The sequence below is a fragment of the Festucalex cinctus genome, chromosome 6 (assembly GCF_051991245.1).
Source record: "Festucalex cinctus isolate MCC-2025b chromosome 6, RoL_Fcin_1.0, whole genome shotgun sequence".
In the NCBI taxonomy this organism is placed as follows: Eukaryota; Metazoa; Chordata; class Actinopteri; order Syngnathiformes; family Syngnathidae; genus Festucalex; species Festucalex cinctus.
In genome coordinates this window covers 21,786,257-21,858,345 of record NC_135416.1, presented here as the reverse complement: position 1 = coordinate 21,858,345, position 72,089 = coordinate 21,786,257, and the positions used below count along the sequence as shown (strand labels likewise).

The 72,089-nt window shown below is 41.2% G+C and overlaps 3 protein-coding genes and 1 long non-coding RNA gene across 8 annotated transcripts in view; all 4 read left to right on the top strand.

Moving 5' to 3' along the window:
• The first annotated feature begins 15,901 nt into the window (after positions 1 to 15,901).
• LOC144020815 (uncharacterized) lies at positions 15,902 to 41,527 on the top strand. 3 transcript variants are annotated; one of them, XM_077524651.1, is made up of 11 exons: positions 15,904 to 16,055; positions 21,023 to 21,228; positions 21,304 to 21,421; positions 23,154 to 23,356; positions 23,441 to 23,558; positions 34,426 to 34,519; positions 34,593 to 34,675; positions 38,306 to 38,466; positions 38,552 to 38,603; positions 40,597 to 40,675; positions 40,757 to 41,527. In XM_077524651.1, exons 2-11 carry the CDS (start codon positions 21,023 to 21,025, stop codon positions 41,092 to 41,094), a joined length of 1,452 nt encoding a protein of 483 aa, XP_077380777.1. In that variant the 5' UTR covers positions 15,904 to 16,055; the 3' UTR covers positions 41,095 to 41,527. The 3 variants fall into 3 exon arrangements, with proteins under 3 accessions (XP_077380778.1, XP_077380777.1, XP_077380779.1); XM_077524653.1 differs by lacking the exons at positions 34,426 to 34,519; positions 34,593 to 34,675; XM_077524652.1 differs by lacking the exons at positions 34,426 to 34,519; positions 34,593 to 34,675; positions 38,306 to 38,466; ... (1 more) ...; positions 40,597 to 40,675; positions 40,757 to 41,527 and adding an exon at positions 28,430 to 29,240 and having other exon boundaries at positions 15,902 to 16,055.
• Positions 41,528 to 43,959: 2,432 nt separating this feature from the next.
• LOC144020361 (CD209 antigen-like protein A) lies at positions 43,960 to 58,328 on the top strand. Its single transcript, XM_077523743.1, has 5 exons — positions 43,960 to 44,068; positions 44,202 to 44,291; positions 45,864 to 46,015; positions 51,920 to 52,023; positions 57,980 to 58,328. Exons 1-5 carry the CDS (start codon positions 43,960 to 43,962, stop codon positions 58,122 to 58,124), a joined length of 600 nt encoding a protein of 199 aa, XP_077379869.1. The 3' UTR covers positions 58,125 to 58,328.
• Positions 54,914 to 56,262, top strand: LOC144020727 (uncharacterized). 2 transcript variants are annotated; one of them, XR_013283955.1, is made up of 3 exons: positions 54,929 to 55,194; positions 55,636 to 55,866; positions 56,138 to 56,262. It is a non-coding gene; the product is annotated as an uncharacterized LOC144020727 (long non-coding RNA). The 2 variants fall into 2 exon arrangements; XR_013283954.1 differs by having other exon boundaries at positions 54,914 to 55,866.
• A 7,436-nt stretch (positions 58,329 to 65,764) lies between the features above and the next one.
• LOC144020227 (uncharacterized) overlaps positions 65,765 to 72,089 on the top strand; it is a 60,763-nt gene continuing 54,438 nt past the window's right edge. Inside the window, exon 1 of one of the 2 annotated variants that reach the window (XM_077523495.1) lies at positions 65,765 to 66,047. In XM_077523495.1, the coding sequence (XP_077379621.1) occupies positions 65,841 to 66,047 (207 nt within the window). In that variant the 5' untranslated portion in view covers positions 65,765 to 65,840. The remainder of the gene's footprint in view (positions 66,048 to 72,089) is intronic. The other variant, XM_077523494.1, reaches the window with a different exon arrangement.

The window sequence follows — 72,089 nt, the reverse complement described above, 5'->3', positions numbered from 1 at the left end:
GCAAAATATTAATCTAATCCTTTAAAAAGGATGTGTAAAGTGCTGTTTTTAAATTAGAACTTAGTGACAGTCATCAACATTAACAAACTTGGCAATAAAAAAAAAATTTATGCTCCAAAGTTGTTGTTGTTGTTGTGTATGTGTGACTGCTTGGGTCTCTTAACCACATACTGTGTATTGCTACAATTCATCCGCGCTGTGTGGCTTGACTAATTAAAACACAAGTTTGCCACTCACTTGTAAACGTTGTTTAGTGGACCAGTGGACTTGGGATTCCCAGCAATGTCAACTGTGGACCTGGATCGAGGTTCGGCGTTTGGTGGCTCCCATTACAGCGGCATGACACACTCACTGCTCAGTCATTGATTGGGCCAGTCATTTTTTGGCTGAGGAATTTCTTTTGCTAATTTATTACCGACATTAATAAAATAATCATTGAATTTACTGAGAATATTGCTTAGTTTATCAATAACAAATTCAATGTAGAAAATACAACAAAACATGTCCCAACACTGTAAAACCAGAAAATAGACAAAAACACTGTATTACCAGTACAAGTTAAATTTGTTTGAAGGAATGAATAAATAAATAAATAAATAAATAAATAAATAAATAAATAAAATTAAATTGATGGATACATATATTATAATATATGAACACCTTATACTCACCGAGCAAAACCAGACTTTACCATAAATGCAAAGTAAGCCTCACACCTTTTGCAGAACACTACACACAGTGATTTGTGAAGCATTAAACACACGTACACCCTGAACTGGTTGCCAGCTAATCGCAGTGTGTCATATTCAATTCATTTTATTTTAGTACAGTATTTTTATTTGTCTATTTTCAGGGCTTAGTGTTTTGTTGTGATGGAGAATAAAACCGATTTGCAACAGTGTGTAGCATTGATTTTGTGTTTGATTAATTTACCCTGAATATTTGCACTTTATTTGTGTACTTCACTTACAGTAACTGTTTAAAGCTTTTTAAACACAGCAGAGTGTAACAAGTTGAAAAAGAGTTAACACTTTTGAAACATGTATTTCATAAGATAGCATGGTTTATATACACGTGTTTATAGTTTTTACAAGAGTGATTCATTTTGCACATTTAGTGGGGCGGCGTGGTATAGTGGTAGTGTGTTCGTCTCACAACCCAGAGGTTGTGTGTCCGATCTCATGCCATTGTGACCACGTCAAAGTACATCCTTGAGCAAGATACTGGACACTTGATGCTGCGTCATCAGTAGGGATGTCACGGTAAGAGAAATATCGTGACATCGTGATATTAAAACTGCCACAATATCGTCGTCATGTTCACAATATTTAAAAGGAACACATCTGTTAAAAAAGTCAGGTTGATTTCCATTTGTGCAGTTCTAGCACCTTCTAGTGGCTAGTTTATTAGTGCAATTTAATTTTCATTAGGGATGTTTTGGCCTTCTTCTTGTCAGATGAAGGGGATCCTAATTTCCTTGTGAAGCGATCAATGTGTGCTTGCATTAACAAGTAAGTGCCTCAATATTGGTATTAAAGATTGTAGGTGGTTTAGATGCATTGCTGTTGTGTACAAAAGCACAATATTGTGCTTTTTTTTTTATATGAGCTCTTTTTTTTTTTTTTTTTTTTTACAATATTGTGATCTTTTTTAAATATTGCCAACCCCCCCACAATATCGTGATAATTATCGTATTGTAATGTTTGGATATCGTTACATCCCTAGTCATCGGTAGGTGAATGAGTAGTTGAATGTAAAGCGCTTTGAGGGCCATATATTACAGTGGAAAAGCACTATATAAATGAAATTATTTAGTTATTTGTTTTTGTGATTTTTCATGTTCTGTTACATTTCATTTTTTGTTTTTTGGGGGGTTATTTGTTTTTCTGTTTTTCATTTGCTGCTGCATATAGCTTTTTGTTGTTTCGTTTTAGTTATTCAGTTCTGCACTTTTTGCATTTGTTGTTGCGTTTTGTTTTTTGTTTAGTTTTGTTTTGTGTAATTATTTGTTTTTCATTTGGACTTGTTTAATTTTTGGTGTTTAGTTTAGTTGTTTGTTGTTGTGTTTTCAGGGCCACCATACTTGCAGAACGCGAGGGGGATTTCATTTGGGAGTTTTGTAAAAAAAAAAAAAAAAAAAAAAAAAAAAGACCTGTAACACAATTTTAATACCCTAACTTATCCTTTCTGAAAGTTATAACAAACTACTCCCTATGTGTTAGCTCGTGTTTAAAACCTTACCACCTACCCTTCAGACCACTGCAAACTGTCAAACTGTGACTGTCCAACAGAGAAATGACTTACTCTTCTGAGATTAAGTATCGTTTTGATGCAGACACAATTCCATATGTCCACTTATGTTATATATGGAATTCATTGCAAACTTATATTTTTTCATAACTTTGCTGGCCTCACCTGCTATTAACATTTGGACTTAGATTTATCTTGTCACTCACACAGTAGAGCTAGGTAGAGACACTCTCACAGGGTAATAAATAAATAAATAAATAAATAAATAAATGTTGTCTTTTTCTAAGATCTAAATACTCCAACATACAGTAATACCACTTGCACAATCTAATGGGGTGCCAATCAAGACCTATAACAATAATGCTGCCTTTACAAAAACAATATTGTTCAGTTTTTCATTGAAACTGCCAGATATTAATTATTAAACAATATAGTTTGTATTGTAAACCTAATTTTCAGTTGTGTAGAACTGCACCAATTCATATTGGGGGGGGGTTTCTTTCTTTTTCAAATGTCTTGTTTCCATCATTCAGCTACTGTGTGAAAAAGTCAAAATGTTTCCATACGAGTGGCAGTTCTAAACCACTGATCACGATAACCACAATAATTAAAACCCTGTGGTTTTACATCATCACGTGAGACCTCATCTTAAAATTATAAAACGCAAACATGGACATGGACTACTTATTTATTAATTAATAACGTCTAACCATTTTTAACAATTCGCAAACTCAAACAAAGGGGATTGCAATTAAAACATGTTTTAAATGTTGCCGCCCAATAATACAACCTATCAATATTTTACAACCCATTTGAAACCAAAAATAGTTACATTGTTAAAATATATTGAAATTTGCATTAATTTCAATCCCTCAAGGGCAAAGAAACTGTTAAATCCCAGTTAAATTGCCCATAGCTCATCTTGGTCAATTGTGTAGTTTTAGTGTATTACAGTATGCGTTATATATTTTATTGTCAGACACAACAACAATAGAAGTGATAATGATAATAACAACTGGCAGTAGTTATTATCATTATCACTTCTGCAGTAGTCATATACAGTCACTTCTGCACTGCCTATACAAATACTCACATATGTAAAATTACAAACATGTAAGTAATATAACATCATACCTACTGTAACTTAAAGGCGTCCTTCCTGGCTGTAGTAATCCTGCTATCCGCCATTTTGTGTTCCCGCCATTTTGTAAAATGTCTGCTATTCAACAGAAAACTATCAAACTAAAAAGAGAGCAAAATATACTCAAATTAAAGTATTTGGTTAAAGTTCCTGAATAATATTTGCTATTTCTTGCCTTTTGTTGTGCCCTATCAGTTTATAGTTGTTAACTGTAGCTTTGTGAAAATAAAATTGAATTAGCAACTATATCATAATGTCATATCTCTCTTTGCACTCCTCTCTTCTTTTCATTCTCAGATTAGAGGGTGTGATTGAGATCTCCTGAAGAGCCAATACACTTTTCTACATTGGCTCCTTCTTAATCCCTCACCCTGGGGTTACTGGGGTTACAAACCCTCCCTTATTCATTCAAACAGATGCATCTGTCCAAAGACCCAGCCACATGTTGACGCAATATTGGGAATAATTGTGCTTATTCAAAGTATTTTCATTTTTTAAATGTGATGATTTAACAGTATTTAAAAACTAAAGCTTTCCTTAACTTGTACATCTCTACGTGCAAATGAAATGTGCATGTTTCCTCCTGAGATCCACCAAGATACAGGTTGCTATACCATCTAAAATGACAAAATATTTTTGGCTTGCGAGGTGGGCTTGTAAATGTAATTGTAAGGCGTGTATGGCACGGAAGCGGGGAAATGGTCGGAAGGATTGATGAGTAGAAATTAGTATAAATGAATCAAAGCAAAAAATACAGGCTGAAAGAAAGATGAGGATGTGGGAATAGAAAGTGGATGAAAAGATAAGGACAAGAAAATTAAAGAATTATAGCGACAGTTAAGGACTGAGGAGTGGAAATCAGTATAAGAGAATCATAGCAAAAAAATAAATAAATACAGGTGGAAAGCAAAATGAGGGTGTGGGAAAAGAAAGTGGATGAAAAGTTAAGGACTCCAAAAAAAATTATAGCGACAATTACGAAGACAGGGGAACTACTGTAGAAATACAGTAAGAAAAAAAAAAACTTGTGTCTCCAAGGGATTTTCAATTTTTATTATTTTTTTTTAATCAAGACTTCAGAAATAATTGAAATAGAAAAAAAACAGCTGTAGTCAGGAAAGACTATAGGAGGGGAAATACAGAATGTATAGCCACAATGATATAAAGCAAGTTCCTAGCTAATTTGAAATGGTGTGATAATGTTGTGATTTACATATTGTACATACTGTACACAGGTGACCTCAGCTAAATTCCTCCTGCTCTGACTGATTGACAATCAGTAAAGGACCCCGATGGATTTAAACAAAAGGTATTGGAGGAACCCGACCCTATTTCGATAATATTCAACTATTCAGACTCTACATCCAATTTAACGTCAACGCAGAGACAATTTATCTCCTATGGCTTGATAACTACCAAGGAACTTATTTTGTTATTTTGGAAGAAGAAGGAGGTCCCCAGCTTAAAACAATGGCTCCGTGAAATGTTTAGCACTCTCCACCTTGAAAAGCTAAGATTTACACTGAGAAATTGTGAGCCACAATTTAACAAAATTTGGTCGCCCCTCTTTCGCCACCTACACTTGACTAATTGTTCAATAGCTGCTTCGATTGAAAAATGCACACATTATCTTTGACTTCCTTAGCAATGTAGACAAGGTCTATACCTTAAGTTTGGAGGGTGGGGTGGGAGAGGGGTTATTATGTTTGTTTTAATTTTATGTTTCTGTTGTATTCTTTTGTTATTGAAAAAAAGAAAAGAGAAGTGTGTTGTTTCCCTGTTTCATGTTGTACAATTCCTTTCAATAAAATATATTCACACAAAAAAAAAAAGGTATTGGAGACTTTTCTTATGGGTATAGTTGCCTAGACTCTGATGTATGGATGTGCAGTTGGATGATATTTTTCTCTAATATGTACATTTTCCAATTAGCTTCTTGTACACTGTTATGTGATAATACAATATTTCTGCACACTTCGATCTAGTTTACAGTCCTATTGCAGCACATCTACAGACATGTTTTCAAATTGCAGTTCTTTAGCGCCATCTGCTGACAACATTCTCAGAAGAACATGAACAAAATTTTCCCAGTTTCAAACATTATTGCTTAAATAAAGAGACTAAATACAAAGTATAATGAAAAAATATATATCTTTTTTTTAAATATGAAAATAATCAAAATAAAAAATATAAAATCAAAGTTTCAAAGTAAAAAAATTTAAAACTATAAAGATTCAAAAATAAAAAGATGAAATAAAAAAATCAAAAGTGGAACAATTTAAAAATCAAGAGTCAAAACTAAAAAGATAAAATAAAATAAAAATACAAATCTAAAATTAAAACAATTTAAAAGTTAAAAGGATGCAAAAGAAAAAAAAAGAAAAAAGAAATCAAAATCAAAGTCTAAAAGGAACAATTGAAAGGTCAAAAGGAAACAAACAAAAAATAAAATATAAACAAAAAAAAACAAAAATCAAAGTCTAAAAGTAAAACAATTTAAAAGTCAAAAGGACACAAATAAACAAAAAATAAAATAAACTAGAGCTGTGAGCAGCTATAAAGGGCCACGTTGGGGTACTTGCACGTCATATAGATTTTTTTTCAGGTGTGACGAGTGTGTAAAGCTCAATGTTAAGATCCTCAAAAATTAGTGTACTTCTTTATTTTTTGGCAATGAGTTGCCCTAATATATATATATATATATATATATATATATATATATATATATATATATATATATATATATATATATATATATATATATATACAATGTATTCAATCAACCAAGAGTCTAATAAATGCATTTTGCACTGCACCGTTCAACTTGCAATGTTTCCATAATTACCACTGCTTCCAATACTGCTATGTATTATGCCTGAGCATTAATTAAATGACTGAATATGATAAGTGAGATACATATGTGAGATGTATGTTCTTGTCTGTGGTCATAGATTCCCCATGGTTGATTAGTGATTACACAAAACTGTATTCTGTTTGTACTCAACTTTGTGTACTATTTATTGAAAAAGACAAATTCAAAAATTGTAATGATTATCATTTTTATTTACTGTCATTTTTTTATTTGGGTATATCTACCAATGTCAACAGTCTTTTCATAGAATGTTATCAAGTCATCTACTGAAGAGAAAGTAAACATCAGTGGAGCCCAAATCAGCTTCTTTTCCTCCTCAAACTCCTTTTTATGTTCATACAACTTTGTGAGTTGTTTTTGCATCTTCTCCAGTTCATGGACCAATGATGCTTGTTTTAAGTTAAAACAACCTATTACCGTAAAACTGCCATGGTGAAAGATATTTTTTTCTACATAAGGAGGGAATTCCCCATTAAAATAAACATCAAAAAAAGGAAATATTGATTACATTAAAAAAAACAACCTCTGAAGCCTTGTCCAACTTGTCCAACAGCTTTTTCAGTTGGAATACGGGTGGTACTTCACCTCGCAGTAACGATTTGGATGCTTCTCTCCAGTGCGCAAATAATTTCCTATATCTGTAATGACAAAATATATAAAGACAAATAAATAACGAACACAAAGTATTGATATTCTTGCGTCAAGCGAATTATTCAGTTGAACAGTACTAACCTGCCAAGGTGAACATTTTCCATCAGGAGTAGAAACCACCATTTTCTCATGGATATCAGACTAAAAAACAAAAAAAAATATGTATCTTTATTGGCCAAGTATGCAGAAACACACAAGGAGTTTGTCTATTAGGTTGAGTCACACTAATATTAGAGTAACAAGCCAAGTCTATCAACCAGGACATTTTGAACGTGATGCATATGTACAGTGTCTTTTCATAATGCTGGGGTATCTTTAGTGCGGTAGTACCGAACAATGACATCAGTGAAAGTGATGTGTAGAGTCATCAAAACCTACATTCACATGAATTACTCGAGAGCTTATTTTAAAAAAAAAACAAAAAGCTAACTTACAATGGTGAAGTCATAGGGAGCATCCAGGACTTGATAAAGTGCATACTGTGGGTGGGAAAAAAACTTAGAGGACAATAAATAAATAGATAGATAAATAAATAAATAAATCATATACTGTGTCCAACAGCATAAAGACACTACAATCAACACCATACGGCTGTCCTGTAAAAACCAATCACATAACAGGAGAAGTTATAGCTGTAGTTAGTTACATATTATCTCTAAACATAAACAAATATACAGTATACTATTACCTCAGCCTGTATGTCCAAACCAGTACTTCCATGCCAATTTCCTGGATTAATGGTCTGGCTAAGACTCCTAAATTTCAATATGTCATATAACAGATTTTGTGACTTTTTATGATGGCTTCAGACCAAATGAGTTCTGCAAAGAACATAATCTGGTAAATAGGAAGAACGGCGTAGAGACGGCTTTGAAGGGTGAAGGAGTGCACACGTTAGAAAGGATTAAATTTTCTGTGGTTGGTGTAGCTTTTTGGCAAACCTTAAGGTGTGACACCATTGCATATCTCTTCATAAGCGTGTCTTCACACAATGGACAATGGTAATGTCCTGAAATTCTACAGGGTAGATTACACCTGCATTTTTTTTTTTTTTATATCTAGGACAAACAAAAAAATATATATGTTAGAGGTGTCAAAATTAGTGCCTATGAAAAAGGCGTTGTGCTCCGTGTTTACGTTTGTTCGATTAACTTGGAGATTTGCTCCTACCCGAAAAGTCACGCAAGCTCCTGGTCGTGTGCACGTCGCTGGGGTCCATTCCACGTTTCGCCAGAGGGGTCGCAAATGTGTAAAAACTCTGAATCCTATATCGTGCCCCTTTAAGCTATTTGTTCTAGTGTGGTTGCCGTAGTCGGCGATCCAAGATGGCGGGATCTTGAAGCTTAGCGGCTACATGCTACAAACACTCGAAGTGCGCATGTGCAGCTAGGGACGAGCACGCACGGTCGTTACGGCAGATTGATTGACGGGATCAAGAACCAATCGAGTGTGCATGTGCAGCTAGGGACGAGCACGCACGGTCGTTACGGCAGATTGATTGACGGGATCAAGAACCAATCGTTAAGGTGATCCACCCGAAAGATGCAGCGACCATAGTTCCTTGAATACACCTTTTTAAGTTACCAATTGACAATTCTAAACTACGGGGCATTTTTGTAATACATGCCAACACTACTTTTACACAATGTAAACAAAGAACTTTGTATTGATTTTGCCTGTGACTAGATGTTAATATTCATCTTTTAAGCAGTTTTGCATGTTGTTCCTTTCGTCAAGTGTAAATGTGATGAATATGTACAAAATTGAAGGTAGAACATTCCAAATCAAAGTACGGTACAACAAATATGTACACATTTAAATATGACACCAGATTTAATAATGCATTATAATTTCAACAGCAGAAGCATTACAATGCATTCATCAGTATATATATGTAAATCATAGAAGTTAGCAGGTGGTTGGGCTGGAAACATTCATCCGGCACCTGCCACCATGAGTGCAACCTATAGACAGAGCAAATCATGTGCGGTTGACGTCATCAAAACACATCGACTTTCACACAAGCATGTTGGAGGGGGAAGAAAAAGAAAAAAAACAGGTCCAGAACATTTAGCTTCATCACAGTGTATCACAGCATGTAGATTTAATTTAAAAGTTGACCCAACAGCACTGATAAAAGCAAGACACCGCAGGGAATTGAACCCCGTCCCGACAAAGTCAGGAGTGCCACCACCGGAGTCTTTTGCTTTTTCTTAGTACTATTGCGGGCAAAAGCAAAACCTGGAGGAACAAAGCTAGAGGCTTGTTCCCCCAGGAAAAGAAAACCCATGACGACCTGGCTGGTATGTGATCTTGAGCATTTGGGTGGTTGATTCCACAGTATCCTTTCATCTAACATGATACCAGCATTATTGGGTGGTACTTAAATCCATTTTTCCTCACGATACCGGACAGGACACTCAGGTCAACGACTGTCAAAGCTGTAGTAAGGGGGGGAAAAAAAAGGACAATTTAAGGCTCCCCACCCCATCCCTCCCATATAAACCCAAAGACATACCAATGGAATAAATATGGTTGTTGTTTACCGCCAACAGACGAAACTGCATTAAACACCAGTTACTCTGGGACCTGAGAAACCTAATGGAAAGAGGCACACACACAGAGAGAAGAGCAGGGCTTCTGCGAAGGACGTCGGCTTTAAGGTCAAGTGCACAAAAGGGTTAATACGTCATTCAGGGGGGAACGACACATTCATCGACAGCTTCCAGAGATGGCTTTGCATTCAGAGGTGGGCGAGGTCGGAGTGGACAGACGAAAACAAGCTGAAACAAAGATTGATCTACACAACACCCAGCACAGAAAACTCAAAATTTCTACTCATCTTAAGTTTTAAGATGCGAAGCAAGGGCGCCCATTGGCCAAAGAGGAATTCTCAGGTAACGCATTGTTATTGATTTGAGGTTAACATAAATCCAGTTCCAAGATATCTTTGTCTACAACTGTTGTTTTGACGAATGAAGTCAACATCTTACTCGTCTCCCCGTTAAGATATTCCTGCATGCCAACTGCATGCGTCTAACCTCTGTAAAGAGAAGCATAGGGAGGCGAACAACCACAAACAGCGCTAATTAACTGCAACACATTTGTGCTGCAGTTCAAATCTAATTTAAGCTGTACAATGCACAGCATTCCTCAGCTACAAAAATTTTAACTTCACACAGTTGCGTGATTGTCGACATTTCTATTTCAAGGTATACAGATCTGACACTTGCACAGTTGCGCAAGGGCATGTAGCTGAGGACTAAATGTTGCTAGTTCAATTAAAACCTGACAATGTGACAGCTGATTTCATAGGGCAGCAAGATTCTTGTGTTGTCATGTAGGGTACGCATTCTTCCTTTGGTAGACTTCAATGTAAAAATCAGAGACTTCCAGACGGTCTCAGGTATTGGAAAAGCGTGCAGCACACAACACACTGAAAAAATTCAAAGGAAAAAGCCTCTCCCCACAGGACCCACCACAAATACATCCATCCATCATTCGATTTACTACCGCTTATCCGAGGTCGGGTCGCGGGGGCAGCAGCTTGAAGAGGGAAACCCAGACCTCCCTCTCCCCAGCCACTTCAACCACCTGCCGGAGGTGGGTGTTGAAACTCTTTCTGACAGGGGATTCCGCCAGACGTTCCCAGCAGATCCTCACAATACGTTTGGGTCTGCCAGGTTGGACCGGCATCTTCCCCCACCAACGGAGCCAACACACCACCAGGAGGTGATCAGTTGACAGCTCCGCCCCTCTCTTCACCCGAGTGTCCAAAACATGCGGCCGCAAATCCGACGACACGACGACAAAGTCGATCATCGAACTGCGGCCTAGGGTGTCCTGGTGCCTAGTGCATATATGGACACCCTTATGTTTGAACATGGTGTTCGTTATGGACAGTCCGTGACGAGCACAGAAGTCCAATATCAGAACACCGCTCGGGTTCTGATCGGGGGGGCCGTTCCTCCCAATCACGCCCCTCCAGGTCTCACTGTCATTGCCCACGTGAGCGTTGAAGTCCCCCAGCAAGACGAAGGAGTCCTCAGAGGGAGTGCTCTCCAGCACACCCTCCAAGGACTCCAAAAAGGGTGGGTAATCTGAATTGCTGTTTGGTGCTTATGCACAAACAACAGTCAGGACCCGTCCCCCCACCCGATGGCGGAAGGAGGCTACCCTCTCGTCTACCGGGGTAAACCCCAACGTACAGGCGCCGAGCCGGGGGGCAATAAGTATGCCCACACCTGCTCTGCGCCTCTCACCGTGGGCAACTCCAGAGTGGAAGAGAGTCCAACCCCTCTCGAGATGACTGGTACCAGAGCCCAAGCCGTGTGTGGAGGAGAGTCCGACTATGTCTAGTTGGAATTTCTCTGCCTCACACACCAGCTCGGGCTTCTTCCCTGCCAAAGAGGTGACATTCCATGTCTCTAGAGCCAGCTTCTGTAGCTGGGGGTCGGTGCGCCAAGGTCTCCTCCCTTGGCTGCCACCCAGCCTACACTGCACCCGACCCCTTTGGCCCCTCCAATTGGTAGTGGGTCCATGGGAAGATATACAAATAGTGCAAATTAAAAATAGTCTTACAACATGCTATGTTACACTCAAATGATTTTTCCAACAGTAATGAAATACCGCAGCTGTGAACGCGACAGATTTCCACCTTATGCATAGATGTGGCGACGTAGGCTTGGATGTAGCTTACTGGGCTGGTAAAACTTAAATCTGCAAAAATAATGAAGACACACCCCATCCCAAACCCACAGCAGCATGCCTATATAGAATTGCAATGACTTAGTGACTTCTACCACATTCCCAATGTGCTCTGGCTACACCAGGGGCCTCATTTATAAAGCTTGTGTACGATCAAATTGAGGCCAAAACTCTACGTATGAACATTTCTGCGCCAAAGGTGGCGCAAGTATATTATTTATTTATTTTTCCTTCTAAAAAAAAAAATCTGCTACTGTGCCCTGCGGGGGCATTGTCGCAACTCGTCGTGCTTGCTTTTATTGGCCTTCCGTGACTCGACCCCTTCAATGAGGGTTTCAATGACATTCTGACATTTTTTTATTTTTTTTAAGACCTATTGTTCACACAAAAATTCTATGTACATCATGGTGAATTTAGCCTTCTTTCTTGCCTTTCATTGACCGTCCAAATTATTTTGGTTTGCTGTTCGCCAACACGTGCTCCTTATTAATACGCAGATGAGTTGATTTCCATTGCCAAATATGGAGTGAAATAGGCGGACTTGAGGCGGGGTACAGAGTGGAATCTGCTGCGCACACTGGTTGGGATCGTGTGGCATTTATAAAGGGAACTTACGTGCAGATATGCGTGTGTGTGTCTACGCAGTTTTATAAATCTCAATTTTTTTCTGCGTACTTGAGTTTTGAGTTTCGTTCGTACGTACTTTTCTGCGCAGGTTTTCACGCAGTTTTATAAATGAGGTCCCAGGTGACTACTTTAGGGGCTGCTATTCTGCGAAGAAAATTGTCCACTTGATTGACGTTTGGGATGATTCTTATTCAAGCCGTTGCGAAGGGAAACTTGAAAGCTGTGAAGTCTAGGTAGGAATAGACTGGTTAAACACCAACCCCATTTCACCCAAGATGTGTATAAAAGTCCCAAATGTCGACAAACTTCTGAAGTAGGCCTAGCGAACAAAGGGCTGCCTCTCCCACCGGCTGGGGAACTATTTGTGATCGCAGGGGATACAGAATTCGGTTAAGGTGTTGTTCTCGCCACACTACCAAGGCATTCATCCCAGTGGACACCACCATGCAGGTAGGTAAGGTACGAAACACTTTATAGATAGCCTGGAAAAGGGAAGAGAAATCTGTGCGAGAAAATGGTCCTACAAAAAAAGGTTTTGAATGTAAATTTTAAATACACAAGGCCTGTTACAGATACCTCTACCGTCATACAAACCAACGCCTTTGTGATTAACGCGAAGCATGAAGACACTTGCGCCCTGTCCCCCTCTCAGCTGGCTTGCTCTGGATCGGCCGAACCACTTCAACGATGGACCTCTGCAGATGCAACCCTGCCTCTGGCGCCATCTGGTGACGGCTGCTGCCTGCTCTTTTGGACACCTCTGATTGCTGAAGATGAAACTAGATGAAACTAGAATGTGGCAGTGATACGCCTTTGTCGTCAAAACAATAAATATATCTGCCAGCTCATCAAATTTAAATGTGTCAATGTCACCCCACGAATCGCATGCTTTTTGTAGTATATCATGACCGCCCCATAAGCACATTTGTCGCATGTTAGTATATATTTAATAGTCCAGTCCCACGCTGGTCGGACATACATTTCTCGTTTTTACTGTAATGCTAAATCTGTAAAGTCATGTCATATTCTTAGATTATGTACCGGAATAAACAGCATATTTCCAGAAACAGCGTTAACAGGAACTTCAGAGTGGAAAATTACCAGTGTTGTGGGAAGGGGAAGGGAGCAATGGTGCCAGATACAGCCGGTCGGGTCCAGAAAAAAATCCATCGACAGCTTAATGACAAATGTTAAACCAACCAATTCATTTACCTATGACATCGACCTACGTGGACTGTCCGTGTCATTCTCTTTATGAGTTTTACTTTGATTAAGCCTTGTCACACAGCCTCTGAGATGCAGTCGTACGCCAAACAGAGTTTTATTATCCCGTGTGTGAGAGTAATTAACCAAACACACAGTACTGTATTAAAGTAATAATAGTCAGGACCGTGTATGTGTAGTGCTGACCATTAAACAAATAAATGGGAAAAACACCCACTTTGGCAACATTGCCATGGGAGTCCAATTTCTTGACCAACAGGGGGAGCAGCGTGTCTGCATGGATCCAGTCACTATCACGCTTGTTTTTATCAGTACTAGCCCATCCCATCCCCCTAACTCCCACACGTGTTTTTAGGCGGACTACTCCACGCTTTCCGAGATACGTCTAGGGCTAGGCAAAACTTCATTTACAAAACAGTCCTAATCATGATTCACTGCCCAGGGGCAGAGTTCAAACACATCCTGGATTTCAATACTACCACATTGAACAAATTGATAAGCTGGCAGTTAAACAGGATACAGTCATTCCACACATACTCAACGTGACAAATGAGCAAAAAAAAAAGCCTTATTCTGATTTACTTGGTATTTGGCTGAATAATAATCTTAAAACAATTATGTAATGACTGCATTTCCAAACTCCATGGTCATGCTGTTATCTGCTAACTGCAAAACAACTCCCAGTTTTGGAGTAATTTTAAGAAATGTTTTATCTCCCAGTAACAGAAACAACCATAAGACCATGCAACAACCATAAGATAAACGAATATATATATATATATATATATATATATATATATATATATGCATAGATTCCATTTTCAAAGCATTTTGTTTGTCAGAGAACTTGATTGAGAGAATGTATTGTTTAAACTCGTTATAGAAGGCTGTAAAGCCTGGCTTCCCTCCGCGGAATTTACTACAGTGAATATGATATTTGGACATTAATAGTAATAATTTTATTAGACAGTTTGAATTATTTTCCTCTATACAATTAAAAAAATAAAAATAAAATACATTCTTCCAAGCGATCACAACGTCCTTTTCAACCTTATCATGAATGAAATCACACAATCGCTGCCCAAATCAACTGACAGATGGACAGTACCAAAACAAATGTACAACAGTTTCAGGGCACTCGTCACAAAAGCTACAGTTAACATCAATATCTTTTTTGAATTTCTTACTGATATAAAATTTTGCTGGGTAGAATTTATGGATAACTTAAAAGATATTTCTTTGACTTTATTCGTAATCGGAAATTTATTTGGTAGGAACCAGACCTTCTTTCATGGTATATCATCCACAAACATATTGTAATACAGAATAAAATACGGTAATGTAATCTCTTTCTGGAACACAGTTTGTATACGTCCATTGTTGTTTGAAGGACAAACCAGACAAACATATTCTCCCTTCAGTTGTATCTTTTGGAGCCAAAAAAAACAGTATCATGGTTATCCAGTCGCTTTTGGCTTTTGAAAACACGTTCACACACGCATTTGAAACAGACATTGCGAAAGGTACAGGAAGTGCACGTTGTTTTGGTTTATTTTTTCATTTAAATATAAAAAGTTTTGTACCCAAGCATGTCTTGTACGAAAGGTAGTTTTTCTTTGTTTTTCCTTCTCTTCATGTGATTTCTGAGTTTGACCGCATGGTGGTGCATATGGCCCCAGGATAAATGAAGCTCATGGTAAAAACTAGGGGTGTGCCAAAAAATCGATTCATAAAAGAATCGAGATTCTCATTTAGTAATAGAATCTATTAATATCCAAAAATCGATTTTTATTTAAATTAGAAATGAAGAAGAAGGGGAAAAGGCAGTTGTAGCCCACATGCTGTTTTTGTGGAAAAGGGCACTTACTATAGAAAATTAATAAATGTTAAAAAAAAAAAAAAAAAAAAAAACACTGTCTTTATGTCTCTATTTGTCATTTTGTCTTGCAAAGCAGACTGGAATAGATCATGACAATGTTGTGCATATCTGTAAATTGAAGCAGAAATCATTTGTCAATCGAATAATTTGGAATCGAAAATCTTTTGACTCGAAAATCGATTCTGGATCGAATATTAGACCCAAAAATCTTAATCGAATCGAATCGTGAGACAGTCAAAGATTCCCAGCCCTAGTAAAAACACACAAACCGCAGACTTACTGTAAAGTACAACAATGCAGACTCACCTAAGGTAATGAGGTCAAAAATAAAATGTTAGTCTTATGGAATTAAAAGTTTCTTAGTTTGTTCAAAATGCATCAATCTATTTTTTTCCCATGTTGTATCAAGTGTTTACGAATGCGCACGACCGCGCACGAATATAAAGGTATTTGTCCTTGTGTAGTTGCCGTAGTTAGTGATCCAAGATGGCCGATCTTCTGCGCATGCGGGTCACAGATCGTGCAGGTGACACCGATCATGTCTTGACAGACCCAGCCTTGTGAATTTGGTGACCGGGCCGCAGCCGCAGAAGAAGAAGAAGAAGAAGAAGAAGAAGAAGAAGAAGAAGAAGAAGAAGAAGAAGAAGAAGAAGAAGGAGGGAAAAAAATAATATCCACGTGAAAAATAATATCCACGTGAAAAAGTAGGTATTGCGGTGCTATTTCATTTATTTACTAGAACGGGTTTCACTTTTCTGTGTGTGTGATTGATACATTGATACAGGTTTCATGTTGCTTTCAGGAGTCGAAAAAAGTTGATTCATTTGAGTATTTCTTTCTCTCTCTCTCTCTCTCTCTCTCGCTCTCTCTCTCTCTGCTCATAATGAGAATTAAAACAACAACGTTATATGCTGCATGCTTTTTAAGAGTTAGCTAGCATTTGGTTGACTTCTTTAGCCATTAAAACAGTGTGTTCCCATAGCTCTCCTAACGTTCTGATCAGACTGATAAAGTGGTAGAGAACGATAACTGAAAAAGGTCATCCCTAAATGTTTTATTTATTGATGTAACTTTTGGATGTCAGAAGTTTGTATTTTTTGTATTGGCAGTAAGTAATTCTTGTGGCTGACTACTAGGGCTGAATGATATGCACCAATTTTCACAAGGCAGTGGTATTTTGCTGTGGAGTCAATGTGGTAAATTAAAAGCCAGACATAAAAATATTCCTATCAAACTAATATAGAAGATACACCAAACTCTTCAGGTTATTAGTACTAGCCTATTCTGATTAACAGCTCATGACAACAATATTTAACAAAAACATAGCCCGAGGAAGGAGATGTATTAAATAAACGACTTTTGAGTTTTAAATAAAGCAGAAAGTGGGCACCAAGTGGAAGTATAAAGAGCGACATACACGATTGTCACACACATGCTGTTGAATGGCAATGGTGTTTGCTAATCGAAGTTAACTAATATGCAAGATTTGCGGTTGGCATTAAATGAGACTGAAGAAGAGGAAAGGCTGCCCATCAATATCTTCAATGTCATGTCTTTGTGTTGCTTCACTAGTATGTAGTGCTGGGTGATATGGGGGGAAAAAATTCCATCACGATATGGGCTATTTTATATCACGATAACAATATGCCACGATAGATATATTTGCAGTTCTTCCATGAAAAATTATACAACATACTTTGCTTACATTTTTACACTTTATTTGTAAGTAACTTTAATGAATGTCACAAATGAATCCAGTAGTGCTGTAATATAACATAATAAATGTAAACAAAGGAGACACAGTAGCCTACACATTTTTATAAGGCATAAAAAATAAAGTTTGGACATTTTCCGTCAAATGCAGCAACAAAAAATATTTTTCAAAGTGCAAAGTTTAAACTTTCTTATGTCTGTAACTTTTTAGTGCAGCTAGAGTAGTAGATCAACAATACCTCACATTATTTGTATCTGGCAAATGCAATTATATCAAAATAAACACAAACATTCTGTTTGACAGAGTCTGCAATCAAACGCGCTCGCCTCTGTTATTGATTTATTTATTTTTTAGGGATGCACGATAATGCAATTTTCAACCGATACCGATAAACCAATAATTTAGAAGTGCCGATGTCCATAACCGATAAGTAAGCCGATAATTGTTTGCAAAATTAACTTGAATACAAATATACTTTCGAGTCCTACTATAAGTCTAACAAATACATTGAAACATTGAATAAACTTTGCACAATGTTTCAGTGTATGTAAAGGACCATGAAGCTGAATTTTATTGATATGAGCCACAACCACAACAGATGCGCGTAAAAATAAATCATAAAAAAAATAGGGGTGGGAAACTCTGACATGAGGCCGATTCGATATGTATCTCGATACACAGGTTGCGATTCGATTGAAAAACGATTATCTTTCAGAACAGAACGGTTCGATGCGGTTCGATTAAGTTTGGGAACGATACGATTTTCGATTCGATACGATTCATTTCAATATTCAAAACTTATAGTGACATTTGTTGCTTGTAAACATTCATCTTAAAACACCACAAATTTTTACAGTATCTACAAATGTGTTTAAAAAAAAAAAACAACAAAAATGTCTTCTATATTTTTATATATTGAATCAATTATTTAAATGGACCGCAACAAAGGGCTGGGCGATATGACTGAAAAATGTATCAGGTTAAATATTTATTAGTTGTTATTGAGAGTTATAATTCTTTTTTTATTTTTTTATTTTTTTATTTTTTTTTAAATTCAAAATAAGGATCAGGAAAAAAAGGCTGATAATTCAATTTGAAATATAAATATTTAACCTTTAAAAAGACACCAACACAATTAAACAGAATATGTGCACATTGTGAAGTATTTCAGAAACATAAATTTAAGACATGAAATAAACCTACCGTCCAGCCAAAAGAAATATGAAGCCACCTTATGGAACAATAAATCTATCAAACACATTTTAACCACTTAATATATCCAAAAATATTTCCAAAAGTGCCCTTCTCTTTTTATCAACAATTTTTGTTTTTAACAATATTTGTTTTTCTTTTGCCATCATATTCATTTTTGGTTAATGTATCTTTTTTTTTTTTTTTTTTTTTTTTTTAATCTGAGACAAGATGATGACCACGGAATCACTACTGTTTATGTTTTGTTTTTTTGGGCTGTCGTTCATTTTGCGTTTGATGACGTAATCACGGGCACGTCTCAGTTCTCCTATCTATTGCTCATGCTAGTTGTATACATTGACAGGGAGCCACAAACTGAGAAAGGAGATACTTGCAGTGTGCTTTTAGCATAGCTGGTGTGTTGGCTGTGGGACATACCTGTTTCGTTTGAATCCATGCATTGGATCGTCACGAGAGTTATTCTTTTTGGCTCGCGCGCAGTACCAACGCCGGCCCGGGACATACAAGTGCACCGAGAGGACTCGATAGCAATGGGTTAGCTTCTGCTAACTGTTGCATGTTGTCACTCGTTGTGCGCGCGCGCGCCGTGTCGCGAGCACGGCGTTGACGGTAGGCTCCCCCCCAAGGTGCGTAACGTCTTTGCATTATGTTTACAACATCCGGGGAATGAAGCGTCTTTGAGCGCTACTTTGCTAGCTCTCTGTAAACAGGGAAGTAGCTTGAATAGTGCTGCTACTGAAATGTAAACAAAACAAGTAGAGCACGGTGCAGAACTCTTGCTATTGTTATGAAAACTAGTGATGGCAAAATGAAGCCCCGTAAAGCAGTGAAGCCCTGCAGTGAAATGCTTCACACACACGTAGGGGCTTCAAGATGATTCATTTCCTCGACTACGCCATCATGTGGACAGAAAAATGTATAACATGCTTGGTGCATGCAATAAAATGGTGGGGTGTAAATCATGCTCTCAATACAAAAGAATATATATTTGAAGAGTGTTTTAACATGAATTGTTCTGTGTTACTTTGTCTATGTTTGTGCTTATGCAACAAGTGAAAATGTGAAATGAGGTAAAATAAAGTGCCTATTCATTTGTATTTAAAAACAATATTTTTTCCGAAGTTTTTGGACTCAGGGGGTTTCTTTTTTTTTCAGAGAATTTCACCTGCTTTGGAAAAAAAAAAACTCTTTCACATGGTACTGATGAAGCAGGGGTGCATCGATATGAGATAATAAGTTTGTATAGAATTGGACGCGTATATTTCTGTGATTCCCAGTACTGAAGGGGACTTTCAACTGTGAACAGAAAAATGTGAATTTTATGTGTTGTCACATTTTATTTTATTTTATTATTGGAATCTTTTAAAATAGTACCGTAATTACAGTGCATTACCTTCTGAGGTGGGATCTGCTCAAAGTGCTCCCAAGCAAGGGAAAATCTCTTTCTTGCTGGTTCCATCGCAAAAAGAAGCTCGTCAAATCGAATGCCAAAAGCAAAAAAAGTAGCGCAAGAAGGGACCCGACACAAAAAGTGAATGGGAATCCTAGCGTTTCTTTGCCGGTTTTATTGCGAACTACACTCAAACCTTGCGAATCATTTCCTGAATCAGTCACGTGGTACACCTGCTTCGTGGGGCTTCAAACGTCACCACGTACGTCATCAACACACGCATTGACACGCCGTTCATGAACCACTCATCTACATTACTCGGCACATGCTTCAGGGATTCGACCCGAGAAGCACATCACTAATGAAAACCATAAAGCCTCACTCGCAACCGATTCACAGCCACGCGATATCCGGTCCACAGCTTTACAAGCAATGTATCTAAGGATTCCCGGCGGATTTTGTATCGGTTGACAAGTCTGCTACCGATACGGTCGTTTAGCTCCCCTTGACGACCGATGGTTCGGTCGAATCGTTTTTTTTGTCCCACCCCTAAAAAAAATATAGATTATCGATGCTAAGTAACTTTTAATCCTATAAAATGAACATTTTATCCTATCCTATATTGGCCACACACTGTTGTAAAGACTATAAAAATAAACCGTACCCATGCTCACATCAAATTATAATTACAGTATATAAAGTCTTTCCAATAAGAAGTTATATTTGTTGTGGGTTTGAACCGGTAAAAACTCTAAGGACGCGCGTCGTTGCCTCAAAATACAAAACCCATGTTCGGTCGTGTGGTCAAAAACAATTTTTATTCCAATAAAATCCAATCCTTTTCCATTAATGTCCAAAGGACAACACGATCCTATTCATATACCGACAACGGGAGAAACAAAAAAATGTTTGCCTCAAAGTTTCACACACACATTACCGTGAGTTTAATTTAATCCTGGGGGCACATGCGCCCAAACTCAGAAATCACATGGAGAGAAGAAAAAACAAAGAACACTGTATGTTGTCAAAAGCTCAACCTTCGTACAAACATGCTTGGGTACACATCGGCTTTTATTAAATCAACGTCATTATCATTATATATTATCCATCCACCATCTTAACCGCTCACTCCTCACAAGGGTTGCGGGGGTGCTGGAGTCTATCCCAGCCGGTTTCGGGCAGTAGGCGGGGTACACCTTGAACTGGTTGCCAGCCAATTGCAGATTATATATTACATATTATTATATATTGTCAATTAATTGCAGAGCCGTAAAGTAAAGCAAATTCTCAAAGTACTCTCTAAAAAGACACAGAAATGTAAAAATCTGGTTCGTGTTTGAATGCAACTCTTTCAGATGGACGAAATGCTTCTGAAAAAGAATGAACAGATAGAAGGACCCCCTAATAAGATGGACGTGGCATTTCAGCTGGAAGCTCTGGTTACATCACACAGTGTAGAGACACAAGAGCAACCAGAGGTGTCTACTACAGCATTATCATCCTTGGCCCAGGAGTGTAACGTGGAGGACTTGGGTGGTGAAGTTTCTGAAGATTCTGATGGGTATGAAAACACTGTAATACAACTGCAGGGATGAAAAGTTTAAATGTAAAATTTTTGTTTCTTTTCTGTTCTTAGTGACAGCTCCTCTTCATCATCCCCTTTTTCATCCGCCACCGTGTTTGAAAATGCTGCTGATGACGATGGCTTAAACCAACCAGCTCCCTTTAAAACAAAGGATACATTTTCATTTGAGGTCAGTTTGTTTCCGTGTAGTGTATTGGTTTGAGTTACACAATTAAAGTACCATTTTAAAACACCTTATGCCTTGGTCAGTCTACAAGAAAATAGCCCGATTTTGGCCCAGCAGACGTATCGAGGATAAACTGGGCATGTCGTAAACGATTTTGGCTTGTCTTTGCTTATTTTGCTGCATGAAAAAATGTAATTCTTTCATTAGCCAATAAAAGTGTCATTTCTTTAGGTTCATGTTAAATATTGCAGTAATATTGCTATCACTATATTCAAGGGAAGTTGAGCGGGGTCATGTATTGCAAAAACATGGGTGACAACCCCTTCCCTCCACCAAGACCCTGAAAATGGCTTGTGGATGGGTCTTCCAGCATGAAACAATGCAAAATATATAAAAAGGAGTGGCTTCATAAGAGTCCCATCAAGGTAATGGCATGGTCCAGCCAGACTCCTGACGTAGAAAATGTACAGAATTGAGCATGAAGACTAAGACATATTGTATATTGTATCTCAATATGGTACTTCAATTGTGTAACTCAAACCAATGCATGGTTTGGTCCTCCTACGACAATACCATCCTTGGCCCGTGAGTGCAACATTGGTGGTGAAGATTCTGACAGGTATGAGAACACTATAATACAACTGCAAGGATGAAAAGTTTCCAAACACCAGTCTCAAAACCGCCAGGTTTTGGAGATGATATGCAGAAAAAGAGTGGACTAAAATTATTCCTGATGTGTCTGGCAACTTACTAAGCAAGTACAAGAAACACTTGACTGTTGTGATTGCCACAGGGGTTTTGCCATTAAATATTATGGTAAATCAAAATAAAGTATTTCCCTCAATGAAAGGCAAAATATTTATTTTTATTCCGTGTAATTTAAAAAAAAACAGATATTCTTTCTATCACTGTTTAAATAATGCTGCTATAAAAATTTGAGACTCTTCATTTATTTCTTAGTATGAAAACTTTCAAAATCAGCAGTGGATCAAATACTGAAATCCTCCACTGTGGGTGTGTGTGTGTGGGGAGGGGGTGCGTGTTCCTTCGTCTTTGCTACATTGTGGGGCCCATACACGTGTGTTTTTCCAGGTTTAACTACCATTGTGGGGACCAACTTAAAATTGTGGGGACATTTTGGGGGTCCCCACAAGTTCAGACCTCTTTTCAAGGGTCAAGACTTGGTTTTAGAGTTTAGGTTTGAATTGGGTTGTGGTTGAGGTTAGGGTAAGAAATGGGGGTAGGCAATCGTTTTTGATGGTTGAGGTTAGTGTTGTTCCGATACCGATACTGGTATCGGCAGAGGTGCCGATACTGCATTAAAACAGTGGTATCGGTATCGGTGAGTACTCACAAGTAACATGCCGATACCATTAATTCCAACACTAATAGAGAATTTTGGATGCAGCATCTTGTGTCTTGCTGGTGCACGACATTCACTGGTATGTGACATGTTCACTGCATGCCGATCTAAGATATCCTATTGGCCCTTGAATGCTCTGAACCAATGGCAGGACAGCTTTTTCATGTTGAAGAAAAAAAGCCTTAGGTATCGGTATGGTATCGGTATCGGCCGATACTGCAAAGCTGGGCATCGGTATCGGGGGCCAAAAAAACGGTATCGGAACAACACTAGTTGAGGTTAGGGGAAGGCATTGTATCAATGAGAAGTCCCGAGATGATACAAAGACAAACGTGTGTACTTATGTTTTGTGTTTGAATGCAACTCTTTCAGATGGACGCAAGGCTTCTGAAAAAGAAGGAACAAATCGAACGATCTTCTAAAGAGATAGACATTCAACTGGAAACTCTGGTTACATCACACAGTGTAGACACACAAGAGCATCCAGAGGCAAATGGATATGTACATACAGCGCCTCCTACGACAATACCATCCTTGGCCCGTGAGTGCAACATTGGTGGTGAAGATTCTGACAGGTATGAGAACACTATAATACAACTGCAAGGATGAAAAGTTCAAATGTAAACTTCTTGTTCACGATATTTCTTTTCTGTTCTTAGTGACAGCTCCTCTTCATCATCCTCTTTTTCATCCGCCACTGTGTTTGAAAATGCTGCTGATGACGATGGCTTAAACCAACCAGCTCCATTTAAAACAAAAGATGAACTTTTACTTGAGGTCAGTTTCTTTCCATGCATTGGTTTGAGTTACAAAATTGAAGTACCATATTGAGATACAATATACAATATGTCTTAGTCTTCATGCTCAATTCAGATTTTTGGTCAAATCAGATTTTTTTTTGTGTGTGTGCGCGTGTGTGTTTGTTCTTGTACATAATACATAGTGAGGACCAAAATACTTCTTTATCTAACAGAATAAAGGCATTTTTGTGAAGTGAAGACATTTTGGCCGGTCCTCACTTTGCAAAACCTCTTTTTGAAGGTCAAGACTTGGTTTTAGAGTTTAGGTTTGAATTGGGTTATGGTTGGGGTTAGGGTAAGGGTTAGGTTTAGGCGATCATTTTTGATGGTTGGGGTTAAGGTAAAGGTCGAGGAAATGCATTATGTCAATGGATGTCCTCACAAAGATATATGTACACGGATGTGCGTGCGTGTGAGCGAGTGTTTGCCAGTGTTTGCGAGTGGTAAAAACCTACTGTGAATAGCAAAAATAATGTGTGGCTCCTCCACACCGGCCCCTAATTATGATTTATAGAACAATTACAAGCAAAAAAGGAGTCACAATATATATTTTTTCTCTTTTTCTTTCCTGTTCCTTTTTTTATCTCCTTTTCCCTAAAGCAGGTCCTTTTAAAATTGGCATGTTCTTCACAATGCTTCTTGAAGCAAGAAGATCTTGGAAATGGGCCGTTCCAAAAGCCCGGTCTTTGTTTTTAACTGTACTGCACGTACATGTCCCTTCCTATCGGGTTAAATTTTGTTATTCTTCCCGTAATCCATGAACCACGGAGAGCGGTTTTATCCATGACGACTATGTCACCAATGATGAAACTCCTCCGAGGCTTCGTCCACTTCTGCCGTTCCTGCAATAGTGATAAGTATTCCTTATGCCAATGTCAGACTACGCGATTTTTTTGTCTTACACCACAGTTGCGCTGTCACATTACACGACAAATTCGCTCCGTGTCGTGGACGGGGCGTGTAGTCACACTACAAGTCTGAACGTGACAAGACACCAGCCGATCATCGCGTGTTGTCTTGCCAAGAGACGCGTCGGCCACTGTTTGTCGGGGAGGTGGGAAAAAAAAAAAAAAAAAAAGAGGCACGGACAGGGAGTGTTTGCGTGAATGGAGCACGCATGGGACAAGTGTGATGTGATCGCATTGCTTGCGCTCCCTGCTCTGCAATAGTGTTTAAAATATGATTTAGTAGCCAACACTATTTTAATTTATTTAGGCCTATATGCGACGGGGTAATTACAGCTGATTTTGTTAATTAATTTGCGGGATGACATCTTGTTTTATTATTTTATCAAACACTGAAATATTATATTGTTTGAGTATTTTTTTACTGCTTCATTTACTCATATTTGACTTGTTTTAGAACGGTGCATTGGATAGTACGGCACTCACTCCGAGGGGAAAAAAAACAACTTTCAAGTGAGAGCGGGTGACAAGGCCGCCAGGCCTGGCCCGACTATAAAAAAATGTGATCGATCCTCACTAAATATGTAAATGTGCCCATCCCCACTCATATGCCCAAATCTCTGAAATTATTAGAACAACAGTCACAATATAATTTGGTCATCTTTACACGTCGCCGTTACCTGACTGGTTGCACGGATGCGTGCGCGCTCCATGGCCGCAGCACTGCAGCGGGGCGCTTTTTTTGGGGGGGGGGGGTTGTTGTTTTTTTTTTTTCCCGAGATGCACCTGTCTGGCCCCATCCCATGAAATATACAGGGGATAAATAAACAAAATACATAAACGAATAAATAAACAAATGTATACATAAATAAAAAGAGCTATAAAGTGCTGTTCAGTGTGTGATTGACGTTTCGCTCCCTCTCGCTATTGGTCAATGCTGTGGAACCAAACGGACGACGTCGTAGGTATGTCACATTATGCGTCAAGACGAGCAAAAATTCTACTTTCGTCGTGATGGTCGTGAACCGTCCCGGACAACAGGCGACCAGTCGTTGAACGTGTCACATTACATGGGCGACGCTACGTCAAGTCAACCCAAAATCCTTTACAACATGCCCCGTTTGTCCGCGACACGTCGGTTGGGCTGAAATCGGGCTGTTTTCGTGTAGTCTGACATCGGCATTAGTCCACCTTTTCCAGAATAAATCCGATAGGTACCGGACTTGCCGCCATCTTCTTATGATGTACGCATCTTTTTCTTGAAAAAGTCCAGGAGCAAGATTGGGTTTCCCTTTGAGCAAAAGTATATGGTTTGGAGTGAGAGCTTCTAAGTCGTTGACATCATCAGAGACTGGTTAGTGGGTGGTCATTGAGAATAGCCTCAACTTCACACATGATGGTATGCAGGTTTTCATCATTCAAAGATTGTCGCACAACAGAAATCAAGACCTTTTTGACCATCCTGATGAGTCGCTCCCACACACCACCATGATGTGATACTGGAGGGATGTTGAAAATCTAATCGATGCCCATTTGCCGCAAGACATCTTGAATCTGGTTTTGGTCTATATCAGCTAAGGCTTCTCTTAGCTCTCTTTCAGCACCAATGAAGTTTGTGCCATTGTCAGATCTTAAACTGCACACCTGCCCTCTGTGACACACAAATCGTCTTATGGCATTAATACAGGAATCTGTATCCAGAGAATATGCAATTTCCAGATGTATAGAGCTCTGCTTGCCATACAGGTAAATATCACTCCATAACGTTTGACCATAGCACGTCCTCTGCTGACCTCAATGGGCCTGAAGTAGTCCACGCCTACATTTGTGAAAGGAGGCAAATCCGGGATAATTCTTTCCTTTGGCATATTGGCCATTTTCTGCTCACTTGACTGCCCTCGATGCCGTCGACAAATCACACATTTAGATATTATTTTTCGTCAGGCAGTTTGCATTTGTGATCCAATATTTTCGACACAAGGTGGAGAGCATGTGATTTCTCCCAGCATGTCCAAGTTGCTGATGAATATGACGCAGAACGAGATTGGATATATGATGACATTTAGAGTATTATAGGATGTTTCATTTCTTCAGGCATCACAGACCTCCTGAGTCTTCCACCAGCTCTGAACAGACCATACCTGCAACACTGGATCTAACCTGTAGATGCTGCTGGTTTTCTTCACACCTGATGCTCCACTTTACAAACACCTGATTTCTGTCATGAAGGTTGCCCGCTGGCTGAAGCGAATAATGGCAGTTTCTGCTCTGGACAAGTTACTTGCAGAAAGTGATTTACTATCAAGGGCATCCCTGGCTTTCTTCATCTCCACTTCGACTGCTTGCAATGATGATCCAGCGAAAGATGAAACCACCTCCTTCCTTATGCTGCTGAGCTCCAATAGAACATCTTTGAGTCGAAGGAACCAACCAACTGAAGTCTTTAGCTTTGTCCACCCGGAAAAGTGACGAATTCATTTTGTGGTTGCATCTCCAGAAGAAGAGACGATGATATTTGCCCAAACGTCCTTTTTCACCTCTGGATCCTCTAAGGAAATAGGTTGTGGCCAATCTGCTTCTGGCCGCTGAAGAACCCTCAAGCCACGTTTTACACATCAGGAAGTTTTCCACAGACAAACCTCACGAAAGAAAAATGTTCATCGTGCCCTTTCTTACCTATCGTCTCTATCTTCATTTACACTCTTTTTAGACAAAGATGTTCCAACTGTATACAGTATTAGAACGCTGCAGTATTATTTTTGTCATTATGAACGCACTTGGGGGCATATTCACTGAAGCCTAATTTATGCCTCCACGTTTGCTCTCGCATTGATGATCTACGGCGGTCATGAATTTTAAGTGCCGCGTCGCTCGTGGCCGGCTGCGGTGCACACGTCGCCAATCCTTGAACGCCGTAGATGGCGGGGCGTAGCTCGCTCGTGATTGGTCAGTTTCGTCACATGCTGTGACGGCATTTCCCCCGGATTTTCCGCAAGACCGCCATTTTTAAAACAGAAAACATGGATGCGGTCAAAGAGAGTTTGTGAAGAGGTGCGCAAATACATACATTTGTATGACGCAAAGACAAAACACTATAAGGACACACAAATGGCAGCAAACTCCTGGCGTGAAATTTCCGTGGCGGTAGGGTTGGAGTTGCTGGAGTGCAAGCGAAGGTGGAAAGTGATTCGTGACAGATTCGTCTGCATCAAGAAGCGTTTGGGCGGGAGGAGTGGAAATGCCGGTGGTAACAAAATCCCTGATTTTTACTTTTTTCTGTCGTGGCTGTCTCCCCATATTCGACATCGGGAGTCTGAGTCAAATTTCGACGATGAACAGGTAAGCATTTGTGGATACTGTGTCATACATTTGGTTCCGAATCAGCACGTTGTGGTTATTGTATGTGTGGGTGGTGGCAGGGTAGTTTCTATTGTCGAGCATAAACAACCGCTAGAACATTGTAGCATGCACTTTGGAGACTATGGAAGTGCGAAGCTGCCAATGTGGAGTATTGTACATTGTTAAAACGAAGTAGTTTTTACGGTTCTATTATGTGCAGTGCATGGTTTCAGTTCATTGTTTCCCCATAATTCCATGTGAATGCGCATGCGCCACTCAACACGTAGTGGTATGATTGGGAAAAATTGCTAACCTTTTAGTATTTTGCCTACATTTTATTGATGTGTTATAATAAAGTTTAGTCCACATTGACAGTTCCACGCTTCTGTAGTAGACAAGCTACTTTGAAGTCAGAAATGAGTAAACACAGGAACTGAATGGATATCTCATAGCACCCGTGGGATTGGACTGGAGCTAGAGCTTCGTCATTGTTTTTATTATTATTATTATTATTATTATTATAAGCATTATTATTTGGTATATTTGTTTATCACAACTAAGCAACACATAAATAAACTTTAAATGTTTCAAACTGTTTCTGCAGCACACATCAACCCACGCCGAAGGTCCAGAAGACCCATCCGAAGGTATGGCTACACCACAGCTGGCTACACCACGGCTGGCTACGCCACGGCCACTGCCAGGCTCCTCCGATTTGCTCTACGATTTGCAGCCTCACCACAACAGCTCACAGGCCAGCTGCCATCAGCAGAACAGTCATGACCTCAGCAGCCCCCAGTACACAAGTCATGACCTCAGCAGCCCCCACTACACAAGTCATGACCTCAGCATCCCCCAGCACATTGGTACTCAACTCACAAGCCCTCAGCTCAACAAGCCACACCTCACCAGCCCTCGCTCCAGCAGCCCGTGGTCCAACAGCTCTCAGTCCAGCAACGCGTCGTCCAGCAGCCCTCAACCCAGCACCTCAACTGGCAACACTGACCATCAGCTACATCCTCTCCAGTCACCACCACGCACTACAATACTGAAGAGGAAGCGCCGAGATGACCTGTTGCAGGACCTTGAGGCTAGAAGGAAAGCGATGGAGCGGCTTCTAGCCATAATGGACGAAAGTCATAGATTTGGTGCACATGTGGGTGACCTTGTAAAAAGACTGCATGAGAGAAAGAGGGGAATGGCTATGAGGGAGGTCACAAGTTACCTTTATAGTTTGATGGAGTAACTGCCCTTTTTTTTGTGCCTTATGTTATTTTGTTGTTTGGTGTGCATGCAAATACTTTTTGGCTACAAGTTGTTTTGTTGTGTTTTCGATTTTCTTTCCATTTCATGTGCTATTTATTGCACAATTTTCTGCACAGACGTGCCACCTTAATAAAAGTAAACATTAGAAAAAAAGAGTGGTTATGTTTTAATCCTGACCTAAACATTTAGAATCTCTCTGTTTCAGCCATACAGCCGTGGAATGTTCTATAACGCCTCAAAAACAGGTTTGCTGTTCACCGAATAATCCATTAATAGCTTTGACAATAATTACTTTCTTTTTGGAATGATTTGCTTTACCACTTAACTGCAATTCATAACACCCTCGAGCATCACAGTTTGTTTACTTTTTTGCACTATTAATTTTTTTTTTAAACATTGTGTTCATCAAACTCCACTACTCTCCAAATATTTAACAATTTCTTTGGAGGTAGAACATTATGCACAATGTGCTTAAACTATTCTTGGATACCATTTCTGCAAAACGTCTAAGATTTTGTAAACAATGAGGTTTCGGATTGGAAAACATTTTACTTCCATTATTTTTATGTAGCCCTTCTATAGTGATACCCACTCTTTAATCGCTAATGTCTCCATTGCAATAAAAAAAAAAAATAGAGATGAAATTCATCCTTGCTCAACTCTTTTTTTAATATGGGCACCTTTATTTCAAAATATGCTATTAGTGTTTTTCAGTAAAATAGCAAAAAAGAAGTGAGCACTCTGTGTTTATTTACAACAATAAGTAAAGACAGTGGTTTTTACATATTGATATCGTCTCTACTTCAACTGTCCACGCTGAATAACATCCTGTTGCCAGGGCACCATGCCAACGTCAGAGGAAAAGAAGTCTGTTAGATTTGTTCTGGCTGCTATGGCTGATCTTGTGGAGCGTGTCCTGGACAACTCATGAGGCCGAAGGTCTTGTCGGCCATTATTCCCAGCCACCATTCTGCACCACTCTCCTTCTTGGGAGCCTGCGCCAGTCTCAACATCCACAAATGATGGTGGGATGTATCGGCTGGGACCTGCATTGTTTTCGTCAGTGTATGTCAGGAAATTGTGCAGCACCACACAGGCCTTAACGACAGCAACAGCTTTGACTGGAAGGCATTCCAGCGTCCTTCCGAGAATACACCATCTTGTAACCAGAATCCCAAAAGTATTTTCAATTACTCGTCTAGCTCTGGAGAGACGGTAATTGAATACCTGTTTTTCAACAGGCAGATTTGTCCCTGTAAGCACAGACGAGTTTCATGTTAAATGATATATTGGTGACTTAACACTTGTACCCAATCATTATATATTGTGTACTTTTGTTGGTTAGCACATGACAAACTGTGTTGTAGTTAAGTGAAATGTAGACATGTAACTGGCGACAAGACAAATAATACAGGGGCATAAAAGATTAAAGACAATGTGTGTATGTAATGCATCATGGTCACCTACCAGGATAGGGACGCATAAGGTTCTTATGCAGGGAAAGGCAGCATCACCGACAATGACATGGGGCACCTTCAATTCCGTTCGTGGGTGATTGGCCGATGGAGGGAAGTTGGCTTCATCCCGCACGAGCATTGAACCAAACTTGCTCTCTCTAAACACACCTCAATCACTCTCACGACAGTAGGCTCCGACATCCATGGTCGTGAATCGGTAACGTGCATCACAGGTGGCCATTAAAACAATGGAATGATTTCCCTTGTAGTTATAACAGTACGTGCTTCCTGATCGTGGCGGGGCCCGAATGTTCACGTTTCCTGTCCACGCTACCAACACAATTAGGGAAGTTCCACAACCTCCAGAAATCCACCGCGATTGCTTCCCATTGCGCTTCAGTCGGCCGAGGGAGGATTTCAGGCTGCAACGCTCTCCACAATGGAGTGCAAACTTCCATTACAATGCCCGAGACGGCGCTCAGGGAAACACGGTAGCTCGAGGCAATTGCCTGTTGGCTTCCACCACTAGCCAAAAACCTCAGCGTTATGGCAAGTCTCTCCTCCAATGTTATCGGCGTCCTATGTGTGCTTTGGTATGTAATTAGAGGACGCAGTCGACACACCAAATCATCGAACTTCATTGCGCTCATCCTGAAATACACGAAATGCATTTCTTCGTCCATGTTGCGAAGGGGTCTGATTAAATTGGTGAATTCCCCATGGCTTGCACGACTTTCATTTAGTGGCCATACACACCACCTACGCCGCTGCCTTCCTGATAGAATTAAACGAATGATCTGCTCATCAAGTTCTAGAAGTTGTAGCAAACCATGCTCCACGCTCGCCATGTTTTCGCTTCTGTTCCGGAAACGAAAGACGACTTCCGGAATTTGGAATCTCTACTCTTTGGCGTCCTAGGCAGTACCAGCCGTAGCGACTAGGGGTGTGAATTGCCTAGTACCTGACGATTCGATTCGTATCACGATTCACAGGTCACGATTCGATTCGATACCGATTAATCCCGATACGAATTTATAAGTCGATTGTTGCGATTTTTTTTCATTCAAATTTAGAAAATACTAATCAGTAAGCTTGTATAGTGTAAGATTTATATGAAAATGTATTATTTATTTATCTGAAATTTCAGTCTTATAGAGGTTGTAATCTGTTTCATGTTTGAACAGCATTAAAATAAAATATTAAGGCTTAATGTTCCGTTCATATAACATTCTTCCATGCTCAAGGTGTGAATCCTAAAAAAAATAAATAAAAAAAAATCGATTCTGCCGATTATTGAATCGATTCGAGAATCGCGCGATGTAGTATCGCGATATATCGCCGAATCGATTTTTTTTTTTAACACCCCTAGTAGCGACACCCCCGACTTGGAGTGAAACTGCAGCCCATTGTCAAAACAATGTGATGTGTATTGCGCACAAGTCGGAAGGCACGAGCGGAGCTCCGCCGTAACGCCTCCGCACGCGCCTCCGAGTTGCCTTGTGTATGAAATGTGCTATACAAATAAACTTGCCTTGCCTTGCCTTACCTTAAGAATGTGCTGCGTCGGGTAATAGCGCGAAATATTGCATCACAACTGCACCCGCGGTCTGCGCCCAGTTACCAGATATTGCTCTAATCATATACCGGCGCAAACACGCCCACAAAACTGACAGCTTGGAGCAAATTTGCACCTGATTTACCACACATGGCAATGGATTTGCGTCAACAACATGGTTATTATAGTAACCGTTGCGAGAAAGATGACATTATCAGAAAGCGAGGTTGGACCGAGAGTATGCGTTTCGAGCGCCATTAAGCTGTACAGAGCAGAGGGGACGACAACGATGTCATTCATTCATAAAGTACTAATTATTGTTCCGATCGTATTTTAAAAATATATTTTCAGAGGTTGGCGCGGGTGTACAGTATGCATCTGGCACATAAGAATGATCGTAAAATGTCTCCCTGTCATTGCAGATCAGCCCGGGTTACGTTATGTTGTCCTAAACTAACACGTAAATATTTCCCCCTCTCTCTCTTTCTCTCCTCTCTGCTTGATCAGCCGCGCATGTTGTGCTGCAAATGGCATGCACTGGCGGAGATCGAGGTGCGTCAGGTTAATACATGCTTTCCAAAAATGTTATTTGCGTCACGCAAACGCAGTGTTGCTATTTGCGCTGGCGTTAGTGAATTAGACGCTGCATATCAATCATATATCATAATATCATTTGCATTGGGGTGGGCATATTTTGCGTCAAATGTATGCAAATGACCTAATTTAGATACGCGCAAATAACACCGGCGCACCGTGACGCAATCTGTTCGGCAGAGCACTTAGTGACGGATTTCCCCATGTGCGCGTGTTTTGTGAATTAGGTGCTCCCTAATTGATCCATTTTTGCCGGTTAGCGCGGTGCAAAGGCGACGCAAACCTTTAGTGAATAGGCCCCTTGATGTATTTAAGTGCCAAACGAGGGAGAAATGACTTTTGCAGAACAATTTACGTCTCTGTAACATTTACGTTATTTAGTTTTATTTTGTGGCATCATTTATAACAGCAGCTTGCCTGGATTTTCGACATCAAACTGCTTTACGTTAACACATGCAGTTACGCACACAGTCACACACAACACAAGTCAACGATGGAGGAGGAAGAAGGCAAAATAAATAAAGTGTTAAAATGTAAGCAAAGTATGTTGTATAATTTTTCATGGAAGAACTACAAATATATCTATATAGTGGTATATCGTTATCGTGATATAAAATAGCCCATATCATGATAGAATTTTTTTTCCCCATGTCGCCCAGCACTAGTTGAGGTCATGAAAAACGACTTCTGGGCTGCTTTGAGGAAATTTTAGTCCACCATTTGGCATCTCAGGGGAACCAGTGCACCATTATATGCTGTGTATAGTGGAGATGGTGTGCCGTAGACCTTGACTCGGGACGTTGTGAATTGGTGGGGAGAATACTTGGAAGACCACCTCAATTCCACTGACACCTCCTTTGAGGAAGGAGAATCTGGGGACGCAAATGTGGACTCAATCTCTGGGGTCAAAGTCAATGAGGTGGTTGGAAAGGTCCACAGTGGCAAGGCCCTGGAGGTGGATGAGATCTGCCGGAATTCCAAAAGGCTCTGGATATTGTGGGGCTGTCGTGGTTGACACGCCTCTACATCGCATGGGCATCGGGGACAGTGCCTCTGGATTGGCAGACTGCGGTGGGGTTGTGTAGGGTGTGTTCTAACTTCCAACTATAGATAGGTCACACTCCTCAGTCTCCCTGGTCTATTCAGGGGTTCTGGAGACGAGGGTCTGTTGGAATTTGAATCTCTGATTCAGGAAGGAGCAGTGTGGTTTTCGTCCCAGCCGTGGAACAGTGGACCAGCTCTGCACCCTCAGCAGAGTCCTCGAGGGTGCGTCGGATTTCACCCAACCAGTCTACATGTGTTTTGTGGAATTTGAGAAGGCACTTAACAGTGTCCCTCGGGGAGTCCTGTTGGGGCTTCTTTGAAAGTACAGGGTACCGAGCCTTGACATGGGCTGTTCAGTCCCTGTATGACCGGTGTCAGAGTACGGTCCGCATTGCCCGCAGTATGTGTGGATGTGAGCCCGACTACCTGTATATCAAGTAAGATTTTCTCAACCTCACACACCAGCTCAAGGTCCTTCCCGCCCATAGAGGTGACATTCCACCTCCCTTGAGCTTTTCGGCATTGGTTTCTTCATTTTCACTTTTTGGTTTCGGCCAAGAATTTTAATTTCGGTGCATCCCTAGTTTACTGTATTGCCGCTCAGGAAATCTAGAGTTCTTGGTTCATGAAAACATCAAGTGGTGAACTCAAGTATACCTTACATGTACTCATGTTTTTGTGCAGGAATTGCCAGCGGTGGAGGAGCTGACTGTGTCACTACCAGATGATGTAGAACTAATGCCAGTAGGAACAGTATCTAGTGTCATACAGCAGCTAGGTAAATAAGCACCGATGTGCATGTCCATTGTTTTTCTCAATTAAGTCATGTTATGCACTGTCTGTCTCTGCAGTAATAATCCAGTCTCTGCAAGACTCACCTGCTTTGAATGAAGACAGCATCATCTTTCGATCTGATCGACTAGCTTTGGGCAAGGTTGGCTAATACCAGCGTAAACTACCTCTTAATACAAATATAATAATCATCATTAATAATCATACTGCGATTGGCTGGCAACCAGTTCAGGGTGTACCCTGCCTACTGCCCCAAACCAGCTGAGATAGGCTCCAGCACCCCCCGTGACCCTTGTGAGGAATAAGCGGTCAAGAAAATGGATGGATAATAATAATAATAATAATGCATCAGATTTATTTAGCACTTTATTGGACACTCAAAGACGCTTCACAATAGATACATTATTCATGCACTCACACATTCACACTCTGGTGCCGGCAAACTACATATGTAGCCACAGCTGCCCTGGGGAAGACTGATGGAAGTGTGGCTGCCAGTATGCGCCTACGGCCCCTCCGACCACCAACAAACATTTGCACCTTCCATACACCGGTGTGAGTGACACTGGGGGCAATGTGTGTGAAGTGTCTTGCCCAAGGACATGACGACATATGACATGGGGAGAGCGAAAATCAGGCAACCGACTTTCCCGTTACTGGATGACTGGCTCCACCCCAATGTGCCTTAAATTGCACTTTGAGGTCTTTTCATTATTATAAAAAAAAGAAAAAAAAGAGATAAATAGAACGTATTCATTTATTTTATAAAACACTTTTTCCCATTAAAAAAACGTTCAACTCAAAATGTCGATCATAGCCATTTTGATTTTAGGAACACAACTTTAAAACCTCTTATCATTCCTGTCATTTTTGCTAAAAACGCCTAAAAAAAGGTACACAAGTGAGCTTGAAGCTGTTCTTGAACTATTTGGACTACCAGCATAATTTTGGTCTGTTTTTAAACACTTTTTCTCCCCAAGAGTCAGAATCTGTTAAAGTGGAACTGGCACTGAGTAATGGAAGTTTGAATACAAACAAAAAGACAAACTCGAGCTGCGAGCAGCTATAAAGGGCTCTTGCAACCCGGGCCACGTTTGGGTACTTGCACGTCGGTGTACTGGCACGTTGGGGTACTGTTACAGAGGTCAAGGATGGTCTAAAATGTAAATGTTTGCCATGCCTTATGTGTGCAAAGTTTCATGAAAAGGCCAAAAATGAGTGCAGAGTGCAATTCCCAAAATAAAATCAACATGTCAGACTTCCTGTTAGGTTCAGCATATGGCTACAGAATACATTTATGTCGGTCTTAGGCTGATAGGTATGCCTCCCAATTTTCACAAATCTAGCTGAATCATGCGATCTGAGAAATGCTTCATAAAAATGTCTAGGTGGCGCTATTGAGCCATTTATTGGAAACTGCACAAGAAATCTCTAAAATGTTCATGACAGGTACGTGTGTGCAAAGATTCATGAGTTTTCGCACGTTTCGACTAAAAAAAGCAGGATTTTTCTTTGCAAACAACGCTTCGCTAAAGCGACGGCATGCAACAACAACAACAAAAAAAGCTTTCGATAACTTTTCATCTTAAACACTTTAAGATTAAACACGCCATGGTTGAAGACGATCAGATAAATTTTGTAGGAGGAATTTGTGAAAATATGACCCCAATTAAAAGGCCCCAAATCACAAAGTGAATTAAAATGGCAGACTTCCGGTTTGGCATATGATTCCAGTAGACCTTTTTTTTTTTTTTTTTTTTTTTTTTTTTTTTTGTACATTGAGGGATGTTACATATGCCTCCAAATTTTCGTAGCTCCAGGTGAAACATACAACCGGGAATGCTTCGTTAAGTATTTTTTTTTCCCTTTGTAAACTCCATGGCAAAAGCGTGTTCTTCTTCTTTTTTTCGGCTTTTCTCTTCAGGGGTCGCCACAGCGAACCAGTTGCCTCCATCTAACCCTGTCCTCCGCGGCCTCAGCTCTCACACCAACTACCTTCATGTCCTCTTTAACAACATCCATAAACCTCCACTTTGGTCTTCCTCTCAATCTTCTGCCTGGCATTTGGAAACTCCGCATCCTTCTGCCAATATACTCACTCTCTCTCCTCTGGACATGTCTAAACCATCTCAGTCTGGCCTCTCTGACTTTATCTCCAAAGCCTCTAACATGTGCTGTCCCTCTGATGTACTCATTCCTGATCCTCTCCAACCTGGTCACTCCCAAACAGAACCTCGGCATCTTCATCTCTGCCACCTCCAGCTCTGCCTCCTGTCTTTTCCTCAGTGGCACTGTCTCCAGACCAAACAACATCACTGGTCTCACCAGTTTTATAAACCTTTCCTTTCATTTTAGCTGAAACTCTTCTATCACACATCACATCTGACACTTTTCTCCACCCATTCCAGCCTGCCTGCACACGCTTCTTCACTTCTTTTCCACACTCTTCATTGCTCTGGACTGTTGACCCTAAATACTCTTCAACCTTCTTGGTCTCTTCTCCCTACAACCTCACTCTTCCACTTGTGTCCCTCTCATTCACACAAAGATACTCCGTCTTGCTACGGCTAACCTTCATTCCCCTCCTTTCGAGGGCAAACCTCCACGCTTCTAGCTTCTCCTCCACCTGTTCCCTGCTCTCACTACAGATCACTATGTCATCTGCAAACATCATAGTCCATGGGGATTCCTGTCTAACCTCATCTGTCATCCTGTCCATTACCATAGCGAACAAGAATGGGCTCAGAGCTGATCCCTGATGTAGTCCCACCTCCACCTTGAACTCCTCCGTCACACCTACAGCGCTGTCTTACAGTCCTCATACATGTCCTGCACAACTTAAACTTAAAGTGAAATGAGAAAAAGTCGTCAGGAGCTCAGAGAAGCACGTCTTTACTCCATTTCGGCTCGCGAGAGCCTTCCAAGTCGCTGATTTTTGAAGATGTTAACATTCACAAAAACTCATTGAGTTTTACACACTCTTCACACCTAGCAAAAAAAATCCATATGTAAAGGTTTAATCTCCCATTTTCAAAGAAATACTGCTTCCAATGTGCCAGTACCCCAACGTGGCCCGGCCTGCGAGGGTCCTTTATAGCTGCTTGCAGCTCTAGTTCTTTTTCTTCTTCTTCTTCTTCTCCTTTGTCTCCTTCTTCTTCTCCTCCTTCACCTTCTCCTCCTCCTCACTGTCATGATGGTGTCATGAAGGGGTGATGTTTGAGTGATATTTTGTCTCATGAGTGTTTTGTCTCATGAGATGTTTTTGTTTTGAGATGTTTTCTTGTATCATCAAGTTTCAACTGAAGTGACGTTTGAGTTCATGTCCTGTTAGTTTGGGTTTATGACCGCGAGGTCAAGTGTCAGGTACTGATGTAACAATGTCTGTTAGGTACTGATGTAACAAGTGTCTGTTTACAACACGTGATGTTTCGTGATGGCAACCTTTAATCCTTTAGGTGATGTCTGGGCCTATGTGATGTAATTTTTAGTCCTTTACGATTCACTGTCTGTAGGGGCAGTCTGAGAATTGTGTTCGTCGATGTGCTTCCGCAGCCCAAGGGGACTTGGCATGCATTCTCTTTGTTTTTCGTTTAGTCAAGTTATGTGAATAAATATTTGTGTCTGCGCCTTGGGATCCAACCCTTCAGCACACAACAGAATATGGCAAACCACACACAATTCTTAGACTGCACTGACTGTCTCACAATTCTCAGACTGTCCGACGACAACCACAACCACCACAACCTTGAATTCCCTTCTCTGTGTGTCCAAGGTTTTTGAAGTCTTCGGTCCTGTATCCAGACCTCTGTATATTATACGTTTTAACTCTCATGAAGATCTAAGCTGTAAGGGGCTGACACTTGGACTGATTGTTTATTACGCACCAGATATGAAAGAGTACACTGGATACATTCTCCTACAACAACTTAAACTGTGAGTACACATGCAACATATGACACATTGTGAATGTCCTATTCATACAATATATTTATTTGTGTTGAAAATTATTCCCCTGCAGCTTAAAGGGCTCAGATGCATCCTGGAAAAATGATCAAGAACCACCAGAAGAGGTAGGTCCATTGTACAACTTGAATATTTGCTTCCATTATTAAAAATTGCAATGTCTATTTAGCAGGAGAATAGCAAAACAAAGTCTTCAACCTAGTTATTAGACGTTTCATCATCCTTATCCGTGTGCGTAAAGAGCGTTGCTTCTTAACGTCTGACGTTCACCCATTTTGTTGGCGATTGGCGATTTGACGGCAAACTTAAAAAAAAAATAAAAAATAAATTGATGAACATTGACGGAAGGGGGGTTCCGTCCATCAATGTCATTTTCAAGCCATCACTAAGTCAATAAATTTGTCAATTGGATTTTTCTTCAAAAAAAAAAAAAAAGAGAAAAAAAAAAAAAAAAGATTTGTCAATGACGAACACTCACTAAGTTTTTCTGCAATGTCTCCTAAGCAGAGTTGGGAATAAACACTATGCAATCAATCAGGTTGTGCAATCAAGTTATGTAATAAACACAATGCAATAAACCCCCCTGCATTGTGTCATGCAGAGTGCCAGTCATTTCAACCAGACTCTCAAAATCATTGCTTTGACAACATGTCAATGAAAATTTCTCACACTGCATGTTTGTGGGTCTCAACAAAAGAATTTGCAGTGGTGGCCATATGTTTTGCGATGATTTCACATTTATATTGCATTTTTATGCTCTGCAACTGCATTCATGGCTATCATTCACACTAAAACCATTAAAATGAACTCATAAATTTTGAACACATTGCTTTAAAGCAGTGCTTCTCAATTATTTTCTGTCATGCCCCCCTAGGAAGAAGAAAACATCTCGTGCCCCCAAACCCCCAATACGCTTCGTCATATTTCCTCGTCTTAGCTTTTGGACGACTTTCGTTTGTCTCTTTATCGCCGTCTCTCTCCGCCTGTCTTCTCATCCCTGTTAAATATTTTTTCATGGTGTCACTTGAGCATGTTCCCCGAGGTCAAACGCACCCTCGTTGATGGAGCCTTGCTCCCCCCAGGGGGGCCCGCCCCACTATTTGAGAAGCACTGCTGTAGTCTGACCAAGGTGTAAGTGTAACCTAGTGTTCTTCCGATACCGATACTGGTATGGGCAGAGGCGCTGATACTGCATTAAAACAGTGGTATCGGTATCGGTGACTACTCACAAGTAACATGCCGATACCATTAATTCCAACGCTAATATGGGATTTTGGATGCAGCATCTTGTCTTGCTCGTGCACAACATTCGCTGATATTTGACATGTTCACTGCATGCCGATCTAAGATATCCTATTGGCCCTTGAATGCTCTGAACCAATGGCAGGACAGCTTTTTCATGTTGAGGGGAAAAAAAACCTTAGGTATCGGTTTTAGGGATGTAACGATATTCAAACATCACGATACGATATTGTCACGATATGAAGGTCACGATACGATAATTATCACGATATTGTGGGGGCGTTGGCGATATTTAAAAAAGATCACAATATTGGAAAAAAAGAGTCTATACTAAAAAAAAAACCCAACAAATTGTGCTTTTGTACATAACAGCAATGCATATAAACCACCTACAATCTCTAATAACAATATTGAGGCACTTACTTGCTAACGCTTCACAAGCAAATTAGGTTTCCCTTTATCTGACGATTAGCGTAGATTTTAAACATAGAAGGCCAAAACATCCCTAATAAAAATTACATTACACTAATAAACTAGCCATTAGAGGGTGCTAGAACTGCACAAATGGAAACCTGACTTTTTAACAGATGTGTTCCTTTTAAATATTGTGAACATGACGACGACAATATTGTGGCAGTTTTAATATCGCAATATCAAGATATTGCCCTTATCGTGACATCCCTAATCAGTAGCAGACTACTGCAAAGCTGGGTATCGGAATCGGTATCGGGGGGCAAAAAATGGTATCGGAACAACACTAGTGTAACTAATCTCAAACATGCAATTGAAGTGATTCTTCCACTTTCCGTGTGCTGATGAATGTCACCATGTCAAATGATTGTTTGTTTTACTCTCTAGGCTTTAGACTACAGTGATGATGAAATAGAGCAGCAAGCCAAGAGAAAACTGAAAAACACAAAAAAGCAGCCCAATACAGGTAATTTTAGAGAATGAAAAATATGTTGTCTTCTTGTGTTTCTTACATGGTTTTATTCCGAACCTTTTTGTCCACTTATAGAAAGTCTTGCAGTGAACAGTTTGCAACCTCACCATGTAACGCAAAGACGTACGGGGACTCCATTCAGCCATCGCAATGTAAACAACAACCAAGCACCTTTTCGTCACTCGACTCAGCCACCCGTGCACACAGACGTACCCCCCGGGTACCATGCTCGTCCCAGCTTTTATCCACCCCTTGCTCCTCCTTACCTTTATCCACCCCATCCTCCTCCCCCACTCAACTTCCCTTTATTCCCCCCTCCGTCGTTCTTTAGTCCATCATACACCTCTCCATTCTGGCCACCAAACTCTGTCCCATTCTCCAAACTTCCTCCTCCTCCACCACCTCCTCAGTGAAATCCAATACGCTATCCAATCTGTGTTGTAGTAGTTAGGTGTCTGTGTGTGTGTGTGTGTGTGTGTATAAATATGTATTGGTACACACAAGTGCCCGACCAATATGGATTTCTTTTTTTTAGGCAGATTCCAATATTTGGCATAATGAAAGTTCGATAATGTATTAATCGTCCGATGAATATAAAATTTATAATGAATAAAATATGTTTTGATCAATTTATACAACAATTACAGGCAGAACATTTGTCTGTTTTACAATACTTTGTATTTTAGTAGGGATGCACGATAATTTTTTTTTTTTTTTTTTTCTACCGATAACCGATGACTTCCTGCCCCTCCACACTGATACGATAACTTTTTTGTTGTTTGTTTGGGAAACTACCAATATATCTGTTGTTGCAGATTCAAATAATAAAGGGTCATTGAAAGATAAGTTTGTCCGATGATGCCCATTTTATGAATTGTGTGGTGTGACTAAAATGAAATAATTAATTTGGGACTTGTATTTCGAAATACATTTCAAGATAGGAGTTTGTATCATCCCCAAGACAGCCAGGAACCCATGTGAGCATCTATCAAGTTTGTACTGTCTCGCAACGACGTAAAAAAAGTGACTCTTTTAGGAACTGGTACATAGTGGTCACATTCTTATTAGAACTTTACTTGTATGGCTAGCTCGCTTGTTTTGTTTCGATGGCTAATTGTTAACCATCATAACTGGACTTGAAAATATTTCGTGGTGTGACAAATCATCATCTGGTGAGACCATTGTCGAAAGCTTTCCATAGTATATTGTGCGTCCTAAATTAGATGTCCCAAATTGTAGATGATAGTGAAAGTACAGATTATAGCAAACATTTTATGATTTTCTTTTTTAATTAAAAAAATTAAATAAATAACTGTGCTTGGTCTGAAATCATTATATGCTAATTGCCTTAAAACAAAATCCCACTTCTTACTAATGTAGCGGGGTCGGAGGATGACAAAGTGGTCAAGCTCTTTTGCTTATCAGTAATTATTACTGGTAATACACTTCCTGCGTTTTGTTGCAACTCCCGCTTGTATTTATTAAAGCTTCAACAAATACATTAGTCACAAAATGATTTATGTAGCAATAGTGACGTTTCAACAATGCACATTGCACACATATTTTAAAATAAACACAGGACCCCAAAATATTTGAGCTAATGGCTACTAGCCTTTTGTAGACATGCTAAAGAACCGCAATAAAAACAAATGATTAAAAATATCACTCATGCAGTAGTTGAACTACGTTCAGGCTGGCAGCCCAAATCCGATTTTTAGTCCATCCAGATTGAAGTGGATGGCTCTTTTGTAGTCTGAACAATCACAAAGCACATGAAATACGATTTTTGCGGAAGGTATTGAGGTAGTTTCATATCCGATTTGAACAGGATCTGATCAGCTCAAAACACTCTGATTTGACTGTCTGTGACGTTACTCTACCCGTGCAAAAACCAATGCGCCCGCGCTGTCAATATCCAATCGGTTTGCTGCCCGACTGGTTCCTCGCATGCTCGGCAGTCATGCACCCAAGAGAGAGCTCAGAATTGTTCATTCGGCAGTCTTAATAAAATAGTCAGAATAAAAATCCTAATAAAACAACCCTAATAAAAATCCCATTACCCTTCACCTTAACCGGATACTTCAGAGTCTCGCCAGTCGTGAAGTTCAGAAGGTCAGGAGACCAGATGAAAGGTCAAAGAAAAGAAAGGTAAATGAAAGTGAAATCCAGCACCAACTAAACACCACCTGCCATCCACATGGTTACAAAACCAGAGTCTTATGCCAACCCTAGAAACCTCTAAATTCCGACAAATTAAGGAGATCTCAAGAGACCAGAGGAAAAACTAAAGAGAGGAAGGAGGGAAGGATAGATGAAGCAGAGTGAGGTCCACAGACACCAGCACCCACTGATTCAACGAGCAGTGGGAGGGAGAGGCGAATTCTGTTTGAATTTCAGTCAATGCTGGTGTGATGGATCTGGCATGCATAAGGACCGCCACCAAAGAGGGGAGCCGTCGACCGTGGCCCAGCAAAGCGAGCACGCCAAGGAATCCCCCAAGCTGCAGTAGCACCAAGGCACAACCCCCCACGCCCCCCGGGCGGATACCGGTCGGCGAGCCAACCCAGACGCCCGGAGCGCCCCCACCCCGGCCTGCGCCCGAGACCAACGCCACAGAACGAGGCCCGGCAAGCCCCCACGGCGCCCCACCGGGCCAATGATCTGAGCCATTTTCCTGTCTTTGTTCTGTCCTGTTTTTGTCAGCCTGGTGACATTTTTTTTTATACTTATATTTTCAGCATTTTTTTTTTTTTTAACGATTTGTATATTAACATGATATAACATGATATATTTGTGTACAACACAATCAGTATGTGCTTCAAACCTGAAGTACTGTACTAATGAATAATTTCCAAAAAGCACTGAGCAACAGTCTCGATTTGTCATTTTCACGATTGTGACTTTTTATTTTTTATTTATTTTTAAGTAATTGTTGATTCTAAAACTCTTGAAAGTCACTTTGTCATTCAATCAACAAATGTGCACACAATGTATTAAACTGCATTTTGGTTCCTTATCTTGCATTATTAAATTAATTGAATAGAATGACTTGGGGCATAGAAAATAAGTTTAAATTAAATTTATTGTATTGTCAATGCCATAATACCAGCATTAAAACACTGATACAAATATGAACAGCATTTTTTTTTTTTTCATAAATGAAACATGTAACATCTTAAAAAGAAGACTGGCTTCAGGCATGTAACAGGAAGGATATGGTGAAATATTTACTTGTACACAACACAAGAAGCAACATTCCCGACTGCATCTGCTTAAACATGGCTGTGGTGTTTAAGTCTCGTGGTTCTGAAGTCAGCATTGAAGTTGGTGAATATGAACACTTTCCCAAACATGAACATGGGGACATAACAGAAAAGACTCTGGCAAGTAGGTAATTATTGTCACTTATCATTTGTTAGTTTGTAGTTGGCCTAAATAGAATAATTTGACTTCACTTTCTGTTGCTAGTTTTGAAAACATTACATTTGCTGAATTTTAATTTAAGTGTTTGTCTTCACAGAATCAAGGCATGTCAATGTATTTCTGGTGGGCTTTGGACTGTTGTGTGTTCTTCAAGCAATTCTCAACATCACACTGAGACTGAGCCCCGGTGAGCTCCCTCATGAAGATTGATGAACAGTCAAACCTCGGTTTTCGAACATAATCCGTTCCAGAAGGCTGTTCTAAAAGCGATTTGTTTGAAATCCGAAACAATTTTTCCCATTATAATTAATGTAAATAATTTCCATCCGTTCCAAGTCTAAAAAAAACTGTTTCCAAGTTTGTTTGTTTGTTTTTTGTTGTTTTTTTTACTATTTTACACCATAAACTGCACTGTACACTGTTTACCATAAATAGAAAAGGGTAGAAATAGACACTGTTTTATTTAGATATGCTATCTAAAATGATTAAAAAAACCAAAATGCAAGCATTTCTTTTTTAAATTCAATAGTTATGCGCACTACTTTCCTCTTTTCTTTACCAGCTTTACCACTTGCACTTGCTTTCTTTGGACCCATTATTAGGGGCTAATAAACGATGCAAAACTTAAAAAAAAAAATAAAATAAAAAAATGCGTAAATAACAATGAACAGGTCTGCGCCAAACGAACTTTGAACACAAATGTGCTACGGAGAAAGCATCCTGGGCATTCGAGTTAGCTCGGCACCCGAGTGAGTCGCGTTCAGGTACGCTCGGCTTTTTTCAGTTTGGTTGAGAGCCGAATTTTTGGACGAGTTCTGAGACATAAAATTCTCAAATTTTCTGGTTGAAAACCAATTTGGTTGAGAACAGAAGCGTTTGAAAACCGAGGTTTGACTATGTATGTATGTATGTATATATGTATATATATATATATATATATATACACATATATATATATATATATATATATATATATATAACTCGTGCATAACATTCATTTACTAATATGTAACATGTTCACTGCATGCCAATCTAAGATATCCTATTGGCCCTTGGATGCTCTAACCAATAGCAAGACAACCTTTTCATGGCACGGAAAAAAAACAAAAACCTTAGGTATCAGTATGGTCTCGGCATCGGCCAATACTGGGTATCGGACTCAGTATCGGGGGCCAAAAAAACGGTATCGGAACAACACTAATACATATACTTCAACTCAACTTTAAAAGCACTTTAAAAACAACAGCAGTTGAATACAAGTGTTAAAGTGCTGTACAGTCAATATAAAACAAAGTAGCCTGACAACATTAAAAAAACATAAAACAAAAAATAGAGTAAAACAAATAAAAGAGCACAAAAAGTCTCAAGCCGTGTTGAAGGCCATAGAATAAAAATAATTTTTCAGATGAGTTTTTAAAAATAGACAGTAAGGGGGCTTGTCTGAAAGACAGACTACTCCAAAGTTTTAGGCCACAGACCGAAAATGACGCAAATGCATCAGTTTTAACTATGAAATTGTGGATATTATTGGATTAAAAAATAAAATCAATATGTAATACATCAGATAAGTAAAATAGATTAGGATTTCATGTTGGGGTTTTTTTGCTGTTTTTTTTTTTTTGAATTGGTGACTCTTCACATGGCTCTGCCTCCATTGACAGCACCTGCCGAGCTTGCTGATACGTATACTGTAACTTGCTGAACTTCATGTGGAGCAACAGTTTTCCATCCAACATTGAGTCGACTTGTCTGTGTGCAGGGAACAAAGAAGAGGTCTGTCCGCAAGGCTGGCTGCACTTCAGCTTCAGTTGTTACTATATTTCCTTGCAGAGGAAGAGTTGGGACAACAGCCGTCAGGACTGTCTGCAAAGAGATGCTGACCTGGTTATCATCAACAGCAGACAGGAACAGGTATTTTTATATGAAGAGAGAATACATCTCAATTGAGTTTTATATTTGAGAGGTATTTTCCATTTCTTGCACATTAGCTGAAGTTAGGGTTAGTTTTAGTCAGTCCAAACACACCTGAGTGAGGGTTTCAAACTGTGGATTCCCTCGAGCCCACGCCAGTGCATTCATTTTAAAACTCAAGGCTCTGTAGCTGGCACAATATCCTCTTTATCATCATCAGCTAACAGGGTGAAACAAAGTCTTGTGCTTGTCATGTGCTTCCACTAAGCCCAAAAGTCACATAAAAAGTCATATGACGTACAATAACTATCCCTAACCCTCTTACTGGTGGAAATGTCACTGTGGCCCATGACTGCAAAAACATCTCTACTACATCGCAGCTATCTCTCCTCAATCTCCTTGGTCTTCAGCAGGTCTGCTAACACGGTGTAGAAAAAAATCACCCATTTTCACCTACATGGCAGCAAATAAGTTACAAATCCGACAAGCCTTTTTTCTCACCACAACAGTTGAGAAATTAACAGAAGAAAGCTTAAGCCATGCTAAATCCCTAAGATACAAAATGTTGTCATAAAAGATCAGATGTTACCAAAAATCTGCAACTACAAAAAAAAAAAAAAAAAAATGCGACCGGGAGGCTATCCAGCGAGCGATGATAATGTAAAACCCATAAAGGTGATTTTGTTTGGGGATAGGGTTAAACTTATAAACAAAACTAAATACTATTAATTACTATCAAGATTGTTGTTTTTTGTGGTTGGGTTTTATGTGAATGACCAATGAGGTTACTTTTTATGAAAATTACCAATTGTGGCAAAAGGGTCCACATGTGCCAAATAATCAAAATTGAGATATTGATATATTTGAATTCTGCTTTTAGCTCCCTTTAAAATGATATAGAATACATGGATGTAGCTCAAAAATTGACAAAGTTACAACAGTTTTAATGTTGGAAGGTAGAAATCCCTAGTTTTGAGAAAAAGGGGTTTAAAGTTTTGGGACTTTCATCTTTCAAATGTCCATAGCAACCAGTACCTTAGGAAAAAGATAAGAACATGAAATTTTCAGAAACTGTTAAAAATATCAATGGAAAGTCAATTCCAATAGCAGGCAAGGTCATCGTCCGAGATTTGAACCCTTTAAACGTTTTGGAAGTTTGACCTCTCAAGAGATGAAATCAGCCTCAACTTTGAAGATGACACTCCGCATACAATTCATTTGCTGAGGCATCAGCCAAAGTTTGCTTATTTTATTGTTGCTCCTTGTGGTATTTTCTTGCATAAATGAGATCATATTACCACAGTGGGAAATTTGATTTCATAATTTTGTGTCAATTAAAAGATTATTTGCCATTTGATGTGCCCTGTGAAAAGTGCTTTATTGATAATGCTTTCGAAAATGAATAATGTGATTTTTTTTGTTTGTTTTGTTTTGTTTTGTTTTGTCCCACCACCCCGCCGCAAGTAATAGAGTGACATTAAACAATTAATATATCAATATCAATATAACCCGTGTGAATTTTGGGGCGGGCTGTCATACTGTGACTCTTTTGAGAGGACCATTTTTCATCTTCAAGTTAAATATTTCATAGCTCATTTTTATGTTCATGTCATCCCATTTAAAAGAGCATAAGTGAAAATGTGTGGTGATATTTACGACGTATGCAGGAAGACTGTTTTTTTTGTTTTTTTGACGCATTGAAGAAGCGGGGTCTTAACAGCAACTCCCCACTCAGCTAGAAGCTAACAGGCTAACTCCCCTTTTCCACATTACAAAATTTCCCACCCCCCTCCGTGAGCCGGTACCTTAACGTGGTGGAGGGGTTTGCGTGTTCCAATGACCCTAGGAGCTATGTTGTCTGGGGCTTTATGCCCCTGGTAGGGTCACCCATGGCAAACAGGTCCTAGGTGAGGGGCCAGACTAAGAACGGCTCAGAAGACCCCTATGATGACGACGATATTTGGAGAAGCGTTTCCCTCGCCCGGACGCGGGTCACCGGGGCCCCCCTCTGGAGCCAGGCCTGGAGGCGGGGCTCGCTGGCGAGCGCCTGGTGGCCGGGCCTGCACCCATGGGGCCCGGCCGGGCACAGCCCGAAGAGGCAACGTGGGTCCCCCTTCCCACGGGCTCACCACCGGTGGGAGGGGCCAAAGGGGTCGGGTGCAGTGTAGGCTGGGTGGCGGCCAAGGGAGGAGACCTTGGCGGACCGACCCCCGGCTACAGAAACTGGCTCTTGGGACATGGAATGTCACCTCTCTGGCAGGGAAGGAGCCCGAGCTGGTGTGTGAGGCAGAGAAGTTCCGACTAGACATAGTCGGACTCGCCTCCACACACAGCTTGGGCTCTGGTACCAGTCCTCTTGAGAGGGGTTGGACTCTCTTCCACTCTGGAGTTGCCCATGGTGTGAGGCGCAGAGCAGGTGTGGGCATACTTATTGCCCCCCGGCTCGGCGCCTGTACGTTGGGGTTTACCCCGGTGGACGAGAGGGTTGCTTCCCTCCGCCTTCGGGTGGGGGGACGGGTCCTGACTGTTGTTTGTGCATATGCACCAAACAGCAGTTCAGAGTACCCACCCTTTTTGGAGTCCTTGGAGGGTGTGCTGGAGAGCGCTCCCTCTGGGGACTCCCTCGTCCTGCTGGGGGACTTCAACGCTCACGTGGGGAATGACAGTGAGACCTGGAGGGGCGTGATTGGGAGGAACGGCCCCCCTGATCGGAACCCGAGCGGTGTTCTGTTATTGGACTTCTGTGCTCGTCACGGTTTGTCCATAACGAACACCATGTTCAAGCATAAGGGTGTCCATATGTGCACTTGGCACCAGGACACCCTAGGCCGCAGTTCGATGATCGACTTTGTAGTCGTGTCATCGGATTTGCGGCCGCATGTTTTGGACACTCGGGTGAAGAGAGGGGCGGAGCTGTCAACTGATCACCACCTGGTGGTGTGTTGGCTCCGATGGTGGGGGAAGATGCCGGTCCGACCTGGCAGACCCAAACGTATTGTGAGGGTTTGCTGGGAACATCTGGCGGAATCCCCTGTCAGAAGGAGTTTCAATGCCCACCTCCGGCAGAGCTTCTCCCTTGTCTCGGGGGAGGCGGGGGACATTGAGTCCGAATGGGCCATGTTCCGCGCCTCCATTGTTGAGGCGGCCGATCGGAGCTGTGGCCGTAAGGTGGTCGGTGCCTGTCGTGGCGGCAATCCTCGAACCCGCTGGTGGACACCAGCGGTAAGGGATGCCGTCAAGCTGAAGAAGGAGTCCTATCGGGCCTTTTTGGCCTGTCGGACTCCGGAGGCAGCTGACAGGTACCGGATGGCCAAGCGGAACGCGGCTTCGGCGGTTGCTGAGGCAAAAACTCGGGCATGGGAGGAATTCGGTGAGGCCATGGAAAACGACTTCCGGACGGCTTCGAGGAAATTCTGGTCCACCATCCGGCGTCTCAGGAGGGGAAAGCAGTGCACCGTTAACACTGTTTATAGTGGCGATGGGGTGCTGCTGACCTCGACTCGGGACGTCGTGAAGCGGTGGGGGGAATACTTCGAAGACCTCCTCAATTCCACCAACACGTCTCCTTTTGAGGAAGCAGAGTCTGGGGACTCTGGGGTGGGCTCTCCTATCTCTGGGGTCGAAGTCACTGAGGTGGTTGGAAAGCTCCTCGGTGGCAGGGCCCCGGGGGTGGATGAGATCCGCCCGGAGTTCCTAAAGACTCTGGATGTTGTGGGGCTGTCGTGGTTGACACGCCTCTACAACATCGCGTGGACATCGGGGACAGTGCCTCTGGATTGGCAGACCGGGGTGGTGGTCCCCCTTTTTAAGAAGGGGGACCGGAGGGTGTGTTCCAACTACAGAGGGATCACACTCCTCAGCCTCCCTGGTAAGGTCTATTCAGGGGTGCTGGAGAGGAGGGTCCGTCGGGAGGTCGAATCTCGGATTCAGGAGGAGCAGTGTGGTTTTCGTCCTGGCCGTGGAACAGTGGACCAGCTCTACACCCTCCGCAGGATCCTCGAGGGTGCGTGGGAGTTTGCTCAACCAGTCCACATGTGTTTTGTGGATTTGGAGAAGGCGTTCGACCGTGTCCCTCGGGCAGTTCTGTGGGGGGTGCATCGGGAGTACGGGGTGCCGGGCCCCTTGATACGGGCTGTTCGGTCCCTGTACGACCGTTGCCAGAGTTTGGTCCGCATTGCCGGCAGTAAGTCGGATTCGTTTCCGGTGAGGGTTGGACTCCGCCAAGGTTGCCCTTTGTCACCGATTCTGTTCATAACTTTTATGGACAGAATTTCTAGGCGCAGCCGAGGCGTGGAGGGGTTCCGGTTTGGTGGCCTCAACATTGCATCTCTGCTCTTTGCAGATGATGTGGTGCTGTTGGCTTCATCAGGCCGGGGCCTTCAGCTCTCACTGGAGCGGTTCGCAGCCGAGTGTGAAGCGGCTGGGATGAGGATCAGCACCTCCAAATCCGAGACCATGGTCCTCAGTCGGAAAAGGGTGGAGTGTCGTCTTCAGGTCGGGGATGAGATCCTGCCCCAAGTGGAGGAGTTCAAGTATCTTGGGGTCTTGTTCACGAGTGAGGGTGGGATGGAGCGGGAGATCGACAGGCGGATCGGTGCAGCGTCTGCAGTGATGCGGACTCTGTATCGGTCCGTCGTGGTGAAGAAAGAGCTGAGCCAAAAGGCAAAGCTCTCCATTTACCGGTCGATCTACGTTCCAACCCTCACCTATGGTCACGAGCTGTGGGTCGTGACCGAAAGAACGAGATCCCGGATACAAGCGGCCGAAATGAGCTTCCTCCGCAGGGTGTCCGGGCTCTCCCTTAGAGATAGGGTGAGAAGCTCGGTCATCCGGGAGGGACTCAGAGTCGAGCCGCTGCTCCTCCGCGTTGAGAGGAGCCAGCTGAGGTGGCTCGGGCGTCTGGTTCGGATGCCTCCTGGACGCCTCCCTGGGGAGGTGTTCCGGGCATGTCCCACTGGCGGGAGGCCCCGGGGACGACCCAGGACACGCTGGAGAGACTATGTCTCTCGGCTGGCCTGGGAACGCCTCGGGATCCCGCCGGAGGAGCTGGTTGAAGTGGCTGGGGAGAGGGAAGTCTGGGTTTCCCTCCTGAAGCTGCTGCCCCCGCGACCCGACCCCGGATAAGCGGAAGAAGATGGATGGATGGATGAAAACTTCCCACCCGGAACTCTCCCTTTGTCCCAATGTTCCGTGGGTGAATTATGCTCCCATCACTACAAGTTATTCATATAACTCTAGCATAAAGAAGATGCTAACAGGTTTTTCAGTTTCACTCCAAATCACTAAATCCAATTAAATCCTCATCCTCGGTGTCACTTTTAAATAACTCCCCCAACTCGAGAGGTAGACGATGCGACGCTTCCTCTTCTACCGGCAATGTTGAAATTATCAACACAAAAAAAAAGAAAAAAAAAAAGAGAGAGAGCAATGATGATAAGATGTTGAATCTGTAGCACTACCGAATGAACAATTCTGAGCTCTCAAAAAAAAAAAAGAAAAAAAAGAAAAGAAATTATCAACACAGGCCTAGAGCGCCCTCTTGCGGTTTAGTCTGAAAATAACATGTGAAATGATATAATAATGTGTTAATAGTTTCACACATAAGTCGCACCAGAGTATAAGTCGCACCCCCAGCCAAACTATGAAAAAAACTGCGACTTATAATCCGAAAAATACGGTATTCTAGATTTTTTTTTTGTGTGTTAAAATAAATAAATAAATAAAAATTATAAACTCTTTTCCCCCAAATCTTATAATAAGCACATTTCTAAACAGATTTTTGCTATAGCCTGGTCCCTATAACCCTCAAATAGCTTGGTTCCACTGTATTTGCTGACTTCATGTGTAACAGCAGCATACCTTTTCACCACATGAATCAGTAAAATGTGCTCTTTGTTGTGACAGGCTTTCCTCACCGGTTTCACCAAGATGGCATGGATTGGAATGTCTGACAGGGACCAGGAGGGAATTTGGATCTGGGTGAATGGAACACCAGTTAACAAAGACAGGTGTGACTTCAATAAAAATAATTCACTGTTTTTTCCAAGGGTAAATTCTCTCACACAACTCGGCGAGTGAGTAAGGAGACAGCTCACTGCGGTCAGGTCCAGGTCTTGGGAGGTTACATATGACTCCCAATTTTCTAGGTGAAACGTACAACTCAGAATGCTTCGTAAAAATATGTAAGGGGCGCTAAGAGCCTCAGTCAAAATCAGCATCGTTCTCTTAGCAATAATAGTGATAATAATAATATACAGACAGTGTTCCCTCACTTTTCGCGGGTGTTCCGCTCCACGCCCACCCGTGATAGGTAAATTTCCCTGAAGTAGCGGTTGTTTTTTAAAGAAAAAGAAAAAAAGTAGTTCCCACCCCCTTCAATAACGCTAATAATGTCTATCACCTTAATAAGCTCTTCTTGCGGAGCTGCGTAATCGAGCAGCCTCTTTGAAGTTAACTCATTCACTCCCAGCCATTTTCACTGAAGCACTCCCTTCGCTCCCGGCTGTTTTACTAGATTTTGACTGATTTTACAAGGCCACAGAATATTGTGTTCTATTGCTATAAAAACATGGAACGTACCAAAAGAAAGATGAGTTTCTTCTTTCATCAGGAAGAAAAATTATATCTCTGTTTCCATTTTGCAGCAATTATTTATCAGAATATAGCTAAGTTTAATGATTATTCACAAATCGATTTAAATCTGTTGGAAAAACAGCTATTTTCAACATGGCCCTGGTTGACCTCTTATACTCTGCTGCCATCTGCTGGCTGTTTTTGGAATAACTACCATTGCTTCAACCTTTCTCTTCAGTTCAGAGGCTGCATCAAAGCCTTCTGCATGCTCTAGTATATATATAAAAAATAAATAAATAAAAAACGTATAAATCCATTTTTGGGAGACTGTTAATATTTAAAACAGGACATATTTATATGTTTTTGGGAGCAAATGAGTTAATTACCTTCAATGGGCTCTTTGCACAGCTCGACTACTTCCTGAACTGAATACCACGTTTTTGTTTCCTGTCTTTAATGAGTGGACATACTGATTAATCCAGGTGTGTCTGGCCAATGTTGTTGTAGTTACTGAGATCAGGCACACCTGGATTAATCAGCTTGTCCACTCATGAAAGACAGGAAATGAAGGCCTGGTGTTGAGTTCAGGAAGTAGTGGATTTGTGCAAAGAGCCCATTAACCCATTAAGGCTTAAAGCGCCTGCCAAAACATGCCTCTAAAACCTATGGAGGACTTTAGAATCACCCACGAAATCTTGAAAGTTTTCCTGTAAATTCAACAATATTGTCAATGCCTACTAACTAATTGATATCTCAGCTCCTGAAGCAGATAGAAATATAATTCCAAAAACATTTCAGAGCTTACCCCTGTGGTGTTCAAACAAACCTAAATAAACCTTGGACTTATGGTGGTGAGCTGCGCCTGATGCATGCGTAAAACGGTGCTCTGATATCAGCCTGTATTAGCCCCAAAACTCAAAAGTAATTTGACCATTCAGTCTTGAAGTGAAGAAAATAAATTGATTTGTGATCATATATGTAAACAGTCCACCCGTAACGTTATTTTTCTCAATGCTACTTTGTATTTGGCATATTTGGAACACTTGGCGGACAGGCACGTACAACTGGTCGCAGTCGACGACGCAGTGAAAACGTGGACTGGATTAATACTAATAAGGATGTTTTCGACATGATTAAGTGTAATGGATTAGATAATGACACACGAGAAGCATGGACGACCTTACACTTGGAAGTAAAGGGCAACCAACAGATTTATGATTATATGTACATGAATAATGAGGTTATGTGCCTGAATATTTAGTTCATTTCGCTTTCTGTATGCTATACATTTAAGGTTTTTGATCTTTTTAGTAAAAAAAAAATTGTGTATATACAAAAAATGCACAAATAATTCATTTATGAAGGTCTTAAGAACATTTTAGGTAGGCTTGAGCCCCGTAAAATAGGTCTAACGAAGCCAATGCTTCAAAATACAGTTCTGGTTCTACTGTTAACTCATTCACTCCCAGCCATTTTTACCTTCGCTCCCGGCTGTTTGACTGGATTTTGACTGATATTGCAAGGCCCACAGAATATTGTGTTCTATTGCTATAAAAACATGAAACCTACTAAAAGAAAGATTAGAGTCTCTTCTTTCAACAGGAAAAAAAAGTATATTTGTATTTGTTTCTGTTTTGCAGCAATTACCATTAGAATATAGCTAAGTTTCATCATTATTCACATTGCTGGTGAAAACACTGGCAAAAAGAGCTTATTGCAACATGGCCCTGGTTGATCTCAAATACTCTGTTGCCACCTGCTGGCCGCTTTTGTAATTACTACCATTGCTTCAACCTTTCTCTTCAGTTCAGAGGCTGCATCAAAGCCTTCTGTATGCTCTAGCATGATAAACGTATAAATATGTCTTTGGGACACTGGTAATATTTAAAATAGAACGTATGTATATGTTTTTGGGACCAAATGAGTTAACAAACGGCGCCCTTGTGTGATTGACAACTACAGAGTTATCCCTCCGAATGTTACAACAAACTATCACCGGTGGTCAGCATAAGTGAAAAAAAAAACAAGGCAGAGTTAAACCTGTGTATCTGCGCACACAGCACTGATTGCTCGATGTGTTCTCCTCGTGTTTGATGCCTTGACAAATGCACGCAACCACACTCAAAAAAACAATGACGAAAATAAACTCCAAAACGCTGACAACTGGTCGAGGTTCTCTGAAGGAAAACAAACGGCGATGGCCATTACCGAAAAGGCGGTGCCTCAAGAAATTTTCCTGGAAACACGTCACAGCTATTTGTGCAGAGTCCATAGTAGTACTGTAATTGCCGTGCAATTATGTTGTATAGGTCGCTTGCACATGTCGTCACTTCCGCCTCGGATTTCTCGTAGTCGCCATGCTGGGTGGCCTCCATTTACGTAGCGATTCGGTCTAACACGTATCTATCACGTTTGTTTTCTGCGATTAAAATGGTACATTGTTGCTGCATCGTTGGGTGTTCGAACAAAGCCAAGGGGGAAAATGGTCGGTCTTTTTTCCGAATTACGAAAATAATTAGGAACCAGGGCCTGGAGACAGAGGAGTGCGGACTCCGGAGGGAAGTCGTTACTTTGGGCTCGTGTGTGCAGCGATCACTTTGTGAGCGGTAAGCTTGTTTACCTTTATTTAATGCATGAGGATTAATAACGTTTCGACCGCCCATATATGGGCAAGTTGCTTATGTTTTGGATTCATGAGCAAGCAAGTTCGGTAGTACAAGCTGGCTAGCGGACGTTAGCCGAAAGCTAACATCGAACATTTTCACCCAAGTAGTGCCAGTGCAAAGTGTTTACTGCTGAAATTGGATTGATTAGTCTTGGGCTTTTAATGCCGATAACATGTTTTTTGGTGGCAAAATGTAAACTTGGAAAAAAAAAGAGACAGAAGGGGCTGATGCAAGAAAACAGACCCCCGGGGGTGATGCAAGAAAACAGAGCCCCGGTAGCCTACACATCATGCTAAAGAACTTATTCACGGCCACCCTACTGCGGTAAAATAACCAGTCTTTCCATATTTTATTTGTTTATATATTTGTTTATTTTAACAGGTCGCCCTGCGCCCGTTTTTCTGTCCAATCATCCCGACTGGGCTCCAACATTAAAGTTGGGTCCCAAGTTACAACATCTATGTCTCAGCCCAGTCGGTGCCAAGATATGAACGTGCACAGGAGAGACAAGCAAAGAAAAGACGACTCGAAGTGGCAGAGATTGTTGCAGTTATGCAGCCAGATGGCTCCAGTAACCTGTACCCTCAAGTACTGCTGACATCATTGACTCTGGTATGCCACTCAGAATTCATTACATGATATATTGTATGCATGAGTGAATGTATGTGTTTGTTTGTGTGTGTACACGCACCTTATATTTTAGAGACATTTGGAAGTGTTTATAGAAATAAGTATTTGCCTGTAGCAATGTTCATACATTAAAAAATGCAACAAAATGTGTACATTTCTTTTACACTGACAAAAAAACTATACTACTTTACTATATTAAACCTATTACTGGTACCGTATTTTTTTGTGATTTTTTCTTTATTTTTTTCTTTAGGGATCTCATGCCACACCGACTTGATTGCCAATGACATGATGGAAACGAAGGCGAGCATCAAAGCATTGGAGGAGGACAACATGCGACTTTTTGTTTGGCGCTAATAAAGGCAGCGTTTATACAAATTCTATTGTTGGGTTTGTTTACAAAGCTATACATAATACAAATGACAGGATTTGACTCAATGTGCAATATGGTCCCTCTTAAAGTAATGGCATAAATCTCTATTATTTCTAAAAGCACAAAAAATGAAGTGAATAATTATTAGATGTAGTAATTTCAGAGTTAAAAATTGAACTGTTAATTAATGTAGTTTATTTTAGCACAGGTGCCTACCATCCTGAGATGACGGTATGATGTAATGTTGATGGGGTACGCAATGACTTTCATTATGCTATGTACAGAGGAAAAAGTTGCTCTCTTTTAAATTTGTTTAATGTAAGACAAGTACCAGTACTGTGTTACAGTTTTCCCAATAATCCTTGTTTCACACTTGCCACAAAACCACTGTCCTTTTGGCAGTCTAGATTGGCACACTTCAAGTGATATCATTTGATTTTACAATCTGCTGCAGCACAAAAAACTACTTTATTCCGCATCTTTGAAGTACATGAGCAAGTGGTAGGTGACAGCGGCTGAGCAGGAACACTGGAAGTCCACTGCTGATCTAGTAAATGCTCTCCCGAGCAGTTCAGGTAAGGAGGGGATTTTGGGAAAAAAAACCTCTGGCTTTTCCAGCTGGCCAAAACGAGCGATCTGGGTGGACTCGCTCAATCACACTTTGTCCACACCACAAAGTCGCAGAAGTCCGTCCAGTTAAACTCATCTGTGCCTGAATCTGAAAATATTACAAACATTGTAATGGAAATATGAAACATAGAATTAAATAAGAAACTACAAAAAGTAAAGCCATACATACCTGGTAATACTATTGGTGTTGTCGTGACAAGTGATGGGAATTGTTGCCATCTGGCACCAGACAGAAATTGGGTGTTGTGACAGCCTCCTTAACCGTGAGATCATAAGAAAAGCTGTCAGTATGCTCAGTAGTTACCATGAACACGTTTTATTGTACTGGAAACTGAAACTAAAAATACGTCCTCTGATAGTGGTTAACCTTAACCATTTAGAATAAGTTGATTAAGTAACATGTAACTAGTGAAAGGGTAGCATTAAATTTAATTAAGCCACGGGGAGGCTGTGCAGTTACTTTTTATTCTTATACGCTCTGCCATATTTGCCTGTTATAAAATTATTAGAAAAACCACATCAGGTAAACCCAGCTGTGCATGTAAACACAATGATAACAGGAAGCCTGAGAACAAATCAACATTTTTGTGTGCAGAATTACCAACACCATGTGGTTTACTTACGTGCAACAGCAACCGTTTCTTCTGATGCGATGTTAAAGTTTACACTCTGTATCCACCCGCTTACAAAATAATTGTAAGCCTCCAGGGATTTGTTGGCGTGTTATGGAGCATGTCAACACGAGGTAGGGAAAGATGTCCAGAGATGTCACATTTGGCCAGCAAGCTTTCTCCGTCAAAAAAAAAATCACCCTTGGTCAGGACGTAATTAGGATCAATCCCGCCACACAGAGACACCTTCTGCCTGTGTCGTTGTTTTTGATCTTCCGGTAAATCGTGAAAATACTGCGAAAATTACATCAGGTTGATAAGCTCTACCGTGTAACTCGCGAGTGTACCTTGTGAACCGGCGGACACCCAATATGGCGCCCGAAGGAAAAACTCCCATGATGCATTACGATGTGCAAGCGACCTATTGACTATGTTTTATTCTTGGTACCTAATTGCAATTTTGTTTAAATTATTCCTGTAGGTTAGAATGGGCCCCTGGACAGCCTGATGGAGCATTTGGAGGAGAAGACTGCGGTGACATTCGCACAATGATGAATTTCATTGGTTTAAATGACTCTAACTGTAGTGTGAGATCCCAATGGATCTGCGAGAAAACAGTGAGGTAGAGGTACTTTCTGTGATTCATTTTATCCATTATCTCTGCTTTCATTCTTTCTGCTTTCAAAACTACACTTCACATCGTGCATTCTTGTGGATTTTCAGAGTAAAATATGTTGGTAACACATTACACAGTGACACCATATTTTTTTTGCACATATTTTTTTATTTAATAAAAAGAAATAATATAAATAAAATGAGGCTGTCATACCGAAAAAATGTCATACCCAAAAAAATGCAGTTTTTTTTTTTTTATTATTAGGAAATAATTAGAACTTGTGATGAGATTAAGGTTGTCTCTGTTACGAATCTACGTGTTACTCTATGTTTTTTTTTCTCTTTTCCTGTCTTTTATGTCTGGTGTGTCATTTTGATTGCCTTGTGTTTGTGTGGGACCCCCTTGTAACGAGATGTTGCATCACATGGGGCTAATCCCACAATAATAAACATTTTCATCATCATCGTCTTAAAAAAAAAATCCTCTTGTATTGTTTTGTATTTTTAAGTCTTAACTGCCATGAATTTCATGTTATTTTCATGACAATCGTGTAGCTACTTACAATAGAATTGTGCTAATGTAGTTCTTACGCTGTTCTTTGCTGACACTAGATTTAATTCTGAATGTACAGCAAAACTTTTCCCCAACATATAACAAGAAAATAATCTTGGATTATTTTCTAATTGTATTATTTATTGCCATAAATTTCATTTTTGGTTTTATGTCTATGCCAAGTAGAGTGCTGTTGGAACACCTAAATACAAACTAAATAATACCAATACTACCTACATTTTGTACCGTCACTTGCCTTCAATGTGGGCGGCGTGGGCTTTAAAAAACAGCATGGGCGCAATGTCATCTGAAGGTGCTTTTCTCTTGGCTGCTGTTAGATGACGTCACTTCTGTGTGACATACTTTCAAACGTCATTATTCCGGTTTATATCAAAATAAATCTACTAAAAAAAATCACATTTAAAATCATCCCCAAAGGCTCATGCATTATGTTTGCTATAATTATAGTTTTGTAAACATAAAATATAGTTTCAGTTAGTTTTTGTTTTTTAAAAAGTATTTTCGTTAATTTATTTCGATAATATTGTTTGTTTTTTTTTATTAGTTTTAGTTAACTAAAATGACCTTTAATGGCACCTGTTTTTCGATACCCTCCATTCTTACTTTGACCATCTCCAAATATTTTTGTTTTGTTTATTTTATTTGAACTGAGTCAAATGCCATTTTTAGCATATTTCGCGGGCCACTGAAAAATGGACGGCGGGCCGCAAATGGCCCCCGGGCCGTAGTTTGGACACCGCTGACCTACACTCTTGAGTCGACACTGTAGTCCAATTTCCAAATGAATTAAGTTCTCAATGAGAAAACAACATGAAAGACTTACTTTCATTTATTCACCTGTACAACACTCACAATGTGCCAAATATTTATTTTTTTCATCAACTAGAGTTTAACAGAAGATCAACAGGTGGTCCGGAATGTTTTGGAATTTGAATACCTCCAGAATTTCTTCTTTTTCTCGCTCATCTTTGTCTTCTTCTGACAGTCTAATATTAGGCGGTGGGCCGAGGCCACGTATCTGCTTTAGTTTTTGAGATCAATGATCCTTGTTGAGGGAAGACCTGGATCGTTCATGTTTTGAAGTTTATTTTTTTATGAATCAGATTTTGTTTGTTGACACTCGTAATTATTGCACATTTTACCAAAATCAAGTTTTAAATGTCATTAAACGTGCAGGCAAGCGCTGCAGACTACTATGTCAATTGAACCAATAACGCGCAACGCTGCAAATCACGTGATGTTATTCAGCCACTCGCAACACACAACAACAAAAGTCAGCTGTTCGTCTTCGTGGTCACGCTACATGAAAAACAACAAAATATGTGCTAAAGGCGTAGCTTCTACGTTTGCAAGTAAGTATACATGTTTTTGAAAAACACTAGTGATGCTATTTGTATTATAGCATATTGTAGCGAGCAGTGACGGGAGTCGGAGGCAGAGTGTTGAAGTCCGGAGCCAAAGACCGGTGGTTTATTGATATCAGCTTCTCATCGTTTCACAGCAACAACCACCCCTCACTCTGCGCGAGGCTCACAGACCTACCAACATTTTGTTCTTTTATCCTTTCATCCTTTCATCCTTTCATCCCAACAAACTCCCCCTTCGTCCCAACGTTCCGTGGGTGAATTATGTTCTAATCACTACACAAGCCCCCCCAGAATTCACCCACAATCAAACTCCGGATGACGGGGCGGCAAAACTGCCCGACCCCTGCGGGTACAGGACCCAGGGAGCGAGGGCGGGAGGGACACAGCAGAAACACCAGAACAGTCCCGCGCACCAACTGGCGGGGATGCAGGAACAACTGGAAGGGACCCCACACGGACCACAAGGCGCAGCCCGGGGGGCGGCCGCGGCGGGGGGCGCGGGGCACGTCCAAGGGTCCGGCCAGGTCAACATGAGCCGGTTTAACTTGCAACCCGGTGTCGGAGCCCCGAAGTGACTGGGTGTCACGGTCGGAAGCCTGGTCGGCCGCCATCCGGGAAAAGTCGAGGCCCAGCTGTATCGTGTTGACGGCTGCCCTGGACAGACAATCCGCGACCACGTCGTCCTTGCCAGCGATATGTCGGATGTCCGTGGTGTATCCAGATAGGAACGGCAACTGTCGCTGTTGCCGCGCGGACCACGGCTCGGACAACTTCGACATGGAGAAGGCGAGCGGCATGTGATCGACGAAGACCGTGAACTCACGGCCCTCCAGGATGAAGCTGAAGAGGCGGATGAACCTGTGGTAAAAAGTCACCATCCCGAGGAACTCCCGAAGACCCTGGGCCGTCCGGGGTCGAGGAAAAGCGGCAACAGCTTCCACTTTTTCCGGGAGCGGGGTGGCGCCGTCCTCGTTGATGAGAAGGCCGAGGTATTGGCTGGAGGGCACACCAAAGACACATTCTGTCTTAGTGCCGTAGGTCCGGATCGGTGCATCGTTGGCCGCTGACAGGTGCGGGCCGTGAGTGCCCCCGGCAGCATCTTCAGCCGAGGCAGGCAACACGCTTCTGCGGGCGCCGGAGTCACAGAGGAACTTGAGTCTGGAGAGGGTGTCCATGACAAATAGCAGCCGGCACTCTGCGCCCCCACTCACAGCTGCAACTGAGTGGAGGCGTCGCCGTTTCCCGACGCAACAAAGGAGCAAGGGGTGCGGCACCTCTTCGCCTTGGTTCCAAAACGTGCGTGAAAATAGCATAAGCCAGGGGCTGATCGGCCATCCACAGCAGCGCGTACCTTATGAGGTGCCGTTGTGGCCGCCGGGACTGGGAAGGCGCGTGCAGAGGCCAAGACCTCGTGGTTGTAACGCTGGGTGGCCAGGAAAAAACGGTCAGCTTCCTCCGCCAGAGCACGTGGCTCGGAGATGGTAGTGTTCGCTAGCGCTGTCTGGACATGAGGAGGCATGTGGCGCAGAAACAGTTCAATAAACAAAAAGTTCGGTTCCTCCGCGCCAAGCAGGTTCAGCATTTTTTCCATTAGCTCGGACGGCTTACTGTCACCCAGGCCCTGGATGGCGAAAAGGCGGCGAGCCCTTTCCGGTCGTGACAGCTCGAAGGTCTTAAGGAGGTACGCTTTGAGCCCCGCGTACATATCCCGTGCCGGGGGAGAGGTGATAAAACCCACGGCTCTGGCCGCCGTGGAGCTCCCGAGCGCGGCCACGACATGGTAGTAGCGCGTGGAATCGTCCGTAATTCCCCGGATGGCAAACTGAGCTTCAGCTTGTACAAACCACGTCGCCGCGGCCGACTCCCAAAACTCCGGTAACTTGAGACCAGCGGAGTTCGCCATGTCGCTCAATTCGATCAAATTCTCAGCCTCGGAAACGTCAACGAGGCGGATGTCGGGGTCACCAATGTAGCGAGCAGTGACGGGAGTCGGAGGCAGAGTGTTGAAGTCCGGAGCCAAAGACCGGCGGTTTATTGATATCAGCTTCTCATCGTTTCACAGCAACAACCACCCCTCACTCTGCGCGAGGCTCACAGACCTACCAACATTTTGTTCTTTTATCCTTTCATCCTTTCATCCTTTCATCCTTTCATCCCAACAAACTCCCCCTTCGTCCCAACGTTCCGTGGGTGAATTATGTTCTAATCACTACACTACTATTTTAACAGATACTAAAATAAAATAAAATGTGACAACACATAAAATTCACATTTTTCTGTAAACAGTTGAAAGTCGGGCGGCACGGTAGTCGAGTGGTTAGCACGTCCGCTTCCCAGTTCTGAGGTCTCCGGTTCGAGTCCAGGCTCGGACCTTCCTGGGTGGAGTTTGCATGTTCTCCCCGTGCCCGCGTGGGTCTCCTCCCACATTCCAAAGACATGCATGGCAGGTTAATTGGGCGCTCCGAATTGTCCCTAGGTGTGCTTGTGAGTGTGGATGGTTGTTCGTCTCTGTGTGCCCTGCGATTGGTTGGCAACCAGTCCAGGGTGTCCCCTGCCTACTGCCCAGAGCCAGCTGAGATAGGCGCCAGCAGCCCCCGCGACCCTTGTGAGGAATAAGCGGTCAAGAAAATGGATGGATGGATGGAACAGTTGAAAGTCCCCTTCAGTCCTGGAATCACAGAAATATACGCGTCCAATTCTATACAAACTTGCTATCTCATATCGATGCACCCCTGCTTCATCAGTACCATGTGAAAGAGTTTTTTTCCAAAGCAGGTGAAATTCTCTGCAAAAACAAACAAACCGCCTGAGTCCAAAAACTTCGGAAAAAATATTGTTTTTAAATAAAAATGAATAAGCACTTTATTTTACCTCATTTCACATTTTCACTTGTTGCATAAGTGCAAACATAGACAAAGTAACACAGAACAATTCATGTTAAAACACTCTTCAAATATATATTCTTTTGTATTTAGAGCATGATTTACACCCCACCATTTTATTGCATGCACCAAGCATGTTATACATTTTTCTGTCCACATGATGGCGTAGTCGAGGAAATGAATCATCTTGAAGCCCCTACGTGTGTGTGAAGCATTTCACTGCAGGGCTTCACTGCTTTACGGGGCTTCATTTTGCCATCACTACATCTCGATAATATAATTACGTTATTCATTACATACGCTGTGGAAGCGACAGAAACCCCAAATTGGTGGAAGTTGCGTGGGTTTAAGTGGCAGCTGGTCATGCACCTTCAATCAGTGAAGGCCGAGAGCCACGCACTCACGGTGAAAAGTTGACGTTTCGGTTTAGTTTAATAAGGGTATTTTATTGATGTTACAGAAATGTAAATGGCCATAGAAGGAGAGATCAGGGAAGGAACGTAAATTATCTTAAAATGTGATCCTTTGTGGTTGCTTAGCAAAATGAAAAAGAAGAAAACTACCATGGAAGTTTGTTGGTAAATGAACAACAACAACCTGAGCTAGTCATCTTCAAATGACCTATTGACACAGATTGCACATTGGCACAAGTTTGTACATGGCCCCTCATTCAGCTTGCAGGTGTATCTCCCCTTAACTTAGTTTTTCTTCCAAGAGCAGTGCACCAGCTCGAGTATTGCCTCTGGAGCTGGGGGGAGTGATCATCCTGTCCATTCATTCCACATCGCAGCAGTGGTGAAGAAGGCCCAGCAGTGGTTCCACTTCTTGAGGCTTTTCACGAGGGAGAACTCAACACCCCATCTACCACTCCTGCGTAGAGAGTCTGCTGACCTACAGCTATCACAGTGTGGTACCTGTCCTGAGGCAGAGAGGAAGGGTTTGCAGGGAGTATAAAAGGACAGCGGAGAAGATCATCGGCTGCTCTCTTGAACACTTCGGCTGCCTCAGTAGAGCTCAGAACATTATTATCTCATTCACTCCCAGCCATTTTCGCAGAAGCAATCCCGTTCGCTCCCGGCTGTTTTACTGGATTTTGCAAGTCCCACAGAATATTGTGTTCTTTTGATATAAAAGCATAAAGAAAGATGAAAGTCTCTTCTTTCATCAGGAAAGAAAAAGTATGTTTCTGTTTCCGTTTTGCAGCAATTAGCATTAGAAGAGAGCTAAGTTTCATCAGTTTTCACGAATCTATTTAAAATCCTAAGTAATAGAGCTTTTTTTCTAGATGGCCCTGGTTGATCTCCTTTGCTCTGCTGCCACCTGCTGGCCGTTTGTGTAATAACTACCATTTCTGCAACCGTTCTTTGCAGTTGAGAGGCTGCATCAAAGCCTTCTGTATGCTCTAGCATAGGAAAAAAACGTACAAATACGTCTTTGGGACACTTAGAACATTTAAAAAAACGTATTTATACGTTATTGGGAGCAAATGAGTTAAGGACTCTTTTCACCCAGGTCACAGTCTCTTTGACCTGTTACCCTCGAGCAGGGGTTCCAGGTCACTAAAATCAAGAACAAATGGATTCAAAAACAGTTTTAATCCAAGAGCGGTTGCAAGACTCAACTCATACTCATCCTCATCATTTAAATGACTATTTACTTTACACTACTGGGAACTTTATTATCACAATGTGCATGTTTAATCTGTCCTTTTAATTGCCTTTTATTTATTCCATATTGTATGTTGATCCTTATTTTAATTTTGCACGAGGGAGCGACAAAATCTTGTTCGTATCTTAATGTTACAATGACTAAAAAAGGCTATTCTATCTTATTCTAGCCATCCATCTTCTCAGGGGCAGTAACAGGCTTTGATTCAAGGTTGCTTCTGTGGACTGCAGCCTGATAGTTGGAGTGTGCATATGCAAGGAGTCGATCTGAAATAAAAGTGCTTTTATTTCCCCGTTCTTCCCTGAGCTCGTTTTATTATTTGGATGTTTGTGAAGTCCATGTTGCAGTCTCTGTTGGTTGTGCAGCAGGTTCCTGAAATTTAACTTCTACATATAACTTATAAAGGGACAATGCTTGAACATATATACAGTATAGTCAAAGCTAATTTTCATTTTCAGTCTCTGGGCAAACATAAGCCATCGACATAACATGTAGAATGACAACAAACTTGTTTTTAAGGTTAAGCAAAGCCTCTTCCACAGAAACACAAAATTTATTAAATTATTTCATCCTGTATACTGAGCAGTCCTTTTCCTTTTGGTTAGCAAGAAAACCGTTTCAACAAACGTGGGCGTGTAATTGTGTATCCCATTTTTGTGACATGCCGACTATTCGTAAATAGTTTTTACCTTGTTCAAGAAAAAAACACACACACACACACTGTCGATCAAATGTGGGAGATCCGTCATATTTATTATGTCCAACGATCGCTATAACAAGACATTGTCAAGAAGCCTTTAATTTTAAAATGAAGGGATGACTTTTCAAAATAAGTGAAAATAAGGACTATTCCTAGTTAAGTTTAAAGACGATTTTCAACGATGTTGACGCATTTTACTTTTCTGAAAGAGCCTGATGTACAAAAATGTTATCTTAGCAATAAATGTGTCGATATGAGTAGTAATATAAGGTATCAACTACGATAGCGCTTAAACGTTACAGATGACGAGTGCGTACAAACGCGGAAAAACAAACCGAAGGGCGCATTTCGAAGCGTGTCATTGGACAATAACCACAATACGTCATGCATGTCGGACCCCAAGCATAGCTGCCCGCTCAGTTTGCCGGAGCCAGTAACCCACACAAAGTTACCGATCAATACAAAATGTGCAAGAGATAAAAGTGCCAACAATTTTTGTTTCATTTGTTGAGAAATGAAGCTGTTGTTAACAAAAAATGAAGTCCTCCCTCGTTGGGGAACTTTCAAATGCACGAAAACGGCACTCGGCTACTACAAGTGAGTCAAACGAAAACGAGGAAGCAGACGTAGAAGAAGAAATAGAACTTGGAGGACCAGAGGACGAGGATGAAGACCGTCTTACAAAAGCTGCGAGTTTTCATTTGGTAACGGCAACCATCTCAGACATTGTTCAATACGAAAAGGTATTTGAACACTCAATTTGTGGATACTCAGTCTGTGGTTTCAAGTGTGTGTAAAATACCACCGAATCGAATGAAAGCCATTCCCACCGAGTTCGCAGTTTAAAATGTCCGCTTTGTGATCGCAGTGTTTTTTATGGCTTGGATAGCATTTTGCGATTAACCTTTGTATTGTGTCGTTTTTTTTCATACATTCGTTTCCACTTTGAATAGCGTTTTAGTTTTACGGATGCACTAAGCTCCTATGTTATATGTGGAGAGATTTTTCTCAAAAATATTCACACAAATAGACCTTTCCACCTGATGTCACTGCTTAGCTCTCGCTGCGCCTCCCGGAAGGCAAGCCTCCCATAACAAATGAATGTAGAGAGCTTGATTTCGGCGAGCGTTTTCGTTAAAAGTGAGAAATATGTCAAGTGTCAAAAAAACGTCCCGACTAGGACACTACATTACTGCGACTCATTGACACCAGTCGTTTGTAGCCGCTAGCTACAAAAAATAGAGGGCAAAGTGGAAGTGGAAGCTAAAGGTATGTTGTTTTTGGCTGAAACCGTACGTCGATCACGACTTTCATGGTGTAATTGTCATTCATTAAATCGTTTGTGCCCGGTAGGGCTGGGCAATAAATCGAATTAATTAGATACATCGTCATTTAAAAAAAAATTGAATCACTGAAAAAAGCTGTTGTTCTTATGTTCTGTTACATCCAAATGCTTTTATGTGTTGCAATTGTTCACAAGTGGCAGAATCCTGGATGGGTGGTTTACAAGACATGTTTACAATAGCTACCAACTACTTAATTGTGATGTTAAATTTTTGTTAAAACTGATCTAGAATCAGTATACGTTACTGGTGTCTGAACATTTTTCACAGGAATTATTTTTGAATAAATGAAACCTTTAAATAAACATTTGTTGAATTTATTAGATTAAAATCGTAATCGTCCTGAATGACTGCAAAAATCGAGATTTTATTTTTTCGCCATATCGCCCAGCCCTAGTGCCCGGATATACATGTCTTGCTGTATATCGAAGTCAGACGGCATGTTTACAACACATTCCTCAGCAGAGATCAAGCCCGAGTTAAAGTGTTGTGATAATCGTATTAAATCGTTAACTTTTTGTTCAAAATTACTTGAATACTTATGCAAAAGTACGAATGATTGTTTCACTAAAGATAATATGGCACATTCATCATGTCTGCCTGGAATTTACCATCAGAGGTTAATGTTATGAACCACTGTATATGAAAAAAGAGAAAAAGTACCTGATTTAAAATGATCTGAGCATACCCTCATCCTTTTTTGAGGTGCAAGCAGTTGCGTTAGTTTGGCGCTAGCCACGTGCTCGTCTTTCACTCCTCACTGTCTTCCGCCTGGTTTAGAATCTCTGCTGGCAGCCGAAAGAACAATCTCATCTCTCTTTGAGCCATTAAGCATCCGTCGGCCGCGCACAAGTTCACCATAGCATTGGTTGCTGATTTATCAACTGTTTCACCTATTTTCTAGGTCACCAGTGTGACCTGAATTGTTTTGTAATTCACTCGCATTGACGCCCTGCCTTCCACCTCCACCGCAAGGGGCGCACTTACCCGGGATTTACACCGGTTGCGTGTGCGGTGCGGCTGCGGTGCGGTGCGGTGCGTCTTGACTGCGTGCTCCGGACGCGTCATTTTTTTGGCCAATCCACACCGGCTCCGCACAGCTGCGGTCCGGCAGCTCCGTCGCCGACCACTTCCCGCTGTGTCTCGCGTGACCGCGCGCGATCATGTGGCATTAAAAACAACAACAAACACACAGAAAGTCTGTGCTCAACAGAGAAGCAGAAAGAGAGGTGGACTTTTATTATTTTGTGGCTTTCTACCTCCAATATAAACCTCTCCTCGTCCATGTTTGCTGGTGTCTAAACCGTGAATGAGCACCTCGCACGTAAACTCCAGGCCCGTCTACGCCCACATTACGTTTTGCTAACATGCTTGCGAAATAGGAGCTGGCGAGTGTTTTATCTTGAAAGGTAACCGGAAATTTATTTTGAAACTGCGTCGGTCTTCCTGTCCCGCTCGATGTGTTTTGTGCTAGCTTTCCATTTGCCGGAGGCCTACCGCTGCGGCATCCGGCAAAAATAGAAAATAGGTCTATCCTTACGGAAGGGCTGCGGCACGCCGCAGCTGAGACGCAGTCGACACGCAACGCACACGCAAGCGGTGTAAACTGCACCATTCGAATGAATGTAATCTAATTACTTGCGTCGCCGGACCGCACCGCACCACAGCTGCACCGCAACCGCATCCGGTGTAAATCCCGGGTTAAACGTGACGTCACACAATTCGGGATTTTCACGTGTTTTTGAATCCACAAATACATCAGTGATTTTCACGTGTTTTTTACATCCACAAATATTTCGCGATTTTCACGTGTTTTTCAGATCCACAAACATATTCGGGATTTTCACGTTTTTTAGATCCACAAACATTTTCTTGATTTTCATGTGTTTTTCAGATGCACAAATATATCCGCGAATTTCACGTCTTTTTAAAATTTGTGTGTGCATTTTCCATGACTTTTGCTTGTTAGTTTTTGAAAGTGCGTTTGTGGATCGTCACGCATGCGCATTTGTTTTATAGAACACTGGCCGTTTCTCAATATACATTCTTGTCCGTACTTTCGTCCTTGTGATGTCTTGAAACGTCATCAGTCGCGGCCCAAGCACTGTTCCAATGGGGAACCGCACGAATGCTATTTTTAGAGCGCAAGGCCACGTGACTTCAGCAGCTTAAACAAGGAAGTGGGTCACAAAGAAGCTCGCTTGTTGATGAGCCATGCAAATAGTGCTTGTTTTGTTCTCATTTATCTCCGGAAAAACAACATGCAGAGTAGACACAGCTGTTATGGAACTTGCAGAAACCACTCCAGACACTAAAACCGTCCACATATGAAGGATGTATTCTTTGTTTCCCAAAGCCAAAAATTCAGAGTCATAAATGTGAACGCGAGTCAACTTGTGCGGACGTCTAAAAGAGCAGTTTAACGCCAGCGAAGTGAAACCTTTCACCTTCATATGGAGTAACATTTTGTTGAGGGGCATGCATGTATATTATGCACGATTTTGGAAAAAAAACTAATTACCTAATTGCAATTTTTCAGACCAATATTGAGATTTGCGATTTTTGTATACATTTTAATGCATGAAAACACTACAAATGTGAGTCAGTTTAGTTTCAGACAAGTAATTTGATCAATGTTTTAACAATGCAATAATGCTATATGCTAATGCTAATGCTAATGCTATAATGTCACTATTTGAATAAAAGTACGAGGCGGAGGGCACCCTCTTCTGGTGAATGTGCTAAGGGGGTGAGCTTTGACTTACATGCTTCACAACCAAATAATTTGGCAATAAAAACAATACATTGAGGCTCAGGCTATGGTGAGATTATATCATAAGCTACTATAGTTACATATCCAGAATAATAACACCGAATGGAAAATAACATCCCAAATTTTTTTTATAGTATCATTAAATTCAAACAAGATAGAGAACCATTAACTGAATGTAAACAATCTTCAAGTATCAAGTGTAAAAATTGAAACAGGTAAACATTGCACCCTATTATGCACTTATATTAAGTATACAAACCTTTAATAACAAACCAGGCTTACTCAAATTTGCTATTTATTTAACCGACAAAAAACGCTATTTTTGAAGTTTGAAGTTTTTGAAGCTATTGTGGATCTGACGTCACTTTTGTTCCATTAAATAAAATATATGTGGAGAGATTTGTCTAAAATCTCACTGTTTCATAGTTAAATAGTTTGCAAGCTTGACAAGCTTGTTGATTATACAAAAATGAAAGCTAGTTGGTTCTTAAAGGTGCAGTCTGCCGGTTTGACTCTGGAAAAGGCACTTTTTAAATACAGGATTTAAACAAACAAACTACTGCTCAATTTACAGATCAGGGCTTGTCTTCATTTCTGGGGGTGATTTTGTCCTAAACCCCCACCCCCCAGCCTGTATTTTGCCATTTTGTGTTTGTTTTGTAAACAGCGGGATGTTTCTGTTGAAAGATCGCAGGGCGGGGGGTGGTGTGTCGCAAATGGGGCCGGGCAAATTTGCCAGCTGCGTGACGTCACTACCGCAGCAATTTGACAGCACGCACGGATTATTATTTTTTTTTCACTCACTCATTCACACATGTAAGCTTCTGTGCGAAATGTACCGCTGATTACGAAACAAACACAAACTGGCAAAATACAGGCTGGGGGTGGGTGGGGGTTTAGGACAAAATCACCACCAGAAATGAAGACAAGCCCTGATCTGTAAATTGAGAAGTAGTTTGTTTGTTTAAGTCCTCTATTTAAAAAGTTCCTTTTCCAGAGTCAAACCGGCAGACTGCGCCTTTAATGTTAATTATTACATGCAAATGTGATTTTTATCTTCTGTATTTAAACTTGTTCTTTAACCAAGAAAGTAAGCTATATACTGTACAGGTATGTTTTTATTTCTATCCAAATACCTGATTATTCACTAGAATTTTCAGTAGGATATCCGAATACCAAAATATTTGATAGCTGCAACCCTAATAATATAAATCTTGAGTTGTTTTGGGGCACGCCCAAGAGTTCTTACACCAACTGCCCCTGTCAAAACTAGCTTGCACCCCACAAGCCATACTGCACACGCTGCACCCCAACTTCAAACTTTTGGTAACATAAATAATATATATTATGATAAATTGTGTTTGGTTCAAAATGAGCTTTCATATTATTTATGTATTTATTTATTTGTCTTAATATTTTCAACTGTTTAAACATTTTCTTGTTTTTAACAAAAAAATAATCATTTTGAATAATCATGATTTCAATTATTACCAAAATAATCATTTTTATAATTTTTTCCATAACGAGCAGCCCTACATCATTATACAGGCGTGAAGGGACACATACTAGATGAGGTGACAGCTTGGGAGGATGTAATGTGGCTCTCCTCCAAATGTGCTATTAACTCTTTGACTGCCAAAGACGTTTAATAATGATTAGTAAAATTCCGATGAATGGAATGCGATCTTTAATTTAGTAGCCACTTTGTATATGTAGTAAAGGCAAACAATATTCTTTTTGCCTTGAAAGATGAGTTAAAATGCTCAAAAGCGGCTGGCACTGTGGATTTTTTTGTTTTGTTTTTATAACGTGTGGCAATCAGAGTTAACTTGCAAAAACCCGGGTCTGCTCCAGAAAAAGGCTGGTTGAACTTGTCTCACGCTATGAATGCCATAACTTTGGCGTTAATGGCTTGACCCCGGGTTTTCACCGGATGCGGTTGCGGTGCGGTTGCGGTGCGGTGCGTCTTGACTGCGTGCTCCGGACGGGTAAATTTTTTTGTCAATCCACACCGGCTCCGCACAGCTGCGGTCCGGCAGCTCCGTCGCCGCCCACTTCCCAACGTGTCTCGCGGGACCGCGCGCGCGCGATCATGTGGCATTTCACAACGACAAACATACAGAAAGTCTGTGCTCAACAGAGAAGCAGATAGAGAGGTGGACTTCTTTTGATTTAAACTTTTCTTCTTCTTCTGCTATGAGATTCCATGCAGCATCCTTTTTTTGGTTGTCCTTGTAAAGTATATTAATAACGACAGTCGGGTCAGTGCGGGTCCACTCTTTATTTCTGTCTTCCGCGTCCAACTGCCGCTCAGTACGGCAAGCGAGACGGGCACAACAAGCAATCGCGAACATCAAACTCACAATACATTACAGTCCTTATAAAAAGGATGTGCCGTGTCATATATTATTTTGTGGTTTTCCACCTCCAATATAAACCTCTCCTCGTCCATGTTCGCTGGTGTCTAAACCGTGAATGAGCACATGGCCCGGCGACGCCCACGTCACGTTTTGCTGAAAAACTTGCGAAATAGGAGCTGGCGAGTGTTTTATTCTGAAAGGTAACCGGAAATTTATTTTGAAACTGCCTCGGTCTTCCTGTCCCGCTCGATGTGTTTTGTGCTAGCTTGCCATTTGCCGGAGGCCTACCGCTGCGGCGTCCGGCAAAAA

What these genes read in the sequence shown, in the direction of transcription:
- LOC144020815 (XM_077524651.1), top strand. Translation starts at nt 21,023, where the DNA reads ATGGACGAAATGCTTCTGAAAAAGAATGAACAGATAGAAGGACCCCCT. An exon ending in GTTTCTGAAGATTCTGATGG is followed by an intron (nt 21,229 to 21,303) that starts GTATGAAAACAC and finishes TTCTGTTCTTAG; the next exon opens with TGACAGCTCCTCTTCATCAT. An exon ending in AGGATACATTTTCATTTGAG is followed by an intron (nt 21,422 to 23,153) that starts GTCAGTTTGTTT and finishes CAACTCTTTCAG; the next exon opens with ATGGACGCAAGGCTTCTGAA.
- LOC144020361 (XM_077523743.1), top strand. Translation starts at nt 43,960, where the DNA reads ATGGCTGTGGTGTTTAAGTCTCGTGGTTCTGAAGTCAGCATTGAAGTT. An exon ending in AACAGAAAAGACTCTGGCAA is followed by an intron (nt 44,069 to 44,201) that starts GTAGGTAATTAT and finishes TTGTCTTCACAG; the next exon opens with AATCAAGGCATGTCAATGTA. An exon ending in TCAACAGCAGACAGGAACAG is followed by an intron (nt 46,016 to 51,919) that starts GTATTTTTATAT and finishes TTGTTGTGACAG; the next exon opens with GCTTTCCTCACCGGTTTCAC.